Source organism: Apium graveolens, chromosome 8 (genome assembly GCF_009905375.1).
Source record: "Apium graveolens cultivar Ventura chromosome 8, ASM990537v1, whole genome shotgun sequence".
Taxonomy (NCBI): domain Eukaryota; kingdom Viridiplantae; phylum Streptophyta; class Magnoliopsida; order Apiales; family Apiaceae; genus Apium; species Apium graveolens.
This window is the reverse complement of record NC_133654.1, coordinates 127102117-127174205: the sequence shown is the minus strand read 5'-3', so window position 1 is coordinate 127174205 and position 72089 is coordinate 127102117. Positions and strand designations below refer to the sequence as shown.

The 72089-nt window shown below is 37.8% G+C and overlaps 3 protein-coding genes across 3 annotated transcripts; 2 read left to right on the top strand and 1 right to left on the bottom strand.

Moving 5' to 3' along the window:
• Positions 1-32110: 32110 nt before the first annotated feature.
• Positions 32111-35719, top strand: LOC141679980 (uncharacterized). The gene is made up of 4 exons (XM_074486328.1): positions 32111-32507; positions 34131-34743; positions 34912-35176; positions 35450-35719. The coding sequence occupies exons 1-4, from the start codon at positions 32111-32113 to the stop codon at positions 35717-35719; spliced, it is 1545 nt and encodes a 514-aa protein (XP_074342429.1).
• A 5711-nt stretch (positions 35720-41430) lies between these two features.
• LOC141677591 (pentatricopeptide repeat-containing protein At1g31790) lies at positions 41431-43529 on the top strand. The gene is made up of 2 exons (XM_074483593.1): positions 41431-42842; positions 42965-43529. Exon 1 carries the CDS (start codon positions 41499-41501, stop codon positions 42765-42767), a length of 1269 nt encoding a protein of 422 aa, XP_074339694.1. The 5' UTR covers positions 41431-41498; the 3' UTR covers positions 42768-42842; positions 42965-43529.
• A 1351-nt stretch (positions 43530-44880) lies between these two features.
• LOC141677593 (ubiquinol oxidase 2, mitochondrial-like) lies at positions 44881-47102 on the bottom strand. Its single transcript, XM_074483594.1, has 4 exons — positions 46659-47102; positions 46409-46537; positions 45312-45800; positions 44881-45144 (listed from the first exon to the last, which is right to left on the bottom strand). Exons 1-4 carry the CDS (start codon positions 46962-46964, stop codon positions 45085-45087), a joined length of 984 nt encoding a protein of 327 aa, XP_074339695.1. The 5' UTR covers positions 46965-47102; the 3' UTR covers positions 44881-45084.
• Between the last annotated feature and the right edge of the window lie 24987 nt (positions 47103-72089).

Below are 72089 nucleotides of genomic sequence, written 5' to 3'. Positions count from 1 at the left end.
ATCAGGGGCGAAACCCCCAGCCTAGAGGACCAGTTATAAACACCATTTATGGAGGGCCGAGACCTCGAGGGCCTGTGATAAACACGATCTTTGGAGGTCCAACTACTGCTGGATTGTCCAAAAATTCCAGAAAGGCATATACTAGAGAGGTTATGTATATTGTTGGAGAAGCCCCGAAGAGGGCCAGGACAGAAGTAACATTGGCTTTTGATGATTCCGACCTAGAGGGTGTGAAGTTTCCCCATGACGACCCGCTGGTCATAACACCAATAATAGGAAATAGCCCGGTTAAGAGGGTCCTTGTGGATAATGGTGCTTCTGTGGATATCTTGCTCCACGACACCTTTCTAAGGATGGGGTATAACGACTCCCAGTTAACACCAACCGACATGCCGATATATGGATTTGCTGGAGTAGAATGTCCTGTGGAAGGGATAATCAAATTGCCAACCACCATAGGTACGGAGCCAAGGCAAGCAACGCAGATGCTGGATTTCGTGGTGGTAAAGGCTAGTTCGACTTATAATGCTATCATGGGAAGAACAGGGATACATGCCTTCAAGGCAGTCCCCTCTTCCTACCACTCAGTCATGAAGTTTCCCACCCGAAACGGGATTGGAGAAGAAAGAGGAGATCAAAAAATGGCTAGAAGCTGTTATGTGGCCTCTTTGAGGGCAGATGGAGTCGGGGGGCAGGTTCTTCCTATTGAAGATATGGATGTTCGAGAAAATGATGAGAATAGAGGAAGGCCAGCAGAAGAATTGGTCTCGGTTCCTTTAGACCCCGAGACTCCTGAGAGGACGACTTTCATTGGAGCCACATTAGAGGAGCCCCTTAGAGGGAAGTTAGTGAAATTTTTGCAAGAAAATAGTGATGTGTTTGCATGGTCAGCAGCTGATATGCCAGGCATAGACCCGGAGTTAATTACTCACAAGCTAAACGTAGATCCAAGCCGGAAGACAGTGAAACAAAAGAAAAGAAATTTTTGCCCTGGAAAGACAAGAGGCTATAAAGCAGGAAGTGGAAAAGCTCTTAGAGGCTGGTTTTATCGAGGAGATTCAATTTCCGGAGTGGTTAGCAAACCCTATAATGGTGAAGAAGGCTAATGGAAAGTGGAGGATGTGTATAGACTTCACCGATCTGAATGATGCATGCCCCAAAGACTATTTTCCGCTGCCTAGAATTGATACTTTGATTGATGCCACCGCTGGACATGAGATGCTGAGTTTCATGGATGGGTTTAGCGGATACAACCAGATCAAAATGCATAAGAATGACATTCCAAAGGTATCATTTATCACTGACTTTGGTGTTTATTGTTATCTTGTTATGGCGTTTGGTCTCAAGAATGCAGGAGCCACCTATCAGAGGTTGGTGAATAAAATTTTTAAGGATCTTATTGGGAAGACTATGGAAGTCTATGTTGATGACATGCTAGTCAAGAGTCTAGTAAAGACTGATCATATAACCCATTTGAGGGAAGCTTTTGAGGTCTTGAGGTACCACAAGATGATGTTGAATCCTACGAAGTGTGCTTTCGGAGTAGGATCTGGAAAATTCTTGGGATTGATGGTCTCAAAGAGGGGAATTGAGGCTAACCCCGATAAAATAAAGGCAATCCTGGACATGGAACCCCCAAAAACTGTCAAGGATGTTCAGAAACTCACAGGAAGGGTTGCTGCGCTAGGACGATTCATATCCAAGTCAGGAGACAAGTGCTTGTCATTCTTCAAGTCATTAAAGAATGTTAAAGACTTTGTATGGAGTGAGGAAAATCAGAAGGCATTTGAAGAGTTAAAGAAGTATATGGGCCAGGCCCCGTTGTTGGCCAAGCCAGTTCTGAGTGAAGTTTTATTCTTGTACTTGGCTGTTTCAGAAAGCGCCTTGAGCGCGGTGTTGGTTAAGGAGGAACTGAAAGTCCAGAAACCCGTATACTATGTCAGCAAAATCTTGCATGGTGCAGAGTTGAATTATTCAACTATTGAGAAATTCGCTTTAGCCTTAGTAATGGCTTCAAGAAAGCTGCGTCCTTATTTTCAAGCTCACCAGATTGAAGTGCTAACAAATCAGCCGCTGAGAAACATCATTCACAGTCTTAAGGCAAGTGGGAGACTGATTAAGTGGGCAATAGAGTTGGGAGAGTTCGATCTCAAGTATAGGCCACGTACGACCATAAAAGCCCAGGCACTAGCTGACTTTGTGGTGGAATGTACCATACCCAACCAAGAAGTCGGGGGGCAGGAAGATACCATACCTCAAGACAAGGGAGTCGACAATGGGGACAAGGAGAAAGAATATTGGGTTCTCTATTTTGATGGAGCATCAAAAACAAATTCCAGTGGAGCAGGGTTGGTTTTGCAAAGCCCTGATGGATTCCTAATTGAGTATGCTATGAAGCTAGACTTCCCAACCACAAACAATGAAGCAGAGTATGAAGCCCTGATTGCTGGCCTTGGTTTAGCTGGGACACTTAGAGTCAAAAACTTAAAGGTCCGTGGAGACTCGAAACTGATCATATCCCAGGTAAAGGGAGAATTTGAGGCAAGGGATGATACGATGGCTAAGTATGTTCGCCTAGTAAGGGCTGTGATGACCCAATTTAATGAATGCCATATTGAACACATTCCAAGGGAAGAAAATGCTAAAGCAGATGCGCTATCAAAGTTCGCTTCGTCTGAGATTGAAGAAAGTTCAGGAAGTGTGTACTTCCGTGTTTTGAAGACACGGAGCATAGATGTTAAGCTTGTGGCTCCCACAGGCTTGGGGACGTCATGGATTGATCCCATCAAGGCTCACATTCAGACCGGTTGGTTGCCAAGTGATACAACTGAGGCACGGAAGTTAACTATTCGAGCACTAAGGTACTCCTTGATAGATGGAATTCTGTATAAGAGATCTTTCGTGGTTCCTTACTTGAGGTGTCTCAGGCCCGACGAGGCACGCTTGGCTCTTGAGGAAGTACATGAAGGTATTTGTGGGCAGCACTTGGGGGGCAGGGCCTTAGCTCATAAGATAACCCGTTTAGGCTTCTATTGGACAGAAATAATGGCTGATGCCAAAGAATATGTGAAAAAGTGTGATCGCTGTCAAAAGCATGCACCAGTTGTTAGACAACCCCCCGAGATGCTGACCTCTATCAACTCGCCTATTCCCTTTGCCATGTGGGGGATGGATATTCTAGGGCCTTTTCCTATGGCCACGGCACAAAGGAAATTTCTGATTGTAGCCATTGATTATTTCACCAAGTGGATCGAAGCCAAACCCTTGGCCAAAATCACTACTAAGCAGGTTGCACAATTCCTGTGGGAAAACATTATGTGCCGATATGGAATTCCACGTATCCTCGTCACTGACAATGGAGCACAATTCAACAATGAGGAATTCAAGAAGTATTGTGAAGAAAATGAAATTGAATTACGATTCACCTCTGTGGCTCACCCGCAAGCCAATGGGCAAGCAGAGGTAGCAAATCGGATAATCCTGGATGGACTAAAGAAGAGGATCGAGAAGTCAAGAAATAATTGGGTGGATGAGATACTCCCCATATTATGGGCCTGTAGGACTACCTGTAGAGTCACGACAGGAGCAACTCCTTTCATGTTGGCATATGGGGCAGAAGCAGTAGTTCCCGTGAAGATATCACATTCCTCTCCAAGGATTCAGGCTTTCAACACAGAAGAAAATGAGGAAGGGCAGAGGTTAGCCCTGGATCTGATCGATGAAGTGCGAGATAAGGCACATGCAAAGATAGTAGAATATCAGAAAAAGGCTTCATTTTACTACAACCTAAGGGTTAAAGAAAGGTTTTTTAAACAAGGCGATCTAGTCTTGAGGAAGATAGAAGCATCTGGTGTAGGACAAAAAGGGAAGCTTGCCCCGAATTGGGAAGGGCCGTACAAAGTCAAGAATGTTCAAGGCAGAGGAACCTACAAGCTAGAGACTATAGATGGATTTGAAGTCCCGAGAACTTGGCATGCACAAAACCTGAAGGTTTACTATGTGTAGGGCAGCCGGATACGATTCTCACTCGTCAGGATGTCGAGTAGGTCGAAAAGCACCTTGAAGCTTTGCTTGCTTAGGATTTATATGTTTTGGTTTTATTACGAAGTTTATTATTACTTGTGTAAGGGACGAATCCCAGACAATTTTACAAAATTCATGAGTTCTTCAAAGTATGTTTGTGGCCTAACAAATAAAAGTCAAATGCATGGATGCAAGCATAGAAGGTGATAAATGAAATAGATCTGATAGATATTACAAAAATTCGATAAATAAAGTCTCGAAAATAGGATAAAAAATAGAAAGCCACGCAGGGCTGAAAAAGCTCTAAGGAGCTGAAGTACCCTCGGCATCCATATTATCATCCTCTCCACTCTCGCTGGATGTCTCTGTCGTCTCGGAGGAGGAGGAAGAGCTGTCATCCTCAGCAGGTCTGGAAGAAGACTCGGGAGGAGGAAGGAGTGGATCCTGAGGAACATGGTCCGAGACAACTACTCGGGTACGAAACCTCTGTAGCAAAGCCTCGTCATCAGGGCAGATGTAGTCCGCCGGGTTAATATCAGGACAAGCCTCGTTCACGGTCCCAAGGGCCGTGTCCCAACCAGTCCTAAAAAACCCGGGAAAGACTGAATCATCCCTAATCCTCATGGATTGGGCAAACTCCTCCGAGTCCAGATAGTTGTCTATAGCTTTATCCTTCTCTGCCCGAAGTACCACCAGCTCGGCGTTAGACTCTCCGAGTTCTTCCTCCTTGCGCTTGAGCTTCTTCTCCAGGGTAGCATACTTCTTCTGTTGCCTCCTGAGGGCATTATCGGCCTTATCAGAAGCCCGCTTTCACGATTCGGCTTGCCTCACAGCGCCTTGAAAGTAGGCGTTAGACTGGAACAAAGCAATTAACAAAGTATAAGGCAAGAAAATGCTACAAGAATGAAAAATAAGTTTAAAAAAGAGAAGGCATACCGAAGCCAGAGACTGAGCTCCCATGAGCTTAATCCTCTCAAGATCAGGGGTGGCCACCACATCAGTAAAATCCTTGGGAGTCACGCTATGGTAGGACCAATCCCAAGCATGTTTCGTGGAACCAACTACGGTATCCCCTCGGCGGAATCCCCAGATAGGCTGAAAGGCGCCTGTGGCAGCAGCAGTAGGGGCAGCAGCAGTGATAGGAGCACCATGGCCTCCAGCTCCTTCAGTTGAAACCTCCCCTATAGGCTCTTTGTGCTTCTTCAAAAAGATAGGCTCCGTGGCCTTTCCCCGGGTGTCTAGGCCTGCGAGCCGAGCTTTCTTCATCCTAGCTGTTTCCTCAACCAAAGGAACATTGTCCTCGTTAATCTCCTTAGCAGCTGAAACAAAGCAAAGGACAAAATAAGTGATGTTAATAATGCATGAAATGAAGTAAAATTGAGAAGGGAAGAAAAATACCCTGTTGAGAAACAAAGGATAGTCCCACATGAATCAGGGAAAACTCCTCTAAGAGAGTCCAGCTGGTGGTGGTGCCATCATCCTGAGTAAGCCCATTATAAATAATAGTTTCTTCAGGAGTTAAGTGAATGAATTTGAGGCTACCATCACTGACCTTCCCGAAGGAAGATTGAAAAAGTATGCCCCAGTCACCATTCTCCCAACGTAACCCAACGAAACTATTCCTCCAATTTTGATTATTATCAGGAATAGAGGCGCTGTTAAAGATATGTTTGCTTTTGGGCCTTTGCTTGACATAGACCCAGCCACAGATATTGGAAGAACTATTGTAACACTGAAAGACTTTCCTAAAAACAGCTACAGAAAGAGGAAAGCCCTCCCTAAGACAGCAGACCATAAAACATAGAATGTTCCTCCAGGCGTTTGGAGGAAGCTGACACGGGTTGATTTGTAAATCAGCCAAAAGATGAGGAATAAAGGGGTGAAAAGGAAACCTAAGCCCAGCATTAAGGGCATCTGTGTAAATGAAGAGAGTATCGGGTCTCCAGTGGCAAGTACGATCACCACCAGAGACTGGAACTAATCTAAGAGGAGGAAGGACGTTATAACGAGCATTTAGTTTATTGAAATCTATGTTGTGCCAAGTATTACAATGATTAAAAGAGTCGAGATGTGCAGTGGAGGGATATTCATCCCCCCTAGTGTTAATCATATCAATTAAAGACATATATGAAGAGCGGATCTCGATATCCTTACCTCGTTTTGAAGCAGAGGCTATCTTGGCCGCCCTCTCAGAACTCTTGTCAGCCATTAGTAAAGCTGGGAAAAGCCTGGAAACTTTGAAAGGAAGGAGGCTGAAAACTAGGGGAGGAAGGTTGAGAGAGAGTAGGAAGTTGGAGGAAATGTGTGAAATGAGGAGTGAAGAGTGTGGGTAGGAACACTCCCCCCACCCACCTTTATATAGCCAAAGAAGAGGTGATTTGGGCCTTAAAAAGCCCATTTGGGCCCAACAAAGCAAAGGTTCTGGAATTATCCTGGAAATTCCTGGAAAAACCAAGTGAAAAATTTTAATTTTTAAAAAAGATTCTGGAAGAATCCAGAAAAACCTTAGAAGAACCTGGAATTTGGGCTCAGAAATAAGGCCCAATTCTAGAAAAACCTTGAAAAAATCAAGCCCAGTTAAGGGCCCAAAGTGTTTAAAAAGCCCAGGTAAAAAGGCCTTTATATTAGGCCCAGTTAAAAACAAAAGTTAGCCCAATAAGGGAGGGGCCCAATCAACTAAAAACCCATTGAAGGGTTGGTCCCAGAAAATTCAGCCCAAATTAAGGGCCCAGGTCACAAGGGTCTAGGTCAATACAAATATATTCTGAACTCTTGACCCCATTCGAGGAGGACTTGCACCAAGATCCTAGCCGAATGCATTGAGGTCGAATTTCCTTCGACCAAGGCTGAAAAAAGGGGCTAATTCGGTCAAGAAAAAGAATTCTGACCAAAATTCTTGGTCGAAAATACCGGAATAGTTTTTAACCCTGCTTCTTGACCCAGCTCAACCAGAAATCAAAAGAATTCCTGATCGAAATGCTTAAGGTCGAATAGAATTCGATCAAGGCTCAAAACCAGACTTAATTCGATCAGGATTTAGACCCATTCGACCAAGAAATATAAAGGAATCCTGGCCGAACCAATCCTGCTCGAAATAGCTTCGACCAAGGCAAGAAAGATGGTTAATTCGGTCAGAAACACAGGAATCCTGACCGAAAGGGACAAAAAATCCTAGTCGACAAAAAAAAAAAGGGAAAAAAGGGTGTGAAAATCCTGGCCGAAATTCGACCAGGAATTGAGGTCGAAAGCATTCTGCTCGAAACCCTGTCGACCAGGGCAATCTGAAGGCTAATTCGACCAGGATCCTGGTCGAATGGATTCCTGGTCGAAAATTGTATAAAAAAAAAAGAAAAGGAAGAAAAAATCCTGGAAAATTATAAAAAAATAAGGAAATTCCTTAAAATAATTTCTGAAAAATGTTAATATTTTCAGAAATAAGGATAAATCCCAGAAAATTAGGGAAAAAATCCAGAAATTAAGGATAAATCCCAGAAAATTAGGGAAAAAATCCAGAAATTAAGGATAAATCCCAGAAAATTAGGGAAAAATCCAGAAATTAGGGAAAAATCCCAGAAAATTAGGATAAATCCCAGAAATTAAGGGAAAAATCCAGAAATTAAGGATAAATCCCAGAAAATTAGGGAAAAAAATCCAGAAATTAAGGATAAATCCCAGAAAATTAGGGAAAAATCCAGAAATTAGGGAAAAATCCCAGAAAATTAGGATAAATCCCAGAAATTAAGGGAAAAATCCAGAAATTAGGGAAAATCCCAGAAAATTAGGGAAAAATTCCTGGAAATTAAGATAATTTCTGAATAAAAGGAAGATTCATTGTAAATGTGTAGGTCGCTCCACACTTTACGCAAAAACGAAACCCTGTAAGGGAACGAATAGACTTAACTTCTGCGAAACCTAATCAATGTTTCCCAAAAGTTAGGGGGCAAATGATAGGGATAGATAAATTATGATTGTATAATTAAATACTGCATTAATTGTACAAACTGTGGGCTGCTAGGCCCAATAAAAAGATATATGATACTCAGACCAGAAAGGTTAAAGCCTGATGGACCAGATCCGGCCTGATGGAATAAAAAAGGCCCAAAAGCCCTGATTATTAATTAAATTCGTAATTAATTAATAAGGGACAAATCAGATGTTGAAAAGAGTCCCGATAAGGATATAAATCCTTGGAGATTAGCCTCAAGGGGACCTAAAAGGATAAGGAATCAGTTTCCTACTACCTAGGACTCCAAAGTCCATTCTAATTATGAGACTTGCCCACCAAGTCTCCTATACCAAGTCCAATTCAAGGACTCCCAACACCTATATAAGGGGTCTCACCCCCACCAATCAGAACTACGTTTTTTGACTTGATCCTTGGCAATCAGCAAGGTACGTAGGCATCTTGTTAAGGCAGATTGAGTCACGAAACACAAGAGCAGTCAAATTGAGCCTCAAAGCTCACGTTCCTTAATATTAAATACAGCAATTATATATATTAGTTTTTAATCCATAACAATTAGGACTAGTCAACTTGTGAGCATCTAGTATACTCTGGAGTGATAGTGCAGAAGACATAACGTATATAGTAAATCTATAAATGATAAACACATAACAACACTTAGCAAATATTCAATTTTATTTCAAAACACTATATGAATCGGGTCTTTATTCATAAGTGGCTCCCACTAGTTTATCTAATTTACACTCCCCTAAGTGAAAATTAGGCATTCATAATGCTAGTGGGAATAGGGATCCTACATTCCATTACACAACCTCGGCTGTAGCACGAAACGTCATGTGATGTTCAATAGGCAGACAACTCTTGTCAATTACATCTTATGTTATTCCCTAATATAATTTTAGCCTCTTGAATAATTGAGTCACGGTTGTAGCACGACAAACTCAATATTCTAAGTCAAGTCTAACCCAACATTTCGTACAATTGAATCAGTCTCCAACGGCCCACGGCTGTAGCACGTAATGACCTTTAGATTCTAATTCAATGTACACATCTCTATGTAATAAACAAGTATTTCTTATTTCGAAATCAAATCCCTCGGCTGTAGCACGAAACGACAATGATTTAAAAATAAGAACCACTTTCTATCATGTTGGAAGGCTATGACCGACACAAGCCCGTTGTGTCATTGGCCAATTACTACTTGATATTATTTAATTTTAGAAGGACTATATTACGTTACAATCATAATCATATTATAAAGAGATTCTTCCTTTTAAATTAAATATTTCAAATCAATAATCGATAATCAGATGATTCCCAGATCGGGTGGAGCATTGTCAAGAGGCGTCACTTAATAACCCTTTCTTACAGATAGAAATCTGTTATTGACAGAATCATCCTTTCTCTCAAAATTGAAAATTCATATTTAATTACGTGTTTCATAAACACAAGAATCTCATGATTGTATTCATAATATTATTGTCAAGGCAAGAAACTCCTATTCTAGATTTTCTAGAGCACGCCTTATATTGATTTAAGTTCACCTAAATCTATCATCGCATGGTAAATACAGGCATATATCTCATATATAAAATAAATATACAGGTAAGCATGCAAGTAATATCATGTCACACATTGATATAATGATGTATGGATTTATTATAGCATTTAAAAGCAATTAAAACAATTAAAACATGCTTTAAAACACTTTCGGGAATATAAACAGTTCAAAACTTTTATATAAAAAATATTTGACCACTCCATTAGATCCGTCTCGGAAAAATGAATCCAACGATATATTGCACACCCAAAACGGAGTTACGAAACTCCCAAAAATCAAATTTTAAAAAGACAGATGGGCTATAACGCATTACAGGATTGCGTTACAATCCCTGTAACGCATTCTGGTAATGTGTTACGGCCCTTTTAAGCCATTAAAGGGTGTAACGCATCTCGGAAATGCGCAACAGGGTGTAACGCATTCCGGGAATGCGCAACACCCCTGCGCGTGCGCCTCACGCGCCCGCACCTGGCCGACCGTTGCTCTGTATCAGTTTTTTTTTTTTTTTTGCGTGCTAACAGTCCTGCCGCTTGTCTGCCAACCGTTACAAAAAAAAATGTAACCCCCTTTCCTTTTACTCCCTAATTAATAACTCTTTATTAATTTATTATTTTAATTTTATTATTAATAAATCAATTAACATTTAATTAATAAATTAATAAAAAATCAAAATAATATGATTTCTTAAATCAAGGAATAACAGAAAATTACCAGATCAGCCATGTGTCCTAGTCCAAATTTTAATCATAATTATTCACATGCATAATTATTTCATGAATTTTTAATTAAAACAATTTTAAAAAATTCATAACAAATAATCCACACATCACAAAATTATGAAAAAAATACCTAGACAATCTACAACACTTGTAGAACCCAGATCAGTAGTCAAAATCTCATGCAAAAATTATTTCGAATTAATTCATAATTAAATCTAAATAAACTTGCAAAAATCATAATAAATCCATACATGCATAAAAAAATCTGAATTTCTTTATATGAATCTCTATATGCAGAACCTGGCTCTGATGCCAATGATGGAATTTACGGATGAACGGAAGCGTGAAATAACAATTTATTCCGTAAAAACCATATACCGCACATATAGAAAAACGTATAAAAGGGAAAAACTGAGGAATCAAAACCATACCTCGTGAATCGAAGCTTTATAAAATTGGAGTGCTAGCAGTTGCTCCTCAGTGTGTGAAGCACTCTACCGGTATCCACCAAGAACGATCCTCTTCGATGAACCTTTTTATAAAACTAAGCTTTTATAAAAATGGAGTTTTTGGGAGAGAGAGAGAGAAGAAGAAGATGGAGGCTAGGGTTTTCACAAAACAAAAATTGTGTGTTTTTTATATGAATGAGCCATCCATCTCATTCTATTTATAGGGCTCTCCTAGGGTTTTATAATATATCTTTATATATATTAACCACCACATTTTATCTTCATAAAATGCTTTAATAATAATTAAAACTATTTTAATCATTATTTCTTTTCTTAACTATTTAGAAAATAATTCTCTCTCTCATTATTTCATCAAAGAAAATATTCTTTTATGGTGTGACCCTGTAGGTTCAATATTATGCCGGTAGTAGAAATAAATAATAATAAACTTTTTATTTATTATTTATATGAATATTAAAATTCACTAAATATAATTAACTGATTAATTATATTTATTCTACATCGTGAGTGATGCTTCTCAACATATCGCGACTATCCGGATAATGTGAATTCACTGCTTAGAATACCAAGAACCTATCAGTGAATAGTTACCGTACAATCAATTCCTTCTACCCTCCAATATCCTGATTAAATACAAGGCATGGATCTTGTGTCAAGCGTATCTAATTTAATCATTTGCTTTCCCATTCACTATGCTCAGTTCTATATAAATTAGAAACTCCTTTCTAATTTCATTCACTCTGGTCAAAGATTCCTGAACTAGCATAAGTGGATCAGCTTTGAACATTCTCTTCCTTCACTGGAAGGGGTAGATCCTTTATTGATCATACACTATCTTCGTGTACAAATTCCTATACCTAGTAGAGCCCTAATAATTGTCCCTGGAGACTAAGAACTAAACCAAAGCATAGTTCAGTGTACACAAGATGACTATGATGACCTCAAGTCTAAGGATACTTGTACAACTATCACTATGTGAACAACTGCTGACACGTGAGTGAACTCCATCAGTTGTTCAACTGTGCGAGTCATGTTCAGTGAACTTATTCTATAATAAGCACCTACATACTAGCTATAGTGTCACCACACAAATATCTATGAGAACAGACATCCTTCAAAATGAAGCAAGCATAGTATGTACCGATCTTTGCGGATTATTAATTACCAGTTAGTAATCCTATGACCATGAACTATTTAAGTTTAGAGTTATCATCTTTTAGGTCTCACTATTATGATCTCATCATAATCCATAAAAAGCTTTACTCTAAACTATGGTATATCTTATTTAAACACTTAAATAGATAGAGCCCGTAATAAAAACAAAACAAGTCTTTTATTAATATCAATGAAATCAAAACATATTACATAAAAAGTTATTCCTAAATCCTCATACATGATTGGACTTAGGACATATCTCTTTCAGTGGGTAACGGGAAAAGTATTCAAATTCTAGACCAGCCTTGGTTATTAACAACGGAAAACCCTTACATCACGTCTGACATTGTTGCTCTACAGGTAATACTGTTAATTCGTAGATGTGTATGGATAAGATGGAATGGGATATGGAAGTAGTTTATGATGTTTTTAATGAAAGGGATCAGGAGGGAATTTTAGCTATTCCATTATCTACATAAGAGCAAGTTGATAAGTTATACCGGAGGTTTGAAGAGTCAGAAATTTATTCACTTAAGTCCGCTTATAGAAAATTACAAGATCAGAAGAGCAATTGGAGTGTGGAAGACAAAGATAAAGTCTGGAAAATTCTTTAAGGCATAAAAGCCCCGCCAAAAGTTCTTAATCTGGTTTGGCGAGCATTAACGTGTACTCTACCAACTTTGTCTCAGCTTCAATCTAAAAGAGGTCAGATTTAAGCAATTTGTCCAACATGTCAGGAGGAGGAGGAATCTATTATTCATAGCCTGTTGCAATGTCAGTATGCTAAGCAGTGTTGGTCGATATTACTGCCAGGTTCTCAGCTCATAGAGGCTCGTGACTTTCAATCATGGATGGTAACTATTTTTGACATGGTGAACATAAGTAAATTTGCAGAGATAGTATCTCTCTATTGGTCGCTTTGGAGAGCAAGGAATGATCTCGTCTGGAATAAAAAATACACAAGGATTTATAGGACAGTTGCAGCAACAATGCAGTATCTTGCACGATGGATTATAGCCCAAAGCTGAAATTTCGTAACTCTTCTTCAGCCTCCGGTAGAAGGAGATGGAGCCATTATTTGGGTCAAGCCCCAACCGAACAAAGTCAAGATATCAGTTGATGCAGCGGTGTTTGAAGATCATGGTGGTGTTGGTTTTGTATTAGTGGCTAGGAATTCTGCGGGTGAATTATGTGAAGCTGAAGCAATTTTCAAGCCGGATTTGACTTCCCATGTAGATGCAGAAGTAATGGCGTTCAAGGAGTCTTTGAGTTGGATGGATATGCGGGGATGGCATGATGCTGTTGTTGAGTCTGATTGTTTAAGAATGGTGCAAGCAGTCAAAAGCTATGTGCCAATGAGGTCTTACTTTGGTCGGATCATTGAAGAGTGCCGATGTATTTTGCAATGATTGAACGAAGTTAATTTGTTTTTTATCAAGCGATCTGCTAATATGGTTTTCCATCAATTGGCATGAGAATCATATTTTCTGTCTGGTCGTACTTTCGATAGGTCTAATGTTCCTAGTTCGATTCAAGTTTGTATTGATTTGGATTTGAATCCTTAATAAAATCTTAGCTTCCTGTCAAAAAAATATACAATTATAAATTAAATTTCAATAAGACATAAATTTTTTAAAGTTTTAAATTTAAGATTACTAAAATTGTAATAATTAAATATAAAAAATTTGAATGTCCCTTTTCGTGGAGTTATTTTTTCGAGAGTACTTTATACAAGTAGTGGTCAAGTTTTATTGTTTTTAATTAATAATTAAAAAACAGTAAATTTTAGGGGATAAATGTGTGTATTAGAAAATATATGTTCTACAACTTGAATATGTATATTATGCAAAATAAGTATGTTTTGTAAATTTGTATGATGTGTTACTCATAAAATATATGAAATTTATAAAATTTTAATTATAATAATGATATTTGTATTATATAATTCATAAAATTATATATTTTATAATATTTCAGGTAATATTCACTCGTAGATTATATAAGGACTCCGATGTGTACTACATAGAACTTAACTCGATATATAATATAATATTTTTTTAAACTTTTTTGTTATCAATAAAACGTATTTGCATTACCTTAAATCAAAGATAAGAGTGTGAGACAGTAAGCCAGGAACAATTTCTTATCTTCCTCTTATATTTCCATTCCCGTATAGGCTTCTTAACAGGGCAGGAAAAATGGGGAACATGTCCCCATCCGGTCCAAATGGGTCACCCCGCCCCGCTTAAATGGGGAATGTGGCAGTGGCGGGATAAAAATTATACACCTTTAAATATTGGGCGGGTATGATATTTATATGATCCCGCGAAGAAAACCCGCCCCATCCCGAATATAATATAATATATATTTTTATGATATAATATCTTATATTGTGTAATAAAATATATTTATAATGCATAATAAATTATAATATATGTATACAGAGAGAGAGAGAGATCCATAATATAACCATGCATTTCTTTTAACATTATGTTACGTATGAAATGCACACCGGGGGGGGTGAATGTGTTTTCTTTATTTTACTTACTTAAAAACTTTGTTTGAATGTTTTCAAGATAATCAAGTTAAAGATGTTTTGCTACTTGAACTCAACATGCTAAATATTTGTAGTGATAATCAAATAACTTTAAAGACAGAAACACAATTATCAAAACTCACTTGATTTATATTAAAATCAAATTAGTTGTGCTACAAATCAGTGTTCTTGAATAATAAGAACTCAACTACTTCTCCTAAGAGAATACAAGATTTCTAGATCTGTTTTTGTTACTTATGAACTAAGGACCCGTGACATGCTTTATAGATCAACATGCACATTTTACAGAACTTGTACCAAAATAGACTAACACATTTTCTAAATTCCTTTTGTCTATATCCATTTTAATTGCAGCAAATCTGCATATAATCTTCTAGATTTGTGACTCTCTTTTGTCCAGTTCATCTTGGCCCTTAATCTTGCACTCCTCAAGCTGCATTTATAGACTTTCCATTTTGGTGATAAAACGGTTTGTTGATTGATAATCTTGAATCTTCAAGTTGGTTGTATTCTATAATTTGAGCCGTTATCGAGATCTTCATTACCATATAGAGATGTCTCATATCAACATGTAGAATGACTTATCGAAATCTCCACTTCTCTACAAGAGTTATGAGTTGTCGATATCTCTAGTTCTCTATATGCAGTTTGACTTGTCGACATCTCCAGTTCTCTATATGCAGTTTGACTTGTCGATATCTCTAGTTCTCTACATGTAGTTTTGACTTATCGATATTTGCACTTCTCTACAAGCAGTTTTTAACTTGTCGATATATCCCCACTTCTCTACATGCAGTTTTTGACTTGTCGATATCTACACTTCTCAATATATATTTTTGACTTCTCTACAAGTAGAGTGACATCTCTACAAGTATAATGACTTCTCTATAAGTATAGTGACATCTCTACAAGTGTAATGACTTCTCTGCAATCTTATCTGACTTCTCTACAAGCTTAGTTGACTTCTCGATAGACTTTTCGATATAACTTGATATGTAACTTCATGACAATTGACTTAGAAATTTTTTCAACCCACAACATTATTCTTCACCAAGCAGTTTATCTTCATTTTGAAGCATGATCAGACTTGGTCTTCTTCCAAAAATTTATTCCTAACTTGTAATAACCCCAATTTTTGGATTTTTTTTAAACCCTGATGAATAGTAACTTTTTGCTAATTGTGCTGATTAAATAAATCATCAGACCACACTATATAAGAGTAATGTTATAGAAATTTTGAGATCGTATTAGTTTTCCATAAAGTAAATAAGTGTATATAAAGGTCGTCAGAATTCGAATCCGGACACTTTGATTTTTCCCGAAAATCCACCAGATACCGACAGAATTAAGTATAAGGTAACATTTAAAAGGATTTAAATTCAAGGATTATAATAGAGGATCATTAAAGGAATATAAGATGTTAAGAAAGGTTAGGGAAGCCCAAGTAATAAGATCCCAGATATGATCCCTCAAATGATCAAACGAGAATGAGAGTTAAGCGAACCGTAAAATAAATAAACGACCAAGGGGAAAGCACATGCAAGTAGCATAGGAAGGAAGCTTCCAAGAGAAGCTAAAACATGTGGTTGTAAGTGAAGAAACCCTCACACCATGAGATTGTGACATGTGGCAAAGGAATGATGCAAGCAATGACATAAGCAAATGATGTCATCACTTTATCAAGATGTTTGTTCAAGAATCATCATCCACCAAGCAGTTCTTTCTCATTTTCCAAGGCAAACCAAGCAAGCAAAAGCTATCCCCCACTTCATTCTTCTTCCATTCGACCTTTTCATAGAAATGGTGAAATAGATTTTCAAAACTCAAGCTCTAGGCAATGGAAAATTACAAGGTTTGTTACTTTGAATCTTATATTTCATAACTTAGTTATGCTATAAGTTCGAAGCCATGATTCCAAGGATTCCTTAGTTAAACAATTCATCAAATTTCTTGATGAATAGTGTTTTCAATAACTAACATTTTGTTCTTTTATGTTTTCTTTAAGATCCAAGCTTGGTAGAGATAGTTAGAGGTTCTTAGAGGCTTGTTAGTGATTCTCCGCTCTCCAAGGAAGGTATAAACTCTTGAACCCTTAGTTTTAAGTTTGGTTTGTTTGGATGATAATGGTTATTAGGATGTTGGTTTGTTTGTGGTTGATGTTTGGATTGTTGTGGTTGGATTGGTGTTGATTTGGTGTTGGTAAAATTTGGAAATAGTTAGGTTATAGCCGTCGTAATTCCCGATTTATAAATAAAATTATAAATTATTTAAATAATATATTTTCGGTTCGGTTTTTTAGTTCGTTTTTTAAGTCAAGACCGAAACAGAAACCGGACTGTTATTCAGTTCAACTTTTTTCGATTTTTTCGATTTCAATATTTTGATGCGGTTTTTCGATCTTTCAATTCGGTTTTAATTTTTGAATTTGTTATGGATAAAAACTTAAGGTATTAATTACTGTATTTACTACTAGGGTTCGTGAGTTTTGAGGCTCTATTTGACTGCTCTTGTGTTTCGTGACTCAATCTGCCTTAACAAGATGCCTACGTACCTTGCTGCGTGCCAAAGATCAAGTCAAAAACGTAGTTCTGATTTGTGGGGTGAGGCCCCTTATATAGATGTTGGGAGTCCTTGAATTGGACTAGGGTTATGAGACTTGGTGGACAAGTCTTAGAATTAGAATGGACTTTGGAGTCCTCTAATGCAGGAAGTTGATTCCTTATCCTATGGGATTTCTTGGAGGCCAATCTTTAAGGAACTGTGTCCTTGTTTGAACTTTATCATCAGCTGATTTATCCCTTATTAATCAATTACAAAATTAATTAATATATAGGATTTTGGGCATTTTCTAATGGGCTTAACTGTCAGCCCAATTCTGGTATAATTAATGCGATATTAATTACACAATCAAGGTTTATTTATTCCCTATCATTTGCCCCCAACTTCTGGGAAACTGTAAAAGGTTTCTCAGAAGTTAAGTTCGTTTGTTCCCTTACAGGGTATCGTTTTTGCGTAATATATGGAGCGACCTACAGATTTACAACGATTTGCCTCGTACGTGTTTTCAGGGTTATTTTGGAACCCCTATTACTTTTCTTACCTTTCCTATCATTTAGGAATTTTCTGGCATTTTTCTTTAATTCCCAGGAATTTTCTCTTAATTTCTGGATTTTTTCTCTATTTTTCAAGAATTTTCCCTTAATTTCTGGGATTTTTCTCCATTTTTCAGGAATTTTCCCTTAATTTCTGGGATTTTTTTTCTATTTTTCAGCTCTTTTGGACCAGGATCCTAGTCGTTAAAATGACCTGGATTTTGGTCGAATTTTTTGTCAGCTATTGGAGCCTGGTCGAATATGAACGACCAGGATCCACGACCAGGAATTCGACCTGGATCCTAGTCGATTTAACGACCTCGATTCTGGTCAAACTTTTGGTCTATTCCTGGCTCCTGTTCGAATTCAAATGAGCAGGATCCACGACCAGGAATTCGACCTGGATCCTAGTTGATTTAACGACATGGATTCTGGTTGATTTTTTGGCCATTTCTTGGCTCCTGTTCGAACATAAACGAGCAGGATTCACGACCAGGAATTCGACCTAGATCCTAGTCGATTTAACGACCTGGATTCTAATCGATGTTTTGTCCATGTCTTGGCTCCTGTTCGAACATAAACGAGAAGGATTCACGACCAGGATTTCGACCTAGATCCTAGTCATTGAATTGGGCCTTTTCCAAGTTTTTCTTGGATTTGGTCTTGAATTGGGCCTTTTCCAAATTCTACTTGGATATATATATATATATATATATTTCTTGAATTCCTCCAGAATTCTCAAGTATGTTCTGGAATGTTCCAGACCTTGGGCTTCTTCTTTGGGCCACCAACTTAATGGGTCTGTTTTGCCTTTTCATCTTCTCTTTGGCTGCCTATATAAGGAAGTGAGTTGAGTCATTTTTCACTCACTTCTCATTTCTTGCTTCTTGTTCTCCTTCTATTCATTCTAAAGAACCCTAGGTTTTTTCAAAGCTTTCTAAGCCTTCCCTCGTTTTTCTTCCAGCTCTTCGAACTTCCAGGTATATTTCTTGTACTCTTTTTATTTTTTTCCGAGTTTTCTTTACTTCCCATGCCTAGATTTATTCCGATATTTATGCTCGAATCTGTTTCTTTTGCACTTTTTTAGATGGCAGATAAGAGAATGACTCGTTTGGACAAAATGAATGTGGCCAAGAAGTCAAATGAGTTCCCTATTCGATCAAGGTATTTCTCCTTGATCGATATGATCAATACCCGCGGGGATGAGTACCCCTTTGATGCTCACTTGGACGCGTTTGATCATATTAGTACGTTCCAAGATACTAAGGAGCTGGAGAAGCTAACCAACATTTTCAAGATTCAAAATCCCTACAAGTTGGTTTTTGCAAGTGCTGTAGACAGGGCTTGCCATTGGAAAAAAGATACTCTTTGTGTCTATAGAGACACACTCAGGGCTGGGAAAGTCTTCAAGGACCTGTGCCTGGGTGATCCTTTCCCCGAATTTCTCCTTCAGACGCGAGAAGGGGATGGGGAGGGCCCCAGCCAACCTTTGGGCACTAAATAGAAGCCAGGGGCCTTCTTTCAACCGACATGGGGGATCCGGGGGAAAGACACCATTGTTGGGAATACAAAGCATGCCAAAGAATGGTCGCTTCAGTCTATCTCCCCGGTTGACTACCAGGATTTTGTCCTTCAACAGGACTTGGAAGCCAACAAGCTGTTTGGCGCTCAGGCCATGGCGACGATAACTTATTTTTCCTTTTTGTTTATATTTCATTCCTTTTCTTAGTGGAAACTTTATTGTTTCTTTCCTTTCCTTTTCTTTTAGGCCAACGTCCATTTTCAAGGGGCACTCCATCAAGCTAAGGCTTGGAAGGTGGCGTATGACGACACCAACAAGAAGCTTGAGGAGGCCAATGAACAAATCGAGAGCCTCAAGGCCCAGCTTGCCTCCTCAACTTCTGACTTGGAGATTGCTCGGGCTAAAATTGTCATTTTGAACGACCAAAAAGAAAAGAATTTTGATGCCTGGATAGAAAATCCGGAGTTCAAGGACTTGATGGTGGAACACGATGCCCTTACTCACCCCATGAGCTATAAAGAAGGCAGGGATGTTGCAGTTGAGGCCATTCAGGATTAGTACCCGGAAATGCTCGAGGATTCTGCCTTCCCTTATCCTCTCAAGATCCCAAGGCTGGGGAGAGTAACAAATAGGGTTGTGGATCTTATCCGTGAAGAGGAACGACCGGTTCCTTCTCCTGATCATGGAGCTTCTTCGTCTAAGGCTCCAATTGCTCAGAAAAGAAAAGAGCCTGAATCTAGCTCCGGAGAAGAGGGATCCTCCTCTAAGGAAGAGGCCGAGCCTTCTGCGAAGAAAGCCAGGGCGGAAGAACCTCCTAAGACAGCATCTCCAAAGGCATTTAAAGCGTCTGAGGACAGTTATGAGGAGACCTCCGCGGAGACTTACAAGGAAACCTCCGAGGGGCCAACTCAGGAAACGTCTGATGAGACTCTAGAGAGTAGCTCCGAGGAGTCCGAGCCTTCTAAGCCGAGTGCTTAGCTTTTGTATTTTATTCATTTTGTAAAGTACTTTTAAAGTCTGACTTTGTTACCCTTCGGGGTTTTATTTAAGCTATCTTAAGTTTTTTATTTGCTCTTTTACTATTTTTTCTAAGTACTCGTACTATTTTAGGGGAGTTAGATAGTTTACTAGCCTTTCCATAGCTATCCCTTAAATTTTTCCGTACTTGTACTAAAAATATATAAGCAAACTCAACCATGCATAAGATGAACCAAACAGTTCTAGGATAAGTTCTATAGAAACTTTATAAATTGTAAACTCTTGGGATTCATCCCTTACATAATTCTTCATAGAACTAGATTTTGAAATAATAGTCTTATAAAACTAACATATGAAATCCTAAGAAAACAAAGCTTCAAGGTGCTTTTCAACCTTGTTTCCACTATATTATGTATAAACTATAGGTAGTAAACTTTCAGGTTTTGAGCATGCCAAGTCCGAGGAATTTCTTCTCTTTCCATTATTTCCAACTTGTAAGTTCCTCTTCCTTGAACGCTCTTAACCTTATATGGCCATTCCTAATTTGGGGCGAGCTTTCCTTTCTGCCCTACTCCAGAAGCTTCCACTTTTTTCAGGACCAAATCTCCTTGCTTGAAGAATCTCTCTTTCACCCTCAGGTTGTAATAGAAAGAGGCTTTTTTCTGATATTCCACTATCTTTGCGTGCGCCGCATCTCGTACTTCATCTATTAAATCCAGGGCTAATCTTTGCCCCTCCTCATTTTCTTCAACATTAAAAGCTTGGATCCTGGGAGATGAATGTGATATTTCTACTGGTATTACTACTTCTGCCCCGTATGCTAACATGAAAGGCGTTGCTCCAATTATGACTCTACATGTAGTTCTGTATGCCAAAAGTATTGGCAGTATTTCATCCACCCAATTATTTCTGGACTTTCAATCCTCTTCTTTAACCCATCAAGGATGATTCGATTTGCAACCTCTGCCTGCCCATTAGCTTGGGGGTGAGCAACAGAGGTGAATCTCAAGTCGATTTCGTTCTCTTCACAATACTTCCTGAACTCTTCATTATTGAACTGTGTTCCATTATCGGTGATCAGGATTCGGGGAATTCCATATCTGCACATGATATTTTCCTACATGAATTGTGCTACCTATTTGGTTGTGATCTTGGCTAAAGGTTTGGCTTCGATCCACTTAGTAAAATAATCTATAGCCACAAACAGGAACTTCCTTTGTGCAGTGGCCATGTGAAAAGACCCAAGTATATCCATTCCCCACATAGCAAAAGGGATGGGAGAATTTATGGAAGTTAGCATCTCAGGAGGTTGTTGGACAACTGGTGCATGCTTCTAACAACGTTCACACTTCTTCACATAGTCCTTGGCATCGACCATCATCTCTGGCCAATAAAAGCCTAAATGGGTTATCTTATGTGCCAGTGCTCTGCCCCCCAAGTGTTGCCCACAGATACCTTCGTGTACTTCTTCAAGAGCCAATCGTGCCTCATCAGGTATGAGACATCTTAAATAAGGAACCACATCAGATCTTTTGTACAGAATCCCATCGATCAAGGAATATCTCAGTATTCAAACAACCAATTTTCGTGCTTCAGTCACATCATTTGGAAGCCAACCAGTTTGAATATGGGCCTTAATAGGATCTATCCATGATGTCCCCAGCCCTATAGGGGCTACAAGCTTAACATCAATGCTCCATGTTTTCAAAACGAGGAAGTACACACTTCCTGAACTTTTCTCTATATCTGATGAAGTGAACTTAGACAACACATCTGCCTTAACATTTTCCTCCCTTGAAATGTGTTCAACATGACATTTATCAAATTGAGTCATCACGGCCCTTACTGAGGCGGACATACCTAGCCATTGTTTCATCCCTTGCCTCAAACTCTCCCCTGACCTGGGATATGACCAGCTTCAAATCCCAACAGACTTTCAATTTCTTCACCCTCAATGTTTCTGTTAGGCCTAGGCCAGCTATCAGAGCCTCATACTCAGCTTCATTATTTGTGGTTGGGAAGTCTAACTTCATGGCATATTCAATCAAGAACCCGTCTGGGCTTTGTAAAACAAGCCATGTTCCACTCGAATTTGTTTTTGATGCTCTATCAAAATAGAGAACCCAGTATTCCTTCTCTTTAATGCCCTCTTCGCCCTTTTTTTTATCTCCTTTACTACCTTCCGCGCCTTGAGGTATAGTATCTTCTTGCCCCCCGACTTCTTGGTTGGGTATGGTACATTTCACCACGAAGTCAGCCAATGCCTGGGATTTTATTGACGTTCGTGACTTGTACTTAATATCAAACTCTCCCAATTTCATCGCCCACTTAATCAGCCTCCCGCTAGCTTTGGGGTTGTGAATGATGATTCTCAAGGGCTGATTTGTTAGTACTTCAATTTTATGAGCTTGAAAGTAAGGACGCAACTTTCTTGAAACCATCACCAGGGCTAAAGAAAACTTTTCAATAGTTGAATAATTCAATTCAGCTCCGTGCAGGATCTTACCGACATAGTATATAGGTTTCTGGACTTTAAGTTCCTCCTTAACCAATACAGCGCTCAAGGCATTTTCTGAAACGGCCAAATATAAGTACTAAACTTCATTCAAAGCTGGTTTAGCCAACAACGGGGCTTGAGCCATATAATTCTTTAATCCCTCAAATACTTTCTGACTTTTCTCAGTCTATATGAAATCTTTCACATTCTTTAAGGATTGAAGAATGATAAGCACTTGTCCCCAGATTTGGAGATAAACCGCCCCAATGCAGCTACCCTTCCAGTGAGCTTTTGAACATCTTTGACAGTCTTTGGAGGCTCCATGTCTAAAATTGCCTTTATTTTATCAGGATTTACCTCGATTCCCCTCTAGGAGACCATCAATCCCAAAAAATTTCCGGATCCAACTCCGAAAGCACACTTTGCAGGATTTGGCATCATTTGGTGATACCTCAGGATTTCAAAAGCTTCCCTCAAATGGGCTATGTGGTCAGTCTTCACCAGACTCTTGACTAACATATCGTCAACATAAACTTCCATAGTTTTGCCAATAAGATCCTTGAAAATCTTATTTACCAATCTTTGATAGGTTGCTCCTGCATTCTTGAGACCAAAACGCCATAACAAGAGAACAAAAAATACCAAAGTCAGTGATGAATGATACCTTAGGGATGTCATCCTTATGCATTTTGATCTGATTGTATCCACTAAATCCATCCATGAAACTCAGCATCTCATGACCAGCGGTTGCATCTATCAATGTATCTATCCTCGGCAATGGGAAATAATCCTTTGGGCATGCATCATTAAGATCAGTGAAGTCCACGTATATTCTCCACTTTCCATTGGCCTTCTTTACCATTACATGATTTTCTAAACATTCTGGAAACTGTAACTCTTCAATGAAACCAGCCTCTAAGAGATTCTCTACTTCTTGCTTAACAGCTTCTTGCCTCTCCGGAGCAAAACTTCCAGGCATATCAACTGCTAACCATGCAAACACATCACTATTCTTTTGCAAAAACTTCACCAACTTCCCTCTAAGGGGCTCCTCTAGTGACGCTCCAATGAAAATTACTTTCTCAGGATCCACGGGAGCCAAAGGAATCAGAACCAAGTCTTCTGTTGGCTTCCCTCTTTTCTCATCATTCTCACGGATATCCAGATCTTCAATAGGCAGAACCTGCCCCCAACTCCATCAGCCCTAAGAGAGGCCACACAACAACTCCTTACCATCTTTTGATCTCCCCTCTCTTCTCCAATTCCATTCCGGGTGAGAAACTTCATCACTGAATTGTAAGAAGAAGGGACTGTGTTGAAAGCATGTATTCCCGTTCTTCCCATGATTGCATTATAAGTTGATCCAGCCTTTACCATTACGAAGTCTAACATCTGTGTTGCTTGTCTTGGTTCCTGACCTATGGTCATTGGTAACTTAATTATCCCTTCCACGGGGTATTCCACTCCAGCAAATCCATATATCGACATATCAGTTGGGGTTAATTGAGAATCATTGTAACCCATCCTTATAAAGGTATCATGAAGCAAAATATCCACCGAGTCACCATTGTCTACAAGGACCCTCTTCACTGGGATGTTCCCTATTATCGGTGTTATGACTAGAGGATCGTCGTGTGGAAATTTAACACCCTCCAAGTTAGAATCATCGAACGTCATTGTGACTCCTATCCTAGCCCTTTTCGGGACTTCCCCGACGATATGCATAACTTCTCTAGTATAGGCTTTCCTCGAGTTTCTGGATGAGCCCGCAGCAGTTGGTCCTCCAAAAATCGTATTTATCAATGGCCCTCGGGGTCGTGGTCCTCCAGAGATTGCATTTATCACCGGTCCCCTGGGCTGGGAATTTCGCCCCTTATCGTCTTGATCCCTCCTGCGATCATCGGAATTCTTTCTTCCATTGTTATTCCTATCTCCTCCATCTCCAGTATACTTGCTCAACCTTCCTTTTCGAATGAATAACTCTATTTCATCCTTCAATTGTCTACATTCATCGGTGTCATGACCAGCATCCTTGTTAAATCTGCAATATTTGCTCTTGTCTAGCTTGGTAGGATCAGCCTTCAGAGGCTTAGGCTAACGAACATCTCTATCCTTCTCAATTTCCATCAAGATCTGACTTCTAGGAGCGTTCAACTTAGCATAATCGGTGAACTTTTTCCAGGTCCTCCCTTCTTCGGGTTGAATCATTGATTTGCTCAGTTCTAGGATACTTGTCCTTAGCAATGTATTCCAGATCAGTTTTTCGCTTCTTGCCACGGCTCGTTATTTACTACCGTCTTCCTCATGCTCTCCTCCACTTTAATGTACTTCCCGGCCCTATCTTGGAGCTGCAACATGCTTTCAGGGGGGCGCTTAGCTAATGACATCTTGAAGAACTCGTCCCTAGTTCCCTGTTGTAGTGCTATCATAGCTACCTTGTCATCAAGGTCTGGGACCTTCAAAGCTTCCTTAGTGAAACGATTCAGATAATCTCTCAAGGACTCTTTTGCTCCCTGCACAATGCTCATAGGGATGCTGAACTTTTCTCATGCACTCTCCCACTGATGAATTGCTTAATAAAAGCTTGACTTAGCTCTCTGAAGGACCCAATAGAATTCAGAGGCAAACGACTATACCATCTTTGAGCCATTCCCGACAGGGTTTGAGGAAAGGCCCGACACTTAATAGCGTCGTTCACGGGCTGTAGCAATAGTGCATTACAGAATGTCCTGACATGATTAGCGGGATCTCCAGTGCCATCATAAGCTTCGATGGTGGGCATCTTAAACTTCCTTGAGATATGGGCATTCATTATCTATTTAGTAAATGATGGAGTGGGATCATCAGGATCTCCTAGGGGCAGAAGATCACTTGGATCAGCCCTTGGGACAACAACCATTCTTTGCTGTGGACCATCCAAGTCTATGATTGTAGGAGGATTTCTCCTCCTCGGTGGTTGTGGGGGTCTGGGGGTCAGGTGCACATCCAGGTCGCGCTTCAGCCTTTGAATCTCAGCCTCGTGAGCCCTGATTCTCTCCTGCACTTCTTGGGGATTCGTCCCTCGGGTGCTCCTAGGACGCTGGTTACCGTCAGGCATCGGCTCTTTACCAGCACGCCTCCTTCTTGGGACCACATCATCATCCGAAAATTTGGAGTCTCTCTCAGTGTAAGGGCCAGAGAATTCTTCATCCTCCGGGATAGGAGCCAATCCATGTATATATTGGGGCGTCTGCCCTTGTGCGTCACTCCGATTAGCATGTCCACTTCCTCTAACCTCAGGGTATAGGGGCATCCCATATGGGGGGTTAGTGGTCACAATAGTAGAATACTCATACCCAACGGGTCGAGAATTCACAGGTGCATGTAGCTGCTGAAATTGAGAATTCTTCCCTTGAGGAGCCGGGGGATTCGTCCCTTGTAGAGCTTGGGGATTCGTCCCTTGTGGCTGAGGCTCGGTTGCCCCTATCAGGGTTCCTCCTTGGGTAGAGGCATATGACGAGTGTGGGGGTATCTCCACCGTTGACGAAATCGTTTGAGTTGTTCCAGCTGGTGTTCCTTCAGGGGCGCTGTTTTCACTCCGTGTTCTCGCCATGGTTGTCGTTATGTTTTCTCACAGACGACGCCAAATGTTATGGATAAAAACTTAAGGTATTAATTACTATATTTACTACTAGGATTCGTGAGTTTCGAGACTCGATTTGACTGCTCTTGTGTTTCATGACTCAATCTTCCTTAACAAGATGCTTACGTACCTTGCTACGTGCCAATGATCAAGTCAAAAAACGTAGTTATGATTTGTGGGGTGAGGCCCCTTATATAGATGTTGAGAGTTTTTGAATTGGACTAGGGTTAGGAGACTTGGTGGACAAGTCTCAAAATTAGAATGGACTTTGGAGTCCTAAATGCAGGAAGTTGATTCCTTATCCTATGGGATTTCTTGGAGGCCAATCTTCAAAGAATTGTGTCCTTGTTTGAACTTTATCATCAGCTGATTTATCCCTTATTAATCAATTACGAAATTAATTAATATCTAGGATTTTGGGCCTTTTCTTATGAGCTTAACTGTCAGCCCAATTATGGTATAATTAATGCGATATTAATTACGAAATTAGGATTTATTTTATTCCTTATCAGAATTTTATTTTTCTCGCTCCTAATTTTTTTTTATCCATATTACCTTAAATTCAGCAGTGTTTTCGTCGAGTCATAATGTAGTAATTTCATAATTTATTTCATATATTAACACAAATGCATCAGTTAAAATTTTAATTTATAAATTATATATAGACATACAACTTTCTTTTATATATATATATATACTTTTGAATTATACAATCCCTACACCTCTCACACGTATTTCTATTCTTTTCATTTTAAGAGAAAAATGTCTTCTAAATACATATATACGAAAGTTACATGAGCACATAATTTATTCTAATAACAAAATTCTAATTTTTAAATAAGTTAGGTACTTACATATAGAGATGCACAAGAAGCCCACCGGACCGGGCTTTATCAGGGTTTTAAAAAGCCCAATTTTTTTAAAACGGATCAGGCCGGGCTTTTTTAAAAATCAAGCTGGGCCGGGCTTCCTAAAAAATATAAGACCCGTTTTAGGCCCGCGGGCTGGGCCGAACCGGGCCGAACCGGGCTTTATCCGGGTTTTTTATTTATATATTAAAAAAATATTTTAATATTTTATAACTCGAATTTATGAGTAGTTTAAATACCAGAGAAAATAATATCTTGATATATCGGATAGAGTAATTTATACACTGAAATAAATAATTATTTTTAATATAATATATAAATAATCATATATACTTTAATTGTTTCTAATATTATGATATATTATTTTAAAAATCGTAAAAGTATTGTATATTTTTAAATTTTATATAAAATTCGGTTTTTTAATCGGGTTTTTCAAAAAGCCCGGGCTTTTATCCGGGCCGAACCGGGCTTTTATCCAGGCTTTTTTAAATCCGGGCTTTTATCCGGAATTTTCCGGTTTCGGGCCGGACCGGATTTTCGAGAAAAAAGGAGGCCCATTTAAGGTCCGCGGGTCAGGCCAAACCGAGCCGGGCTTTTTTCCGGATCGGGTTTTTCGGGCTTTTTTCCGGATCGGAACTGATCGGATTTCGGGTTTCGGATTTTTTGACAATCTCTGCTTACATAAGTGCTACTCGTGCAATTGCATAAATATATTATATTTCACCTAAGGTAATTATATAATATTTCCCATAAACTAGCCATGTGATCACTAAAATATAAAATATAAGAAATTTGATATAAAATTTCACTTTAAAAGATTATCTAGTTGCCCCTTAAAATATTGACACGCTTCCCTTTTACCTCATTCTTAAGAACCCTATATCATTTCTTATTTCATTTTTATATTTAAAATATTCATTTCCCTCCGTTTTAATCCCCCTTTCCTCTCTTATTAAAATAAAAATATGGAGCATATATAAATAGTGTTGTTGTAATTGAGAAAAAGCCTCAAAAGTACGAATCTGAAATCACTAAAAACCGTTAAAATCCAAAATGTAAAAAATCGATCCCCGAAACCGCAAAATTAAAAGCCGAAACCGAAACCAATTTGCGGTTTCGTTTATAAGTGAAAATTGAACCGAAAAATCCAGATCCGAATCGATAATTAAAATATAGATAAATAAATTATATTTAATATATATAAATTTATAAAATAAATAAATCCATATATTTTTAACAGAAATTATAAGTAGCGAAATAATCGATAATAATGTTGTACTAATGTTTGGACATTTGGGCTTCATCCTCCAATCCAAGCAGTGGATAATAAAATAAAGTCCAAAACACCTAAACAGTGTCTTCTGTAATATTTATTTATAATATCAGAATTTGTGTCCTCAAATTAGAGCGGAAAGCAATAGCACAATGAATGAATGAGGAACATTAGATTCTACAGTTAAAAATTACTCCCTAATGTTTAAACATTTAAGCTAGATTGTAGTTTGTATTACTATTTTACACGAGAAAGCAAACTAATTGTATAACTTGTCTTAGAGGTGGTGAATAGTGAGTAGTGTATGATAGGGCATAAGAGACCCGGGCAGGAGTCAACCTGGACTAAAGGGGTCAGGCTCAACCGACCTGCTAAGACCCCCCTCTCCCAGGCCAATCAAACATAGGAGCCTTGGCCCGGGTCTATCCTACTTCCCGGATCCGGATCCGCCTGCATACCTGGATCCGGATCGGGGCCAAAACCGCAGTGAGGGAGGTCTCAGCAGACGCATCACATCCCACAACCCGCCAAGGAGGGGTACGTGGGCACGTGACTATGACAGCTATCAACAACCAACACACCAGACAAGCACGGCGCGTGTCAGAGGCCGTTAGGACACTCTGGAGGTGGTCTTCCCCTGGACACGTGTAAGCAATCTGCCCAAGCTAGGCGTCCTCCGCTCCCAAGATCCAACGGCCCAGATTTAGAGGTAACTACCCCTAAACCCTACCTTGGGGCTATATATACCCCCAAGACTGAAGGGTTTAGGGGTTGAAAAATATTTTTACTCTTACACTCACACACTCTCATACACTCAAAAACACACAGCAGCCATCACATATAAACACACATACACAGCAGCCTCTAAATTGCGTAAACATATATCCCTTCATCTTCCCCAAAGCCTGTTCTCATTCTCACACCGGAGGCGTCGTGGGAGCCAAACCCCCCTTCCGGTGTTGTTTTGCAGGCGCCCAACCAGCAGCTACACCTCACCCCCGCACAGGTCCAGGAACGCCGCCGGACGGAGCCGCCCGCTCACCGGAGTTATCATTTGGCGCTAGAAGGAGGGGGCTCCATCCTTGGGTCTCGGTGCCCCTGGATTCATCTTCATCAGCAAACTCTTGACAAAGTCCACTTTCAAACCTGTAAGAACATAAGCAACAAAACCCTTTCTTGAATATGAGTTTTCATTTTAGCCACGTTTGTATGAGCTTCTTGCTTTAGGCCGTGTTTGTGTGAGCCCGCCCTTGTTTGTTAAGTTTTAGTTGTTTAGGGTTTGATAATCTTGGTAATCTCGAAGCCTGGGGTTTAATAGTCTTGGTGATTTAAAACCCAGAACTGTTTTAGCTTGCGTATTTTCTTTTGTGTTCAAGAGCCTGCTGTTCTTGTTTGGTATTATTGTTAGCAAAACCCAGAAAGTTTGCTTGCTGTTATTCTGGAATTTTTTTGTAATATTCAAAAAAGCAACCCCAGATCCACATTTGTAGCCTCAAATCTTGGTCAGTTGTTTGTACATTTGTGGTAATGGCAAGAGCAGGAAAAAGTACAGCTGGTAGGCCCTCCGCCAGTTCCACATTCAGGATCAAGACCCCTCTCAAGTTCAAGAACCTGGGGGAGACATGGAGACCTTCCAGGAGCAACCACTGACACAGCATACTCCAATCAGGGATGCTAGAAATGTCATAGAGCTAAATCAGTACAAGTACACCAATGTTCCAGTTGCAGAGGAGCATATGGCTAACTTAACAAGCCATGAACTTGCTGAAGCAATCAGGCTCTACAGAGATGAACAAGCCCGGGCTCAGATGAAATTTGAGCAAGATGATGAGCAAGAAGAGTCCGGGGACTCTCAGCAATCCAGGAGATCTGTCTTCGACCGAATTGGGGCTAAGGCAAAAAAGAATCAAAAGGATCCTAGCAAGAAGGAGACAGAAGCAACCAGAAAGAAAAAGCTAGAAGAAATCAGAGAAAAGATAAGAAAAGAGGAGGAGGAAAAGCTGGAGCAAAAAATTCAGAAAAGAATGCAGATGGAGGAGGAGAGACTCTTAGCTAAAACAAAAGGAAAAAGAACCCGGAGGGACCCTACCCCCGAACTCATTTCCGATGACGAAGAGGAGGGTCAGAAAGATCTCAAGGACATGATTTACGAACTCCAAAGAAAAATGGAGAAAGAATCCGGGCTGGAAGTCGGGGAGACCCTAACGCCCTTCAGTCACTCCCTAGAAGCCATCCCTCGACAGAAAAATCTCAAACATTACAACTTTGACTCTTTCGACGGACTTGGGGATCCGGAAGAGCACCTCAACTACTTTGAACAGATAGCTCAGATATACTATTACAATGACTTAACGAAATCCAGATTCTTCGCCTCGACCCTCAAAGGGGGGCTCAAAGATGGTTCAGCAGAATCCCGTCAAGAAGCATCCACTCCTGGAAAGAATTTAGAGGAGCCTTCTTTAGAAGATTCAGAGCCAATAAAACACATGAAATGCACATGTGCCACCTAGAGACAATCCGCCAATATGATAACGAAGCACTCTCAGCCTATATGCGGAGGTTCCAGGAAGCCATCAACAAAGTCTCGAATCTCAATGAAAGGGAGGCTCTAAGCATATTTCGAAGAAACCTGGATCCAGAACACAACGAGAGGTATATTGTGGAGTTGATAAACAAAGAGCCCCAAAGCCTGGCCGCGGCTTATTCCATGGCAGCCCGGTTCATAAAAGAAACAGATGTTCTCCAGGCGATGAGAATGACTCGGAATGGAGGGAACATGAACAAATCTTCTGATGACCGACCGAAAGGGGGTTACCATCAGGAGAAAAAGTTCAAACAAAGCAACCAAACCCAGCAAACAAATGTCGTACAAAACACCCCAATATTCCAAAGATTGGGTCCCAAAACAGAGTCCAAAAGTGATCCTGGTCCACCTAGGCAGGAAAGGGAGCCTAGGCAAGAGCCAGAGTGGACACAACTAAACAGGACCCGGGAAGAGATACTGAAGGAGATCAAGGGAAAGCCATTCTACTATCCTCCGAAGCCAATGCAGACTCCCCCAGAGAGCAGGCCTTACAACAGACAGTGCGACTATCATGAAACCCATGGGCACAAGACTGAGAATTGTCTCTCTTTAAAATACTTCATTGAAGATCAAGTCAAGAAAGGCAACCTAAATCAATACATCTCAAGGGAGAAAAATCAGAGAGAGAAAAGGCAAAGAAAAGGTAAGAATGTGGTAAATGTGGTCCTGGGAGGCTCACACTCTCCCCCTAGGAGCCCGGGCTCAGGAGATGAGGTATTCTCAATTCAATCCTACCCGGAGATGATGATCTCATTCAGCAGCAAGGATTATGAAGGGGTCAACCCAAATCACAACGAAGCCTTGGTGGTAACACTTGATATCTTTGACAACGAAGTGAGACGGATGCTGATTGATAATGGATCTTCAGTAAACATACTCTTCAAGCATACTGTGGACCGGATGAAGCTAGGGAGCATACGCTCAAATGAATGCCGAGAGGACCCTCTATATGGGTTCGGGAACAACTTGGTCCCGATCCAAGGAACTTTGTACTTTCCAGTGATGTTTGGATCGGCCCCAAACCAAGTTACCCATGTGATTAAGTTCTACGTGATCAATACTCCCTCATCTTACAACGGCATAATCGGGCGCTCAGCCTTGACCAGGATCCAAGCAATCACCTCCATATCACATTTGAAAATCAAATTCCCAACCCCAACCGGGGTAGGACAAATCAAGGGAGACTATGAGGTAGCTGAAAGATGTTATAGCCAGGCTCTGGTAATGGCTGAGACCCATCAAGACAACAAGAGAAAGGCAGTCGTGCTCCGGAAACAGCAAAGTATTAAGAAATATCGCCAACAATCAAGGGATGATGGGAGAAAAGAAGTTCAGGTCATAGAGACCCTCTCATATCCAAATGCAACCAAACAAGGCTCAGAAGAGCAAAAAAGCAACCAAGTCACAGAAGGGATTGAATTGGGCCTAGGCATTGACCAAACCAACCCTACTGTGCAAGCAACCAGCCCAGAAATTACTGAAGAAAGAAACAATAAAGAGATGATAGCCCAGGCTCAGATTTATATGAAAAAGAACACAGAGGCTCGGATCCAGAAGATGGTATCAGATACGGATCAATCCAAGATAGAGGCCGCTGTTGAAACAGAAACAATTCTGATCAGTACAAGCGATCCTTCAAAAAAGATAAAGATAGGATCCGGGCTCGAGGCTAATTTCAGAAAAGACTTGGTGTCACTACTCCAAGGGTACTCTGATATATTCGCTTGGACCCCGAAAGAAATGCCCGGGTTGGATGAATCCATAGCGATGCATAGCTTGGACGTCAACCCAGAGAGGAAGCCAGTCAAGCAAAAGAGAAGAAATTTTGTCCCGGAAAGGCAGAAAGCAATCGATGAAGAAATTGAAAAACTACTGAAAGCTGGAATAATATGCGAAGTCAAATACCCAGAATGGCTGGCAAATGTAGTGATGGTGAAAAAACCAAACGGAAAGTGGAGAATGTGTATCGATTACACAGACTTGAACAGTGCATGCCCCAAAGACCCCTACCCCTTGCCAAATATTGATCAATTGATCGATGCAACCTCTGGGCATGTGATGCTAAGTTTCATGGACGCCTACTCGGGGTACAACCAGATCAAGATGAATCGCAGAGACATTCTAAAGACAGCCTTCATCACCCACAGGGCGGTCTATGCCTATGTAATGCTGCCGTTCGGATTGACTAATGCGGGAACAACATATCAAAGGGCAATGAATAAAATCTTCAAGGACCAGATTGGAAGGAACCTGGAATCCTATGTGGACGATATGATTGCAAAATCCACAAGCATCCTCGGGCACATAGGAGACCTGAGAGAATGCTTCGACAACTTGAGAAAATACTCACTCAGGCTCAATCCAGAAAAATGCACATTTGGAGTAGGGGCAGGAAAATTCCTTGGATTCATGATAAGCAACCGAGGAATTGAAGCCAGTCCAGAAAAGATAAAGGCAATTCAAGAGATGAAGGCTCCCAGAACACAAAAAGATGTGCAAAAGCTAGCAGGATCACTAGCAGCACTCAGAAGATTCATCTCCAAGCTAGCTGAGAGATGCCTACCCTTCTTTGACCTATTAAAAGGAGAAACCAACAAGAGAGAAGTTAATTGGAGCCCGGAATGCCAAAGCGCATTTGAAGAAATCAAAAGGTACCTTTCTCAACCCCCTGTGTTAACAAAAGCTCAACCCGGGGAACCCCTATCCCTTTACCTGTCAGCAGGGGCCCTGGCAGTTGGAGCAGCCTTGATCAGGGAAGAGAATGGCAAACAGCAACCAGTTTATTACGTGAGCCAAGTGCTAAAAGATGCAAATACCCGGTACCCGAGGCTAGAAAAGTTTGCTTATGCCTTAGTCACAGCATCCAGAAAACTCAGACACTACTTCCAGGGAAGGGAGATACGAGTTGTAACAAATCAACCATTAAGGAAGATAATACACAAGCCAGATGTCTCAGGGAGGTTGGTAAATTGGTCAGTTGAGCTAAGTCAGTTCAATCTAAGTTTCATTCCTAGAACAGCAATCAAAGCCCAGGCTCTAGCTGATTTCATCATAGAATGCAATTTCCCAGAAGAAGAGCCCGTGCCCATGAGCATTGACCCTGAGAGAAACACAGATCAAGAAACAGAAGCCTGGGCTCTCAAAGTTGATGGTTCTTCAACAAATGAAAGATCGGGAGCCGGGCTCATCCTAAAGAGCCCAGAAGGGTTCACAATCCAAACAACAATCTCATTTGCATTCTCAGCAACAAACAACCAGGCAGAGTATGAGGCTCTGATTGCAGGATTGAAGCTAGCAAGAACACTCAGGATTCAGAATCTCAAAATCTACAGCGACTCCCAGATCGTCGTAAAACAAACAAACGGTGAGTGCATAGCCAAGGATTCAGTTCTAGCCAAGTACCAGGCTCTGGTCCAAAGCTACCTAACCTCAATACCAAAAATCCAAGTCATCCAAATCAGCAGAGAGGAGAATTCAGAAGCTGATGCATTGTCTAAACTTGTTCAAAATTCGTCAGACCTGGATTGCTCCGTCTACTTCGAAGAATTGCAGAAACCAAGCACAGAATCTGAGGAAGTCATGGAGATAGAAAACAGTCTGAATTGGATGACTCCATTCATTAACTACTTGGAAAAGGGAAAGCTCCCGGAGGATAAAGGGAAGGCTCAAAGGTTAAAAGCAAAAGCTTCAAAATTCTTCATGGAAGAGGGAATACTCTATCGCCGGACCTTCTCCTCCCCAACCCTCAAGTGCATAGGCCCAAGAGAGGCACAATACTGTCTCATGGAAGTTCACGAAGGAATCTGTGGGGACCACATGTCCGCAAAAGCACTAGCTCTCAAAATCATAAGGCAGGGGTACTATTGGCCTACTATCCACCAGGATTCAATAGACTTTGTGAAAAAGTGCAAGGAATGCCAACTCTTCAGCAATGTGACACGAATGAGCCCAGTCCTACCCTCCTCAGTCTTGTCACCAATCCCATTTGCTGTATGGGGAATTGATATCATGGGACCCTTTCCCAGAGCCAGAGGAGACCTCAAATACTTACTAGTCTCAATTGACTATATGACAAAATGGGTAAAGGCAAAGGCAATCAGAACAATAAACCAACAAGACTGCATTAAGTTCATGGACAACATATTGATGAGGTTTGGGATCCCGAGAATACTTGTCTCAGATAATGGTCCACAGTTCGTCGGTTCAGAATTTGAATCCTACCTTCAAGAAAGGGGCATCCGACACAAGAAGTCATCTATAGCCTACCCTCAAGGAAATGGCCAAGTTGAGGTAACTAATCGAATACTTCTCAGGGGGATAGAAAAGAGACTCAGGGAAAGCAAAACCAAATGGCCAGAAGAATTGCCTAATGTACTTTGGGCATACAGAACAAGCCCTAGAACAAGCACAGGAGAAACCCCCTTCAAGCTGGCTTATGGAACTAAAGCCATGCTACCAATTGAAGTAGGATCCCCCTCCCATCGAGCAATCAACTTTGATGAGATAGCAAATGAGGAGGGGCTAAGAATGAATATTGAGCTAATTGATGAAGTCCGAGACCAGGCAGTGGCAAAAATGGAAAAATATAAGCAAAAAACAAGAGAGCACTTCAGCAAGAAGTCCTGGGTCAAAAACTTTCAGATTGGAGACCTGGTACTTCGAGACACGGAAGCTTCAGACCCCACCAACACTGGAAAACTAATGCCAAAGTGGGAAGGCCCATACAAAGTCAAGGAAGTTCTAAGGCCAGGAACATACAAGCTCATGAACATGGATGAGTCTGAAGTACCGAATACATGGCATAGACTCAGGCTCAGAAAGTTTTACCAGTAGAAAAAACAACCAAAAGCAACCAAAACTTGTAGCCTATGGCAAGCAACCAATCTATGATCCTATATTTTGTATGAAAAAATTTGCAAATCAATGAAAAGAATTTTCCTTTCTTAAAAGTTATCACTTCTAAATTACCAGTTATGGAAGCAAAAAAGAACCCGGGTACTTCTCATACCCGGGTTAGAAGCAAAAAATGAAAGCAACCACTATTTGCTTAGAAAAATTCTAAGTAAATGGAGCAATCACCAATCCGGGTTAGACATACCCGGATTGAAAGCAAATTTAAAAGCAAAAAACAACCCGGATTAGCATTCAAATCCGGGTTGCAAACAACCATTATGTACTTAAAATTTACCAAGTACATAAAGCAAAAAAAAAGCAAAAAACAACCCGGATTAGCATTCAAATCCGAGATGCAAAAACACATTATGTACTTAAATTTTCCAAGTACATAAAGCAAAAAAGCAAAAATCAATCCGGGTTCAACATACCCGGATTGAAAGCAAAATTAAAAGCAAGAAGCATGATCCGGATCATCAAGACGGGTGAAAGAGATCCGGATCAGAGACAACTATACTCTACAAGCAAACTATACGTTGATCCGGATCATCAATCTGGAAGAAAGAGATCCTGATCAAATCCGGATTGCTCAAAAAGGAAAAACAACAGGTAAAAGAAAAGCAAACATTTTCTACGACGGAAGAAAATTTCAAAACAGGATCCGGATTGACATCAATCCGGAACAAATCCAAATACTACATATAGTTCAAATCAAAGTACGAGATCAAGAAATCCTAGAAATGAAATTACATGGGCTGGGCCCGAGAAGCTTTGCAAAGCTGGTCCGGCTCTAGAGGAAGCTGGGGCTCGGACCAACATAGGGTTCCGGCTCCCCTTGACCCTGCTCAACCGCAGCCTTTGCAGCAAGGAACTCTTGAATAAAGCTCTCCCAGGAAGCAAAGGGGTCAGTCTTTATATGGCGCTCGGCAACAATCCAGGACCTGCGTACCTCGGGAACCCCGGCCTGAGCAACCTCGAAATCATAAACATCGCTAGCCTTAAACTCAGCAATGATGGCCTCCTTGTTCAGATTCTCTTTAACAGCAAGCTCGGCCTTGAGCCTCTTAACTTCCTGGGCCAGCCCCTCAGCCCGGGTCTCCGAATTCTTCAGTTTCTCGTTCAACCCGGCCTCCACAACCCGGAACCCCTCCCGGGCCTCCTCCAGCTCACCCCTCAGGGAATCAGAAAGCATTTTCTCCGCTTTAGTCCGGTTGTTAGCCTCCTTGAGCTCAGTGAAGGCAACATCGGAGCAGACAGATATCGCACTCCCGAGCTGAGAAACAAAAAAAAAGAACATTATTACAAGCAAAAAGTGGATTGGGGGGCATAATCCGGAACTATGGGCATAAAAATTCAGAAGTTACCTGCCCCCATTGACCTGTGACCCTCTTCAAGGCAGCAGTCATATTATAACCCTCAACCTCCTCCCAATCTTTCTCGGAGGGGATACTGGACATGAACCCGGCTAGGTCGATTAGAGTTTTGGTTCCTATCTTCACGGCCTCCCCATCCGGTCCCTTCCCCTCCGAGTCACATATGACCCGGTCAGCAATAACAGTTTTTCCGCGAGGAGGCTTTCCCGGGGCGGATTTCCTCTTCTTCGAAGGAGGTTCCTCATCAGAGATTTCCTAGACGTCAGGGTCCTTAGCCAGGGGAGCATTACCCGGATCAGCAACATTATGGGGAGCAGAAGATTCGGCACCGCCTTCTATATCAGCAGATCCGGATCCGGTACCAGGCGCCCCCTTGGTTGTCTTGTATGCCAACCCCAACGAGTTAAAAGCTGTTGCATAAGCTGAAGAGGACATTATGGCCCGGGATGCAGGGTTGTAATGCGGCAAACCTGAAAAATGGAAAAGGAAAACTATAAGCACAGGATTGATAAAAATACAAATACTACCAAATCCAGGAGTAAAATACTGCAGCATGCCCGGGTCATGGGAAGATGATTTATGCAAATAAGCGACAAGTAAAAAAGCAAAATATACGATGATCCGGATCATCAGGGAAAGCAGAGAGACCCGGATCAAATACCAAAATATACGTAATCCGGATTTCCGAATATGGACGGGAACCCGGATCACTAACAGAACAGATTGAAGAAAACTTACAGCCAAGTTGGAACAGGAGTTTATGGTTCATAAACGTATCCCGGGTTGGCTGGAACCCGAGACTACCGCAAAATTTTCTAATCTGATCTACAGCCTCCCCCTCTAAGACCTCCGGGTTGAACTTCGTCTTAACCTCCCCAGCTATGAAATATGGAAGATGCTCCAAATCGTATCCCTTCAACATCAATATCTCCCCATTCCAATGTTTCAAAGAAGTCTGGTGCATAACCGGTTTGGACCTACCCGGGCCAAATCCGCACTCTGATGCCCGAAATCTCAGCTCGTAAAAAGGTTTCTGGCTTGACCTAGAAAGATAGAATATCTGGTGGAACAACTTGAAGGTCGGCATGAGCCCGGCCTTGTTGCAGCAAGCTATGAACCAAGTCATAGACTTTATTCCATTTGGGGTTATCTGCATGGGGGATATCCTATAGACATACTTGCACAGGTGCTTGAGAAAAATATGGCAGCGTGGGCTCCACCCGGACCTTAAATGCTCCAGCCAGACCGGAACAAAACCATCTGCAGGATGATGGAAGATCCTCTCATACGGCTCGAGCCACCTCCAAGCGATATCGGCTATCAATTGAAAAGCAGCCCGAATTGCCTTGTCCATATCATCCGGGTCAGCTTCAGCATAAAAATCCTTCAGCTGGTAATGATCCCGGCTGATCCCAAATGAAGCAAAAGCTGCCTCTAGGGCGCCCTGATCATAAACGCCCGGGTGGCCATCCTCGTGCCTCTCATATCTGACTCGGGTATAGTATATGCTATCTTCAAACCCGGGTGGCTTTCTAACAAAGTGATATTTAATATCGGACCCGCGGCCATCCGAGGTGAAAATAACAGAGTTATCTGGAATCCTCTTGAACCGGAAGCTCGTAATTGTTCCCACGGACCCGGACCCCTTTCTAACCATCTCGCCCCGGATCTGTTCTCTACCAGTCGAATCCGGATCACTCTCCTCGTCAGAAAAGTTGGGATAGCAGTTGTATACTTTCCTAGCTCGCTCTTTGATCCGGACCATATACCTATTAAAATGAAGGTCTGTTAGTCTGGAACCTACAGATTTTATTTGTCTTACTAGGCGGTCCGGATCAGGTGCGTTATGTTAGTTTTAGCATAACCTAATGATCCGGACCACCAATGCAAGTCCAACCCGGAAAAACATCAACGATCCGAATCATGTTAAGTACAATCCACAAAAGCAAACCACCATGGACCCGGATCTTGATGGCAAATACCCAGATCCGGATCCTTAACAACAAAAAACTTAAAGTAAAGCCCGTATACCCGGATCCCAATGACAAACAACCACGCCCGGATCAAAAGCAACCAAGAACAGATCAAAAAACCTAAGTTATACAATCCTACCATAAACCTCCCCCAAATCCGGACCCTACACCCCAACCCGGATCAAAATCAAAACCCTAACCCACAAACAGTCAACCCAAGAATCAAACAGCAAAATCTACCCTTTTTACCTATACACACATATATTTTAGCCAAGAACACGAAGAACAAACATAGAAAACCCAGAAAAATCGAGCCCAAAAACTAAAAATCAAACCAAAACACAAGGAAAACCTACAGATCTAAGCATAAACACACGAAACGAGCACCAACGAGCAACAAAAACTAAGCCAAAAATCATGATTCCTACTACTTATGCGCGGATGAAAAAGCAAAATCAAGGCATACAAAAACTCGGAGGAAATGAAAACAAAATCGAAAAGAAAAACAGAGGAATAAAGCAAAAAAAAAGCAAGTGAAGATCTTACAAGTTAATGGAGGATTAATGGCGAGACCGGCGAGACACGGCGGAAGAATCAACCACAAACACGGTGATTTGCAGAAAAGCGAGAGAGAGAAGAGAAAAACAAAGGACTGTTGAGCTTCTTTTGTGAAAATAAAAAATGAAATGGAAGAGGGGAGGCAACCTTTTATAGGCCCAGGAAAGAGTAACTCCCCTGCCACGTGGCAGGATCCTACTGGTTCCAGAAGCAGTTACAAATTTTTTTTATACATATATATGTGTAATTACACACATATAAATGCAAATTAAATCCATAATGATTCTGGGCCGAGTTTTTAGGAAATAACTGCCCAAAAATTCAAATTCGTGGGAGGGAATAAACTGAAAGACGTTACAAATCCCAAACTTTTCAAATTCCACAGCCCAATACCCGGATCAATAATATAAATCCGGATCATTGTCAACCAGGATTATTCTACTATTCTACCTTAATCCGGATTGACATCTACCACACCAGATCCGGATTGGGGGCCAACCAGGAGCAGGAACTTTTCTAAGGCATCAACCATTCTACCTTAATCCGGATTGGCATCCATTACACAAGATCCGGATTGGGGGGCAACCAGGAGCAGGAATTTTTCTGAAGAAACTATTCTACCTTAATCCGGATTGGCATCCATTACACAAGATCCGGATTGGGGGGCAACCAGGAGCAGAAATTTTTCTGAACTATTCTACCTTAATCCGGATTGGCATCCATTACACCAGATCCGGATTGGGGGGCAACCAGGAGCAGGAATTTTTCTGAAGCAACTATTCTACCTTAATCCGGATTGGTATTCATTACACCAGATCCGGATTGGGGGGCAACAGGAGCAGGAATTTTTCTTTACTAAGCCAAATATGCAACCCTACTCTACTCCCTCATCCAGAAAATCTGCATAAGGGAGTGGAGGGCAAATGATAGGGCATAAGAGACCCGGGCAGGAGTCAACCTGGACTAAAGGGGTCAGGCTCAACCGACCTGCTAAGACCCCCCTCTCCCAGGCCAATCAAACATAGGAGCCCAGGCCCGAGTCTATCCTACTTCCCGGATCCGGATCCGCCTGCATACCTGGATCCAGATCGGGGCCAAAACCGCAGTGAGGGAGGTCTCAGCAGACGCATCACATCCCACAACCCGCCAAGGAGGGGTACGTGGGCACATGACTATGACAGCTATCAACAACCAACACACCAGACAAGCATGGCGCGTGTCAGAGGCCGTTAGGACACTCTGGAGGTGGTCCTCCCCTGAACACGTGTAAGCAATCTGCCCAAGCCAGGCGTCCTCCGCTCCCAAGATCCAACGGCCCAGATTTAGAGGTAACTACCCCTAAACCCTACCTTGGGGCTATATATACCCCCAAGACTGAAGGGTTTAGGGGTTCGAAAAATATTTTTACTCTTACACTCACACACTCTCATACACTCAAAAACACACAGCAGCCATCACATATAAACACACATACACAACAGCCTCTAAATTGTGTAAACATATATCCCTTCATCTTCCCCAAAGCCTGTTCTCATTCTCACACCGGAGGCGCCGTGGGAGTCAAACCCCCCTTCCGGTGTTGTTTTGCAGGCGCCCAACCAGCAGCTACACCTCACCCCCGCACAGGTCCAGAAACGCCGCCGGACGGAGCCGCCCGCTCACCGGAGTTATCAGTGTAATTTCACACCTAGTGAATAATAATAATAATATTAGGCAGGTGTGAGTTTTTGAAAGAGAAAAAGTTTGAACCAAATTGCAATGAACAAAACCTTATTACATATACCCTGTAGCTTATGACCAGAAAGCTCCAACCAAATGGAAGCAAATAAGATGCAGCAGCAGCCTAAAATGCATATCATCACACCATCATATTCATATATTAACTCATCATCTTCTTTCTATCCCTCTCACATTTCCCTTTCCAGCGCAACTACAAATTTAATCAAAACACCACCACCCCGTTTTAAAAATACAAAAACCAGTCTTAAATTTGATTTACCACTTGACAAACCCATATCTAAACAGCATCCCCAACCCTTCCATTCAATCTCAGATGTTCTCCGTTTAATGGACACTCTTTCTATAACTATTCCCACTGATATTTACATTTCTCTTCTTAAAGAATGCACTCATTCTAAGGACATCGATCAAGCCATTCTATTGCATCAACACATACTTAATAGTGGCTTAAGTCTTGGGGTGTCGTTGCGTAATCGTTTCTTGTTGTTGTTTGGTTATTGTGGGTTTATGACTATTGCCCGCCAACTGTTTGATGAAATGCATAATAAGGATTCTAATTCATGGGCTGCTATGATTGCTGGTTATATGAGTAGCGGTGAGTATCCTCAAGTTATTCACTTGTTTCTTGGAATGCAGAGGTTTAAGTACGGTGACAAGAATGCAGTTTGGTTTCCGTATTCTTGGATATTAGTGTCTGTTATTCAGGCATGTGTGGAGACTGAGGATTTTGAGCTGGGGAGGCAGATTCATGGCTTGTTATGGAAAGTGGATTTTGAGAAAAATTTGTTTGTTTGTAGCTCGTTGATTGACTTTTACGGGAGGAATGGATATTTTGTGGGTGCTGATCACGTGTTTGATCAAGTTCCTTGTGACAATACTGTTGTTTGGACTGCTAGACTTGTGAATAAGTGCAGGGAGGGACGTTTTGATGAAGCGGTTAATGTTTTTAGGGAGATGGTAAGGGAGGGAGTGAAGAGAAATAGTTTTACGTACTCTAGTGTTCTTAAAGCTTGTGGGAGGTTAGGTGATAGGGGACAATGTGGTGAACAAATTCATGCGCATGTGATAAAGTTTGGAGTAGCTTCTAGAAGTTATGTGCAATGTGGGTTGGTTGACATGTATAGCAAAGTCGGTTTGGTAAAATATGCAAAGAGAGTTTTTGATATGAACCAGGACAGGAAGAATGGTGCTTGTTGGAATGCCATGCTTAGAGGGTATATGAAAGCCGGGGACTACATTGAAGCCATTAAACTTCTATATGAAATGAAGGCAGCTGATCAACAGCCACACGAATCACTGCTGAATGAATTAAGGTCTGCTTGTGGAAGTAGTAGCAGTGTCTAAGAAGACCGTGGAAACATATGTACATTTTTACCATACTCTCTTGGATATTTAAGAGTTATTTTTGTCTCCTTTCAGGTGGTTCTGTCAAGTAATTTAGATGTACATTTGAACTTTAAATATACCGAGTTGCCTTATTCTACTGTTTATTGTTTTTTTTTTGAAAATCCAATTCATTGAAATACCTCCATTTATAGTAGGAGTTCAAACATTACAAGGGAATCTCAAGACGCTACTAGAACTGAAACCTAGATAGAGGAAGCATAATTCAGCAACTGAACTGAATAAACTACTACAAAGCTACTTAACAAAACCAAAACAACAACTGGAAACAAAGGACACTACTGCAATGACTCCAACTTGCAAACCATCATGAGACCAAGTCTTTAAAACAGATCAAACAGATTGTCTTCATCTTCTTCTGAATCAGCCAAAAGCTCATCTTCAAAAACGAGGTCTTGGATCTGAGGTTTTTCATTCTGAGCTCCTGGTGCCTGCAAGACTAATGTATAGGATACTGTTTATTGTTTGTATCGTATAATGCCATCGTTATCTTTCTAGTTATGCCGTTCCCAGAAAATGGTCACTGGTGTTGCTCTCATGCTTGGCAATTGGCGTAGCGGTATAGAAACTGCATGCAGTCATCTACCAGTCTAAACCTTACGTTCCTGATCTGGTATCCTTAGTCTCTTTGGTATCTTGAAAGTCTAAATATAATAGCAGGGTGTTTGTAAGTGTTCAATTGAGGGAAAAACTATTAGGAGGTACGAAGCCTAAAGAAAGAAACAACAGTGAGAAAAGAGGCTATGGAAATGAAATTCCCTTTTGAATCCAAGGAAGTTGTAGAGTTTCATGTTTGCACTCCCACCAGAATGACACTGTAAGAATGAAAACGTTATCAGTGTACAACTATAAAGGAGAATGATTCCACCAGGTTTTCATGGCATCAGGAAGCGAAAAAATTTCTGTTTTTTTTTTCATTTTGGAAGGATACCCAACTATCTTGCGAGACCCTTTGTCAAAGTTATTTGTTTTCCACCACTGGTAGTCTCTGGTAGCACCTATAAACTGCACTTTTTTCCTTCAAGCCAGAATCAACACCAGGAAGTTTCGCAATCCATTGCCGAGTCATTGATTGGAATCTCGAGACTGATATTACATGTGTGCATGGGGGAATCTGTGGAAGAGACCATGACCTTCTAGTCAGCACCATTGTGTATTTGTATGTATAATCTGAGTTTCAACAAATATATTTCTGCAGCGTCTTCAAGTCATTTAATTCATAAGTTTTCTAATTTTTACACTAAACAGTAAAGTCTATTTGTGGTACATGTATTTTGGTCGAGTAATGTTAGGAAACCGAAAAATATTTCCAATTTTTTTGGCAATGTGATGAAAATAACCTGTATCAAGTCTAATGTATAAAATTGTACAACGTGAGTTTCCAGGTAAAAAAAGTATAAAGTCTAGATAAGTTTATATTAACAAGTTTTCCCTCTCCCCCTGTTATAGGTAGTGTCATCCACTTTGACGAACTCCAGGTAGAATATGTTAACCAAATACTCCATCAAGATTACTTGTGAGGTCTGCTGTGAAAATTACATTCCTTGATGGCAGGTCACCCTCACACTTGAGGTTGAGGGGAAGCTTACTATAAGGTTCCGGAAAACCTTATAGACGGGTAGCAATGCACGTATTCCAGATTGGACAATTTCAGGCATTCCTAAATCTGTTGTATCCAGACTTGCTGATCCTCAGGTTGTAGGAAAAACAAGTCTCAAGTTCTTGTCTTTGAGTGATTCTTAAGTATCAGCCTTTGCCCCCCATTCTTAAATAAAAAAATTTTCTTCCCGTTACAGTTTCCTTTAGGAACCAACAAAGCCTTGTAAATTACCAAATGAGATAAGGCAGGAAACTATCCTGCCACTTGAACATATAAAATCAAACAGTTAATCTCCAAGTTCTGACTTTAAAAAAAATACTATAAAATAAAATTGCATAAAAATATGATAGCGGAATTCCTTGGCTTGACAAGGGTCCTCAACTTGCAGGCGAACTATTAAAACTTTCTAATGGGTTTTTTCAGTTACTTAACAGATCGACCAAACATTGGATCGACAGCAAATGGAAGATAGCATCTTATACCACAGAACATTAATCCTTTTTTACATCCAAATATCACAATCACTGTTCATAATCATAATCATACTACTTCTTTTTCGTCATACCAAGTCTCCTGATATAAACCAATAAAAAAAAACAGAACTTCCATGAGATTTCAGATCATAAGCAGGGCAACAGAGAATCAATTTTCTCCACCTCAGTGATAGCCAAGAGGGGCTGGCGAGTCCTTTAGCTCCTGTCCTTGATAATGTATGTCCTGCAATCATCATAAAAAAAAATAGATATATCCATATTAGAGATGCTAAGCATTAACAGATTTTTGTTAGTGCTAAACTTTAATCTATTTCACGGTTTCAGCCTTTTGCAATGTAAAAGTAACTTATATCTGTATTATATTTAAACATCTTAATGTCAAGTCATTACCGAAGCAAAGTGGTTAACATCTCGGTGATGAGCCTCGTCTGCTCTAACCACCATGACAACATCTCTCAACGTAGAGTCAGCTGGGAGGCGCCAGTAATCAATGGCAATAGCCGGAGCAGGGACGTTCTCGATATTACCTTTGTCCAACTCCTTGAGAAACTCAGTGTAGGAGTGAATTGCTTCCTCCTCCAAGTATCCCACAACTCGATGAGCCAGTTTAGGAGATGCTAGATAGGCAAGGAAGTAGGCGTTGAAGAAGACGCCCTGAACAGTGAACACAAGGGCACGTTCATACCATCTTGGCTGGGATACCTCCATGAATGTCATAAGGTGCATTCTTTCATTTTCAGCTTCATCTAACAAGGTCTTAATCCAACCTCCACTGTGCTCAAAGCGTCTGAGTGACTTGCAATGGAGCAGCATTCCTCCAACCATGCCTGGGACAGCAGCCACTGTTTCTAACATCATTGCGCGGCATCCATATCGTCTCTGCAATTTCACATATAGATATAAGAAATTTACACCGAACAAAAGTAACAAAACGATCAAGACTTAGCACTTTTTAAGATACTATATTCAATTTGTACCAATTTATAATCTATGCTGGTTAATCCAAAGGCAGAAAAAAACATTTCCTTAATTTAAAGTTCACATGCCAATATGAAAATCAGTCCAAAACAAACATAACATTCCTGACGAAAGGCAGAACATAACAAACACATTCTTGAGTAACATAAGAAAAATACACAACTAATTTGTGAAACAACATTCAGATTACTACAATTGATGAAGTGAATTACACTACTAATATAATCAGCGTAAACTAAGCAAGCAGACAAACGCGAAAACAAAAACCAGTTACAACTAAACTAAAAATTTAAGAACATAGTTCAATATCCCAAGAAAAGTACAAGATGGTAATTAAGCGCCCTTGGATATTAAAGGCAAAAGACCCCCTTTAATCACAGAAATAAGAAACCCTAGTAAGTGAAACAGGGGAAGACAGCAACAAAATGAAATTGGCATGAATATAATATCAAAGTAGCAGAAAAAAAGACAGTAAGAAAAAGAGAAGACAGCAATTAAGGTTGTAATACCTGGAAGAAGACATCAGTAGGAAACCTGAGAGACTTAACAGTATAGTAAGCAAGTTTGTCCAACAAAGTAGCGGGGACATGATGTTTGTTGAGATCTATTGTCAAATCAGCCTGATATGTCTCCCATGGCTTCATTACAAAACCATAACCCAACAGTAATCAATAATATATTATCTGTCTTATATATTGATGGATTACAAACATGCAATAATAATAATATTATTACTTATTATTATACGAACATACATACCCTAAAGCAATTCCATTTCCAGGGAGAACCATCATCTTTTTTAACCTGATCAGGCATAATTCCCCAATAACTAGCAACATCTTTATTACCAGAAGCAGAAGCAGAAGCAGAAGCAGAAGCATCATCATTATTACCGGTAACAACAAGCTGTTCCTTTTGTTCTTTTTCTTCACCCAACTTCAAAGTGCTCCTCCAACGAACACCACCACCTACTACCACCCTAGATGATTCAGATAGTAATCCGGAGTTTGAGGAGAATAAGCGGGCAGATAGGGCTAACCCGCGAGTGCCATGTCTCATCAACATTATTCGTAATTTTTGTGTTTCTTAAACAAACAGAAGCAGAAAATATTATGTAGAATAAATTTGGAGGATGGAGGGTTTTGTTTTGTTTCGTATATGCACAGAGTTGTGAAGGTTAAACCAACTATTTATTCATGGAAAGGCGGTGAGGGAATTTTCAGTTGCCGTTTTCTTTAATATGCCAAATTGGCAATTAATTACTTCCGTCCCGGTCAATTCTTTAAATTTGATTTGGGCACGGAGGTTAAGAAATATGTATAAAAGAGTGAAAAAGAGAAAGAAAAGTGGGTGAAGTGGTGTGACCCATTAATTTTTAATATATAAGAAATATGTATAAAAGAGTGAAAAAGAGAAAGAAAAGTGGGTGAAGTGGTGTGACCCATTAATTTTTAATATATAAAAAAGATATAGTAATATAAAGAATTAGATAGTACATTTCAAAAAAGAAAGTGTAAAGAAATGGCTGGGACAGACACTATTTAACAAACAGGACATTGAACGTATGGTTTGCTTTTCTTGGGCGCCAAGAAAGCCAGCAAATTTGATTTGGTTTTGTCTCTCAAATATAATATTTGGTTTTGTCTCTCAAATATAATATTAAGGAAACAGAATCGTGTCATAATTTTCTTCTGCATTTGCCATACAAGCTCCTGCACACCTTTTTGTGTCCTTTTTTCCCCGGATTATCTTTATTAAATTACAGGTAACTTATTAATATATTGAATGGGCAGGTGAATCATCTTATATACAGAACTGTGAAAAATCATTATTTTAAAATATAAAATATATAATTTATTTCATTTTTTATTATATATAGTTATAAATTTTAAATCAAGTTAAAAACCGAAGTTACACATTTTTTTTTATTTAAAAATTTATTCAAATTTAATGAAAACGTTTAAATTGGTTCTATAGTAGATTCAAAGTAGAATCACACTTATTTAAAATTATTCCACTATAAATCAAATTTAAAATCCATTATTTTTCATATTTTAATTGTTAATTTTTTTATTATATTCAAATATAATTATTATTATAGATTAGCATTGAATTATATATTTTTTGAAATAAAATTTTACAATTTTTGACAATGTTGTATAATAGTTACAATGGTTCTGCACGGGCCATATATACATATATATATATAATATAAAATTCTACTGAAGTGAGAATTTTTTATATAGAGAATCATGGAGAATCAATCACATCCATTCATTTTCTTACCAGATTAAGTAATGGCATTATTGTAATTAAAGAACATTTTAAGGCTAGTTTTATAACAAAAAAATTAAGGCCGACAAATCTATAATGGTTGTAAGGACAATTATACACACAATTAATACACACAAACCTCTACACTTTAAGCTAAAGAGAAAGAGAAAGGAGAGAGAGAAAAATAGATAATCAAAGATTAAAATCAACGCTTACAGATCGATTTGAGTTATTGAATTGAAAATTTCATCACAAAAAGGTTTAAAATCGTTGTTAATCACGCAAATTTCATGTATATTTAGATGTTCTATATTTTTTTCAGCTTCAATAACTTTTTTGCAGGTTAATTTAATATAACAATCGTTATTGCAAGACGATATTTCGACTAGATAAGTTTTTTAATTCTATATTTTAATTTCTATAGTATACTCGAGATTGTTAAAAACGATTAAAGCTTTTTCATTATATTTTTTAGAAAATATTGACATAAATTTTCGTGCATGTATATCTGGTTTGTAGATCTGTTGATTCTGCAGTATATCCATATAATTTGATTTTCATTCTAGAGTAGAAGCATTTTGTTGTGTCTATAGTGTTTTTGTAACGACTGAGAAATTACGTTTGTATTATATCTTAATAAAGGTAAATTATGTGTTTTAATATATCATTAAGTCTGTTGAGTTATAAAACCCTAGCTGTTATATGCCACGTGTGTTCTGTTTTATCAGTATGTGTTCTGGGTAATTATCAGGTATTTTATTATGAGTCAAATGCTTTTATATCAAGAGTTATACGGCCCAAACAGTGTTTTAATAGCTGATAATTCATATAAAATTATTGGCCTTATTTTGCCTAGTATGGCCTATACCATATCGATATTCTGAACATCTAGTCATTTTATAAATTTTCTTATTTCGCGAAAAATGACTTTTTCGGGCCCCTTCGGGTGTCAAAAACCCCACAAAAATCACATTTTTATTTTTATAGGATCATGAAATTATCAAGTATTATTTATTTGCATTTTTGTATTATTCATAATTTTGGGAATTTTTGACATATATTTTGTATTTATTGGATATTTATAAATTCAAAATTAATACCCAAAAATTATAAAATTAAGGTCCAATTAATTTTATTAAATGTATAATTAGGGACTTAATTTTAATTAGGGGTATTTTTATCACTACTATAAATAGCTGATTTATTATTAATTAATTATTAAAAAGTAATTAAATCAGAAATTAGTTTGGGGGTGAAGCTTGTGTTCTTGAGATTTCCTGAGAATCAAACCGTAATTGTGGGAGATTCACCCAACCTCTGATTTTGCTCGAGTAACCAAATTAATACTCTCGAAGAGACGGATCTTTTAATACCAACATCATAAATTGAGGTTGGGTTTTTGTTAAAATCAATTTTTACTGTTCTTGAGCATGAATTCTGTTTTTGATTTTAAGTAATCGTTTGTATGTTTTGATGTGAGATATAGTTTCCCCTGAGTCTGAGGAATCGATTTATATGTTTATAATGATTTTTTGATCCCCAGAATAGTATAGCCGTGTTCTTGGTTTTCTTCCTTGTTGACATTTGATTTTTAAGTTGGATAATGTTTGGTAGTTAGTTTAGATTGTTGTACCGAATTGTAGGAGTTCCTAGCTTTAATTTGGTACCATAAACATGTTGATTGGTTTCGAAATGGCCCAAATCGATTTTTCCGGAAAACACGACCTTGGTGTTGTGTAATTCTTCTGTGGGGTAACCTGAGACGCTAGGATGATATGGAATCGATATGGACTCGAGTTTTAGTGAAACCATGACGTTTTGGTAGTGTTTAGGAGTGGCCGGAATCCCGGCGGAAAGGGGGCTCACCGGCCGGTTTCTGGAAAACCCAAATTCCGGCGGTGTTCAACCTGAATCCGGGCAGGGTTCTTGGCAACCCGGTTGGATTTAATTCCAACCCGGTTTCGAAATGAAATTTCCTAATTTTCAGTTTCAAAGTATGTTTCTGAATAAGTCTATTTTACTTTTATTTTTATAAATCAAGAAAATCAGTTTTATTTACTTAGTAAATCAAATAATTAAATTGATTAATTATTTGATTTATTTTATAAAAAATTCTAAACTATATCCTTATTTTAGAAATTCGAAAATGTATTTATTTATTTATTTAGTTATTTATTTCTTATTTGTTTATTATTTATTTAAATTGATTAATCAGTTGATAATTAAATAATTTGTAATAAATTCTATTTAATTCCAAAAATTAGGGAAAAATCATTGTTAAATCTGGTTTTTCCTAGACAATTATTTAAAAATATATTTGAGATTCATTTATTATTAAATAATTAATTATATTGAGCAGTAATTGATTTATTCTTGTTTATTGCGTAATAATTGAACCGTATATCCGATTTGGACTCAGAAAAATGACCTGAATCCATTAAAAATAGTTTTACATCTTAATTTTTTTCGAGAGCGAGTCGGATTACGATATTTGTTTATTTACAGACCTTATTAATTATGAATACGAGTCTAATAAATCCCAGAAAATTAGGAAATGAGTCGGATATTGTTTATTAATGCGAGTATAGTTCTGATTTCGATTCTAAAAATATTTTTTGAGTTTAAGTAACGATGTGCTTTATGTGCTATGTGATTTATGTGAGTACTTGAGTCCTAAATGCTAGATAATTTATATACGGATTGTTCGATAATGAATTACACACAGGGGGGGTGAATGTGTGTTATGTGTTTTTAAGCTTTTCTTGAACTATTTTGGTTATGAACAAAGTAAATCAAATCTTGTAGTGAAATGTGTTAATGCACAAATTAAACATGCAATAATAAAGAACACGGATCTTTCAAAACTCACTTAATTTTATATTAAAGTTAAGAATGTTTTGCTACAAAATTTCTAGGCTCTTTGTTAGTAAAGAGCTTAGCTTCTATCTTGAGAGAATACAAGAATTTCTGATCTTAATTGTTACTTCTAACAAAGGACCAGTGTTAACTTTATATCACAGTTAACTACTGGTTTACACAGTGTATAATAAGACATGCTATTAACTTCAGTAAACTATCACTAATCATTCCATTTTGGGAAAAATATATCTTCCATTTCTGGCTTAGCATATCTTTGCATACTATGTTAACTTTGATCATCCTTTGTCAGTTAATATTCACCCTTAATCTTGCACACTCTTCAAGCTGCTTTTTGTAGACTTGTCAATCCAGCTGGTTGGATTGTTTATTGATTGTTAATCTTAGATATTGAACTGGTCTGTAATTTTCGTACTTTGAGATTTTACCTCCAGATCTCCAATTTGGTCTATAGAGAACTTAACATCTCGATAAGTATATTGTCTTATCAAGATCTCTAGTTCTCCATAGTTAATTTGAATTGTAGAGGTCTCTGAGTTCTATATAAGAGAATTTGGATTGTCGAGATCTCTAGTCTTAATATCTTCTCTTGACTTATCGATATCTCTGAGTTCTCTAGTGGCTTATTTACTTGTCGATAACTCAGAGTTATCTAGTCAAATTTGACTTGTCGATAACTCAGAGTTCTCTAGTGAATTTTGGCTTATCGATATCTCTGAGTTCTCTAGTGGAATTTGATTTATCGATAACTCAGAGTTCTCTAATGAATATTGACTTGTCGATAACTCTGAGTTCTCTAGTGAAGAAATGACTTGTCGATATCTCCAATCTTCATGTATTCAATTTGGCTTTTCGATATCTCTGATTTCTCTAGTAGCTTTCCTGAGTTCTCTAGTAGCTTTCCTAAGTTCTTTATAAGTCATTCTGGAGTTCTCGAATGACTTCTCTATAACACAAAATTTGTGACTTGTAGAGATCTTGACTTAGAATATTTTTCTCAAAAAAGATTTATTCAACTCCAAGCTTCTTCATAATTCTTCTGAGGCATGATCTTATTGATCTTCTTGCAGATAGAATTCTTAGGCTTGACACTATTTACAGAAAAATACTCCAGTCTGCTCCTTTGACATTTTTATAGACTTTAAATGTTACAAGTACAAAATACAAATTAAGATTACAATACAACTTACTTAGAGTTGTCAATTTGACTTAGTCTTGTTAAGGTACATGCATGTCTTGCATAACAATCTCCCCCAATTTTTGAGAAGATTGCTTAACACAAATTCATGGCTGTTAACAAGACTAACCTCAAGTTATAATGGAAAATGAAATTAATACATAAAACTTGACAGAATTATAACTTTTATACATTAGGAGATTTATAGAGTTTAAATGGTTACAAGTATCAGGTAAAGACAGTTTTTTCTTTTGCTTCTTCTCTAAGGAGATCCTTTAAGTAATCAAGAATTTCAAGTTCTTCTATAATAAGTGTCCCACTTAGAGCTTCTACAAGTTTTTGTCTTATTGCCTTTGGATAACCACTGTCTAGTAAATTAACTTTAAATCTTGAGAATCCACCATCTTTAATGTTTAGAAATTTCCCATCCTTAGAGATTCTGCTCATTCCTTTGGCCTTGAGCTCTTCTGATCTTTTTATGAACATTTCAATTTCCTCATCATACTTCTTCACTCTTTCTTCAGATTCAGCCTCATTTCTTTTTCTTCTTTCCTCCCTTGTAATCAACCATTCAGCTAGAACTGATCTCCATGCCCTTGTAGCAGTATCCTTTCCCTTTAGCAAACTTATCATTCTCTTAATTTCCGTGGAAGAAAGAGAATCCATTAAATCATAGCCAAAGAAGGTGAAGGACCCATCTTCATAGTAAATTCTAACTTCCCTTAGAGATACAACCCAAACTCTAACTATTTCTTCAGCTAGTTGTTGGAAATAGTCTTCATATGAGATGTATCAATTTAAAGGTAGAAAGTCACTTTACTTAAAGCAGTTCCAGTTGGCCCTTTCAGTAACTTCAACTTTTTCAGTAGACTTGGCATTCTTAGGTTTTTTCCTAATAGTCTTGAAATGAGTTTTGTGTGATGGTTTGACAGAAGGTAGGACTGAGATTTTTTTTAGAGATGTTTGGCTTGTGGTGATTGGAATTTTTAGGAAAGAGTTAGCAGTTTGCTTGTATACAAATTTAGGCTTAGAGATTTGAGGTGGTTTGATGTTTGAGATAGTTGATCTTGAAGGTTGAGCTAGTTATGTTTAGATTTTTAGGGTTTGATGTGGTTCTGAGCCATCATGATTTTTTTTACTTCTTCTCTCACTTCCTCTCTTCTTTTCATCATTCTTCTTTTCTCCACCCTTGCTTCCAGCTGCCTTACTGGATTGACTTGGATTTGAACCAGAAGATTTTTGATCATCTTTCTTCTGCTCATCATCATCAAAGTTATCCTTGTTGATTTGAGTTTTAGGCAAGTTGGCTTCGGGATTTCTCAGATATCTTTTCAACAGCTTGATCATCTCCTCATCTTCAACAATTTTGTTTTTTTTTGCTTTCAACTCAATCTACAGAATCATGATGAGTTTCTTGTTGGCCATGACACACTGCTTAGGAATCTAGAAGTGTTTGAAGTGTTTGGTGGTAGAACAGATGTATGCCACTCCCTTGCTAGGCTGTAGATAAGCTTCTGGAAAAGCAGCCACTTGTGCACTCTTCAATTCATTTAGCATGAGAGTATCTTCATGAATCACCAATCTAACTTTGCTTATTAGAATGTCCAACTCAGATGCCCTCCTAGAGATGAGATAATTGAGGGACACCTGCATACATCTATCTACCCCAGAGTCATTTATATTGACCACTATCCTTCTTTCCTGAAAATTGTCTCTTGTCACCAAGATCACCCTTATTGAGTTTATTGTCCTGTCCAAGGCTTTCTTGTAAGTGAAATAATTGTCATTGAGGGAAGCCCTGAGTGCCTTAAGCAGTTCATCAAATTCCTTGCTTAGACTAGGTCCCTCAGCTGCTTTAATAAGCCTCTCCATGCCAATGTCAACTTCTTGAGTTTTTCCATGTTCAGTAGCTTGGACAGTTTGAGTTGATGATCTTGATAGCCTAGCCTCCATCCCCCCCTTAGTCTTGTTGGCAGGCATGAGAAGGGGAGTAGGAATTTCAGGCCTTACAGCTTCAGGTAGTACAGGAAAAGGAATATTAAGCTTATCCATGATGGCCCCCAAAGCAACTGAATTTTGCATTTGTAGGTGTTTCTGGGAGTCCACCAAGGATTGGATGTCTGCCTGTTGACTCTGCACCAGTGTGGTGAGAGCATGCACTTGAGCCGTGAGCTGATCATTTGATGTTTGCAGTATAGAGACTTGTTGTTGAAGTGCTTGAATTTGAAGATTTGTTGAAGTAGATGCAGGTTGAGAAGAGCTAGTAGATGATGAGGAGCCAAAGGTTGCTTCTACAGCCTGTTTGATGCCATCCATGAGCAAAGCTAAAGGCTCATATCTACTTTGATGAAGTTGATCCAGCTTGACTTTTGTATCATTTGAATAAGTGATTTGCTGTTGGAGCACTGTATGAAGAGAGATGAATGATTGTTTGAGATTTTTGACTTCCTTTTCAATGGTAGTAAGATCCATCCTTGACATTCGATCAGCAAAATGCTTGAACTTGGAAGTGATCTGTACTTGAGATGGTATAATCTCATCCATTTTATCCTTCGCCAGCTTTCTGATCCTGTCTTTATGACCAGTCAATCTCAGTTCTAGTGCCTTTCCAAAGCAATGGAAAGCTTTGAGTTGAGCCTTTGAAACTTCATTGACTACATCATAGACTTCATCAGGTGTCAGTGCCTTAGAATTGCTACCCAGAATTGTCAAATAATCTTCCCTGAACCTAGCTAAAATATCCTCCATCTCCAGATTATAGTCCTTGTTCACCCAAGCATCACAGTTGCCATCCTGTTTAGCTTCATTAACAATTTTGTCTTGTTGTGCTTGGACATCTGATTGATAGGAGAGTATAATTGCTTGATAGTTCTGGTTAGACATGTCAGAAGTCAGCAGTTTTTGAGAGATTCGTGCTAGGCTTGCAAGCTGATCCACCCTGAACTCTTCAAGATTTGATTGAGGTGCAACTTGTTGGAGCCAGTTAGAGACAAGATTTGGTTGTGGAGTTTGTGAGGTTGATGGTTGTTGTGAGAGATCAGAATCACCGGTGACTGAAGTCACAGTTTTACTCACAGATTACTTTATGGTTTTGACAAGTTGTTGTTCTTCACATGAAGTGGGAACTTCCGATTGAATTGCAGGGGATTTGAATGGGTTACTGTCATGTGCACCAGTCTCAAACCCTTGTGCTTCTTGTAGAGCACTGTCACTTGAATGTGATAAACTTGTTGTAATATTCGGGAAATATCGTGCAATTATTTTCAGCAATAAATAATTAATATTTGATTATTATGTGATTTTTTGGTGTTGAGATGTGGGTGTTTATATGTGGTAAAATATAAGTATGTTAATTTTATTATGTTTAGAATAAAATACAGGTAATTATGGTATTTTTCTGGTAATTTTTGGAGTGATATATGATTTTATAATAATTTATGAATTTATTATTTATTTTTTGAATAATTACAAAATTATTTTATAAAGACGGGAATCGTCTAACTTCAACCGTTTTTGCATTTTTACAACCCGAATTACGGTTTGACCCGTGCGCGTCCCGACGCAAAATTTTCGACACGATAATCATTTCGATAGATCAACAAAACCTGTATTATCGAAAGACGGGATAATATTATGTTATTTTCGCATAAAGTATTTTATAAAAAGCCCAGTTTGGATAATTATCCAATACGGGTATTAAATCGGATCGTCTTTGCAATTACTTAGCGACTAAGTAACTAATTTATCTATCCAATACGATCCAAAAGGAACCAATATTCTATAAATATAAATAGCTGATTTGTTATTTTATTTTATTCGTATAATCATAGTCAATCAGTCACAATATAGAATTTACAGAGAAAAACCCTAAAAACACCGTGTTCTTGAAAATCAAACTCACAAACGAAGACGTTATCGAACTCCGATTCGGGCGTACCATATATCAAATTGAAGCTCTCGAAAAGTTCTTTCTGAATCAATCCACTATTTTGGTGCATAAATCGAGGTTAATTTCTTATTTAATTATTTTATTTTGAATTATTTAATGATTAAAATAGGAATTTTTGTTCTTGATGTTGTTTGTGTGATTTGATGCTAGAATCATGTAGATATTTTCTTCCTGATCATTTTGGTATATTATAAGATGAATTTGGAGATCAATAACATATAGAAAATTGAGTTTGATATTTGAATTTGTGAATTAGGGTTTATAGGTTTGAATGTTCTTAATTACAATTTGGGCGTTTCTTCGTTAGGAGTTATTGTTTTAAATTGATTATACCATATTGTAGATCGTCCAAAGACAATTCGATTGAGATATAAATGGTGAACAAACGATAATGAGAAGGCCTTGGTCAGAAAATCGACCATGGCGGCGACGGAAAATTCCGATGAATTTTCCGGCTGATTCAATTGTTGTTTGATTGTTCTGTTACTGCAGAAAGATTTCTGGGAGTCAGAGCTTTATTTCCTGTTAATATCAGTCGATTCTGGGTGCGGTTTCAGGGGGCCGGAAAAGCGGCGACTGGCCGGCGGTTGGGGAAGAAGGTGGTGAAACTTCAGTTTTGCCACCCAATTTTCCCCTGTTTTGCATTTTAGTCCCTGTCCTTTTAAAATTATTCAAAAATCAGATTTCTGTTTAATAATTTTCAGAAATTGTATTTCCTTTTTATAATATTTTTAGAAATTGATTTATATTTATTTTAAAATTTTAAAAAAATTATTATTTATCTTCTGAAAATTATTTTTAATTCAAAAATAAATCTTAATTATTTAATTAATTAATTTTAGTTGATAATTAATTATTTAATAAGTCAATTAATTTAATTATTAATTGATTAATTAATTTAATTAGTTATTAATTGATTATTTAATTAATTATTTTTGATTTAAAAATTTTGAAAAATAGTTTCGAGCTTTAAAATATTATTTTAAGTTGTTTTAAAGGCTCGATAATTATTATAAAATTATTTTAAAGTCAGATTCGGGTGTTCAAACCCTTCTATTTAATTATAAAATAATTCGGAGACCCATTTTAATTTTGAAAAATGTTCAAAAATTTGTATTAAATAGACCGTTCATCCGTTTAATACGAAACGAACGCGTCTAGACTCAGAAAAATATTCTGCTTCCATTAAAAATAGTTTTGAGAATAAAATCTTTCATTTCAAAAGGTCGCATAATTTTGTAAACGTTTTTAAGTCGCCTAATTATCGTAAAGTTATATTTCCACTCGATTTCAGTTTTGAACATACCGAGTCGAATGTTTTGACGAACTGAGTTATATGTTATATGAAATTTGTGATATGTGTCTTATGTGTTTATGTGTTATGTGAACTATGAGTACACGTGTCTATTAAACTTTATATGATTAAAGATGATCCTTATCTGTTATTATCAGGCGGGTAGATGATAAGGATAAACGTATAGACTAGACAATTCTATATTGTCAGTTAATTGAATGGTATCTTTTATGATAGATACACATAGTGCGAGGCATTCAAAGCCAGACGAAGATTGTAAAAGTAAATCCTGATTACGTGTAGTAATGAAACGATTATAAACCTGAAATGGTGATTGACAAGAAAGGTTAAAGGACCTGTCAATGGAAATACAGATGCATCAGGACTGAGTGATATGGCAGATAGTTAAAGATCAGAGGGTTATCAATTGAGGCAAGTATTCTTAAACTTTCTTCTAAAATACTGCAAATATTTTTTCATTCATATTCTAAGTTCAGAATAGTTAAATGTTTTTATATTTCACTGCAATTACTCTTATTTATGCAAGTACCTCCTTGATCTTGTTCCTTAATTATCAATTGATCTCTTGAGCAAATACCCATTATTTCGGGTTATTTGCGAATCCGGAATCGGGATGTTTTATAATCAAAGTGATTTGACATCAAAGTACTCCACGGACTGGATGGTTACGACGAGGGCCAGGAATAAGCTGGACCCTAAGGGCCAGAGATGGCTGGTCCCTTGATTGTTAGGCCATAGTGCCTGGGTACCCCACATATTGGTGGGTCTATGCAGTTGAGTATAAATCCGCACCATATCCTGACTGATCAGCAGGTTATAGTGCATATATTGGTTTCTAGTGTCCAGCCTAATTTATTGTTGATCGCCATTAACGGTATTCCTTCTTGGAAAATTTATGATTGCAAAAGCAAAAAAAGATTTGATTCAAAGAGATGAATCAGTGAAATGTTCACTTTTCTTTTATAGAGAAATGTAATTTATGATTAAAGGCTAATAAGGGCCGATATTTTTTTCGCTCAACTATTTTATATAAATAAAAGTGTTTTGATATCCTTTAAAGATTGTTTCCAGAGGTTTTTTTGATCTGATACCTGAAAACAATTTGTGATACTTGCTGGGCATTTTTGGCTCACTCTTGCTTTGTGAAATCCTATTTCTTTCAGTATCAAATGAGGGCAAAAGTGAATATCTTTCAATAGACAACAAAAGTGAAGAGATTTTAGCTGAAGGAATTTGGAGGTGTTAGAGTGATCAATACGAGGAATTTAGTAAAGAGGTAATGAAATTGTATTTAGATATTATAATTTTAGAAGGTTAAATTCTTATTTCATACCATAACTTGTAAGCGATCCGGAATAATGAGGGGTTGTCTGTATATTTGTTTTAATATACAAGTTTATATTATTTAAAGTTATTTAGTGACACCCAATCTTGACCCCGGATTTGGGGATGTTACAACTGACATTAGAGCCACAGGTTATTGATCCCTGAAATAAGAATAAGTGGAAGTAAGATATGATTGACAGGTAATATAAGATAAGGAAGACCCTAAGTATACTTATTTTGAGTTCAAGTTGAGTGTAAATTAAGATTAGAAGATCCGATATGGATTAGTAAGATAGGATGTTATTAAGATAAGTGGAAGGCAAATATATCGACACTATTGATATATTAAGTTCCTAGATTCTATAGTTGCGAAAAGTCGACAGCTCGACGGAGAATGGGTAAATTACCCTGCTTTTATGTGGTTTTAAAGAAAAAGGAGATTGATTCGCGTGAGAACTTCGTATAAGAAAAGATAGATGAGTTTCAGGATGATCCTACTTAGAATTATGTAGTAGGATAAGCTTCAGACTTATGGTACGAGTTGAATGAAGCTGACGAAGAGCCAACATCGCAAGTTTAAAAACACCGCTGTGGCGAAAAGCTTCTTATCACTTTTTGGGGCGCCGCGCAAGGAATGATATCTACCTTATTAGATATACTGAAGATTAACAAGAAGATACGCTTTTATTTATGGATAGAATGTTGAATTACATTAACTGGTTGTAAATATGACATCAAGGACGATGATGAAAATATCAAAGATAGTACCAGAAGCCAGCACTGGAGTTAGAGTTATGAATAAAATGGTATGCAACGATAAATGAAATTTTTGCCGACTAATGAAGGCGAAATAAACCCAATAAGGGGTAGAAGATATACTGAAGTGGATGGAACCTTAGGTGGTCGTTTATTTAATTAGATACCTTGTTGTGGTTGAAGTGAACATCAACCAACTCATATAGTGAGGATGACCAGATGTTGATTTTCAAAATTCTAAAACAAGTTTTCAAAAAAGACTTTCTTAACAGAATTTTTTAAAAGATCTTTGCACAAAATAAGTTTTAAAATTTTGGTTGTCACATTACTACTCTAGTTCTTGTTGCTATAAGTATTAGATTACCCGGAAAAATATTTGATCGAACTCAGTATTGTTAATTCAGAGGGCTAAGTAGAGCCGCTAATACGGAGAAATTAAAAAATTTTCTCGAAAGAAGAGTGCAAACCTTGTCGAATCAACATGCGGAAACGTTATTTATTCAATTTATGGAATTATTAAAGTTTAAAATGGGTTCGTTGACCCAAAAGAAGCCCGATGATGATTGAAGAAAATGGAGGAATCTTCTAGACGATTGAAGAAGAATATTATTTTTATCAACGGAGTCAAGGTGTTGCATGATCAATGGTTACGCTACGCGGTATAGAAGAAATTAGAAATTATGATTATAAATTCCGTAAGAACGCAATTATGGTCGAATTATTAAAGTATCAAACATGGAAGCGTGACGCTAAAAATACAAGACTTACATGGCAGGGATGAAGCAAGAAGTTATGACGATAAATCCAATGAGAAGATAATTATGCTCAAATTGTAAAAACGTTAAACGTATTTCCAAAAGATATTCCGAATCTATCATCTGACGTGGATCTGGAATCTGTTACTCGAATGAGCCCTGAAAGTATGCATAAGCGAAACGTAGATGGAGACCAACAATGTCATTCTTTTCCACGAATGCGCATACTCTTCTTGATTCTTGAATACATGTGAGCTTCTCTCAGTGATAAATATATACGATAAGAAGGAAAGTAAATTTATTGTATCCCTTTCAAATTATTTCTTTTCTCATAATATTTCTTTTTAATCGAGACAAGAAGTGTTATAATGTGACGCTTTGTCAAAATAATGAAGAGTCTGGTGGGACGCCACCTAATCATGTGCTGTATGCCATATAGTATGAAAGACTGACCATCTTGATTACAAATATGGTTGTCTCATTCATATCTAAATCGTCATTTATTCTTTCCTCTTCCAATGTGACTTATTGATTCATGGATCCTTCCGATTGTTTCCTTGTACTCTTATTCTTTAAAAAAGGTTTCCAATCAGAATCATATACACAAATTCTCTTCTTGTGTAAAGTCTACTCTTTGAGCGTTCTAAAAGAAGTGAAATAACCTCATGTATAAAATGGAATTACTTATTGAGTATAAAGATTATTGCAAGCCAATAAATGGTGAACATTTTCGTGCAAATAAGAACTACTATGCCAATAGCGTGGTTGTTACGAAGACATCAAATCAAAAGCAGAAATCTGTATACGTGATACGTTTCAAGTCTGAGATTTTGGACGTTAATTGGAGTAGTTAGCAAGCTATATTAGGTAAATTAACCATAGAATTAAGAAAGTAAAGCTACGTCTACCAGACGAGGCAAACGATTGACGGGACAACAAAAGTAGAAGAAGGACTTCTCAATATTGACCCAGACAAGCGATCAATACATTGTGAAGATGAAGCATACCTCAATCATGTGGGAGATACTTGTCATGAAGGTTCAAGATCGAAGAAATTTTAGTTACAAATAAATTTTGAGCATGTTCTTCAAGGAATTGTTAGGTTGTTCAACTCAAGTAGGTGAATTATGGTAAATTTGACGCTCATAACTGAGCCAGCGAGAAAGGTTCCGTATAGGAAAATATAAATAGAGATAAAGAACTGGTGATCCAACTGCATCAAATCTTTAAGAAGTAACGCTCTGAAACAAAATGAGTTTTCATAGAATATGATAGTGTGGATTGATTCCATGTGTTGGTTATCAGAAATTAGAGAAGTTAACTAATGAGAAGAAGCGGATTTGTTTGATCGGTTGAAAGATGTAGTATAGGTTCTTAAAAGTATCCATATACAAGTATGAGTCATGGAAAATAAGATTAAAAGATTTCTATAGAATGGATTTATAAAATGATATAAGTAATATAAATTGTTAATTAGAGCATTTGTATTGAGACATGGACCGAAAAGATTCTGGAATAAATGAATAAAGTTTTTGAGAAATAGTAGAATAATTTTATATTCATTAGTGGTATTCCATGATAATATGAAAGAATTGAAGAGAGGTATGGTTATATTAATTATTTGTTTATGCTATGTCATTTAGTAGTATATGCGGTTATCAGCATGATATATTTCGTAGTATGGTGAAACGATGAGTTTGGTGGATTGATATGGTAGTTGGTTGTTTGGTTGATTGTTGGTGTCGGCTTGAGTCTGACTGGTAGTCAATAATATAGAGGAGATGCTACCCAAATTTTTAGAAATATCTTACTTTTGGAGGCAAAAGTATACTCCCGTGTGTTATTAATATTCCTGTTGATACTCCAAATGATTGCGATCTCGATTCTTGAAAAAAAATGGCTATAGCCAATTGACTTTATATAATTGGCCTCTGATTTCATTTAGTTAGTCATCACTTGGTTCGATTGATCAATTAAAAGAGTTGATTGGTTAATTTTACCAACTTATGGTCAGTTTGATGGAAATCGATTCCAATTAGATTAAGTCAAATTCCGATGTGATTTTCAGATCCGAAATCAAAGCAATGAGGAATTTGGAGGAAGTAAGGACACCAATAGAATTTAGAAGTTTAACGGAATTAACGTGTTGTTACTGCAAGTGTGCGAGGCCTTAATTGGATAAATATGCCCTTTGCAATAGATATGAGAATTTAAAAAGTTATGTGCACATGCGAGTGAGAAGAACGTTTTCAAGAACTCAAGGGTCAAGATAAGAGCCAAGAGAAGGAAGGAAGAGAATGAATGAGAGATTAATAAATACATCAATGGATGTTGTTAGACGATCAAAGAGATTTTATCATTTTCAATAAGGTTTTATTCAAGGACTTGAAGGTATACCAATATAGAACGACGATGTAATAAGAATTATTCCAAGATATCGGAGAACTCGTGAATACAAGTATTGATATAAGCTGACAATGTTAGTATGTAAACTAAAGAGGGGGATGTTTGATTATGCAGGAAAGACGATGTATAGCGGGCATAGACCTCAATAATTTGAAACTTATCTTTAATGCGAAGAAGCCAAAGATGTGACAAAAGATAGTTAGAGTTGTTTAAAAATAAAAGTTGTACGATTAGTGAATATGTGAGTAAGGCTAAGGAAATAGTTGTCAATGGATTTTGATAGTTCTGTTAACAAGAATTCAAATATTTATTAAGAGAAAGCTTTCATTCCAGTATTAGCCACATAATGGATTATCTAATAATAACCAAATCAGTACAATTAGAAAGAAGGGATCGCTTATGTTAAGAAGAGACAATGACTCAGATTAATGCAGAATTTAACTATAAAGGGAAGGGGAATAAAAAGGATGATAAAGAAATTTTATAAGATTTTCCAGGATATAAGTAAGTTGTGAACGTCAGGGTGCCAGAGCTAATGAAAGGAATGGAGTGAAACGCCTATATTTGGAGATATGAAATTCATTCTAAAACTATGATTAGATATGGAAATTTAAACGAACGTATGGATTGACATGGCATAAGAACGAAAATATAAGGTCATATGAGTAAATGTCATATTTATTGAAGAATCAAAGCCATCATCAGAGGGTGAATCTATTGCCGTAACCTTTTCAAAAATGAGTATAGCTCGTTAAGAGACGATATAGAGAATCACTTGAAAACCAGAGATGAAGCAAGTGTTATTTATATTATTAAAGATAGGTTAACTAAACCCAACCATTCTTTTATTAACGAATACTTTACCTAAAGAATAAGTTGATATTGCTACAAGGATATTATGGTGCGCTATCAGATTCAAGTATGGATTGGAACTGATCGATATTATCACTTAATCTAATATTTTTGGACAGTAGTAAAGTGAAGAATTTGATGAAACATTAGGAAATTGAGAAAAGGGATGCATCCCAGAAATATGATTAAGTACCAAGGGCTAAAAGAAATACCTGATAACCAGATATGAAGAGAAGATAGGGGAGAGCGTTAGTTGAATCATTATTGATAGGTTATCCCAAACCTAGTCATTCTCTTCTATTAATGAACAACTTGTTCAATAAGTGGGTTAGTTGCTGCTTGAAGAAATTGTGGTATGTCATCAGATCCAGGAATTGATTATAAATGATCAATGTTATTTGATTGGAGACTTTACAAAAATATTTAGAATACGGTGAATTATGTCGAACCAGAATAGTATATACCACTCCTAGATGAACGAACATTAAGTAAGGCAGAACTAAAAGAGAGGAATTTGGCTAAACATCGTTAACACAAGAAATTCAAGTTATTCCAAGAATATTATGCAGGATATAGTTGTGAAAGAAGATTTTATGATAATATCACATAAAGAAAGGAATAGACGTTATATGTGACTAGACGCCAAGGGAGAGCATTGCGATTATTTTCATATGAGGACTCCTTGGCACCAAAATAAATGATAATATGGGTTATAATATGTGGGTGATACCCCTAAGTTAGTAAATTTTCTCTATTCGATTGTGATTCAAGGGAATTAAGGTGTGATGATAAGTTTGTGTGTCAATCATATCCCGTTGAGATTTTCTCGTTGATTTTTAATTCTGGAGTAATTTCGGAAACGTTAGAAATAGAGTACGCCATGGTTTTAGTATATCATTCGCAGATGGATAAGAAGGTTAAGGGAACGATTAAAGAGCCTCAAATATGATCGGAAGCAATTACAAACTAGGTTAATTGAATGAAGAGACATGTGGGAATGAGGTTCAACAACCAGTAACTATTGGAAACGTTCATGAGCACGTATTACTAGAATTAGAAAGAAAAGAAAATTTATATGCGTTATGCTGGTCCTTTGGAGACAGTAAAATAGGCAGGATAAGTGTAAGTGAGTTGGCTTCACTGCCACACGTATAGCATATTCATAGGGTATTTATATGTGTATATCCAGGAAGAGTAATTTGGCTCCATTATATATAAAATGGAGGCTTGAGTTGACTTGTAAGAGCAACTAATAGAATATGATGTTAGCAAGAGGTTGTTGAGGAATGATTGATATTGCAAGTTAAAGTTTATGAAAAGTTGTAAGGTTGAAAGATCCGCCTGAGAAAATGAAAGTGAGATACTTGAAAAGTATCAGTATTTATTCCTTAGCGTGATTCTGAGGACATAATTCTTTAAGGGGGGAAGGATGTAATATCCGAGAAATATCGTGCAATTATTTCATCAATAAATAATTAATATTTGATTATTATGTGAATTTTTGGTGAATTATCTGATGATTGGTGTTGAGATGTGTGTGTTTATATATGGTAAAGTATAAGTATGTTAATTTTATTATGTTTAGAATAAAATACAGGTAATTATGGTATTTTTCTGGTATTTTTTGGAGTGATATATGATTTTATAATGATTTATGAATTTATTATTTATTTTCTGAATAATTACAAAATTATTTTATAAAGACGGGAATTGTCCAACTTCAACCGTTTTTGCGTTTTTACAACCCAAAACTCTTCGAAAAACTCATTCCAAACCTAATCTAGTAATTCTAGACATTTTCCGTATTTTAACTTTTTCGATCCGGATTACGGTTTGACCCGTGCGCGTCCCTGCACAAAATTTTCGATACGACAATCATTTCGATAGATCAACAAAACCCGTATTATCGAAAGACGGGATAATATTACGTTATTTTCGTATAAAGTGTTTATAAGTAGCCCGGTTTGGATAATTATCCAATACGGGTATTAAATCGGATCGCCTTTGTAGTTACTTAGCGGTTAAGTAACTAATTTATCGATCCAACACGATACAATATTCCATAGATATAAATAGATGATTTGTTATTTTATTTTTTTTCGTATAATCATAATCAATCAGTAAAAATATAGAATTTACAGAGAAAAACCCTAAAAACACCGCGTTCTTGAAAATCAAACTCACAAATGAAGACGTTATCGAACTCCGATTCGGGCGTACCATATATCAAATCGAAGCTCTCGAAAAGTTCTTTCTGAATCAATCCACTATTTTGGTGCATAAATTGAGTTTAATTTCTTATTTAATTATTTTATTTTGAATTATTTAATGATTAAAATAGGAATTTTTGTTCTTGATGTTGTTTGTATGATTTGATGCTAGAATCAAGTAGATCTTTTCTTCTGGATCATTTTGGTATATTATATGATGAATTTGGAGTTCAATAATATACAGAAAATTGAGTTTGATTTTCGAATTTGTGAATTAGGGTTTATAGGTTTGAATGTTCTTAATTAGAAATTGGGCGTTTCTTTGTTATGGGCTATTGTTTTAAATTGATTATACCATCTTGTAGATCGTCCAAAGACAATTCGATTGAGATATAAATGGTGAACAGATGATAACGAGAAAGCCTTGGTCAGAAAATCGACCATGGCGGTAACAGAAAGTTCCGATGAATTTTCCGGCCGAATCAATTGCCATTTTATTGTTTTGTTATTGCAGAAAGATTTCTGGGAGTCAGAGCTTTATTTCCTGTTAATTTCAGTCAATTCTGGGTGTGGTTTCAGGTGGCCGGAAAAGCTCTAATCGCCGTTAATGGCGACGTGCCGGCGGTTGGGGAAGAAGGTGGTGAAACTTCAGTTTTGCCACCCAATTTTCCCCTGTTTTGCATTTTAGTCCCTGTCCTTTTAAAATTATACAAAAATCAGATTCCTGTTTAATAATTTTCAGAAATTGTATTTTCTTTTTATAATATTTTCAGAAATTGATTTATATTTATTTTAAAATTATAAAAATTCATTAAATATCTTCTTAAAATTATTTTTAATTAAAAAATAGATCTTATTTATTTAATTAATTAATTTTGGTTGATAATTAATTATTTAATTAGTCAATTAATTTAAATATTAATTGATTAATTAATTTATTTAGTTATTAATTGATTATTTAATTAGATTTAATTATTTATTTTTGATTAAAAATTTTAAAAAATAGTTTCGAGCTTTAAAATATTATTTTAAATTGTCTTAAAGGCTCGATTATTATTATAAAATTATTTTAAAGTCAGATTTGGGTGTTCAAACCCTGTTATTTAATTATAAAATAATTCGGAGACCCGTTTTAATTTCGAAAAATGTTTAAAAATTCGTATTAAATAGACAGTTCGTCCGTTTAATACGAAACGAACGCGTCTAGACTCAGAAAAATATTCTGCTTCCATTAAAAATACTTTTGAGACATAAAATCTTTCATTTTAAAAGGTCGCTTAATTTTGTAAACGTTTCTAAGTCGCCTAATTATCGTAAAGTTATATTTCGACTCGATTTCAGTTTTGAACATACCGAGTCGAATGTTTTGACGAACTGAGTTATATATTATATGAAATATGTGATACGTGACTTATGTTTTTATGTGTTATGTGAACTATGAGTACACGTGTCTATTAAACTTTATATGATTAAAGATGATCCTTATCTGTTATTATCCGGCGGGTAGACGATAAGGATAAACGTATATACTAGACAATTATATATTGTCAGTTAATTGAATGGTATCTTTTATGATAGATATACATAGTGCGAGGCATTCAAAGCCAGACGAAGATTATAAAAGTAAATCCTGATTACGTGTAGTAATGAAACAATTATAAACCTGAAAGGTTAAAGGACCTGTCAATGGAAATACAGATACATCAGAATAGTGCAAATCAATTGAGGCAAGTATTCTTATACTTTCTTCTAAAATACTGCAAATATTTCTTCATTCATATTATAAGTTCAGAATAGTTAAATTTTTTTATATTTCCTTGTAATTACTCTTATTTATTCAAGTACCTCCTTGATCTTGTTCCTTGATTATCGATTGATCTCTTGAGCAAATACCCATTATTTTGGGTTATTTGCGAATCGGGAATCGAGATGTTTTGAAATCAAAGTGATTTGACATCAAAATACTCCACGGACTGGATGGTTACGACGAGGGCCAGGAATAAGCTGGACCCTAAGGGCTAGAGATGGTTGGTCCCTTGATTATTAGGCCATAGTGCCTGGGTACCCCACATGTTGGTGGGTCTATGCAGTTGGGTATAAATCCGCACTATATCCTGACTGATCAGCAGTTTATAGTCCATATGTTGGTTTCTAGTGTTCAGTCTAATTTATTATTGATCGCCATTAACGGCATTCCTTCTTGGAAAATTTATGATTGCAAAAGCAAACAAAGATTTGATTCAAAGAGATGAATCAGTGAAATGTTCACTTTTCTTTTACAGAGAAATGTAATTTATGATTAAAGGCCAATAAGGGCCGATGTTTTTTTCGCTCAACTATTTTATATAAATAAAAGTGTTTTGATATCCTTTAAAGATTGTTTCCAGATGTTTCTTTGATCTGATACCTGAAAACCATTTGTGATACTTGCTGGGCATTTTTGGCTGACTCTTGCTTTGTGAAATCCTATTTCTTTCAGTATCAAATGAGGGCAAAAATGAATAGGTTTCAATAGACAACAAAAGTGAAGAGATTTCAGCTGAAGGAATTTGGAGGTGTCAGAGTGATCAATACGAGGAATTTAGTAAAGAGGTAATGAAATTGTATTTAGATATTTTAATTTTAGAAGGTTAGATTCTTGTTTCATACCATAACCTGTAAGCGATCCGGAATAATGAGGGGTTGTCTGTATATTTGTTTTAATATATAAGTTTAAATTGTTTAAAGTTATTTAGTGACACCCAATCCTAACCTCGGATTTGGGGATGTTACAATTGCCTCCCCTATAGCAGGATCATTGGCAATTGTACTCCCAACATCAACTGCTAATGCAATTTCCGCTAGAGTTTTGAGGGGAGTTGTTCCTACATGAGTAACCTCCAATTGAATTGGAGAGGATTTAGATAGCTCCTCCTCAGGAGTACTTCCCTCAAACCTAACAGCCTGTGAAGGCTGATTTGCAGATGAAGGTGCATTTGAGATGATTTGCACATGAAGGTGCATTTGAGACATCCATGGGGTCTTCAGTAAAAAATGATGAATCTCTCATTTTTTGATGGTGTCATCAAGGTCTACCCCAACTAGTAGCCTCTCACCATCTAAATGTAGTGACTGGGTGGTGTACAAGGTCTCTGGAACCAAGTCACTTGATTTAGATTGAACTTGAGAATTGGATTCAAGTGCTATAGGTAGAGAAGAAATTTGAGAGATTAGAGATTATTGCCAAGATGCTCGTCTATGTCATCCATGTCATCTTGACTGAGATGATCTTCATGTTCAGCTACTAGCCCTTTACCCTTGCCTTGACAAACTCTAGCGTTTGGTGCAGAATCAACAACTTCAACCTTTATCTCCTTCTCCTTTCCTTGTTTAGCTACTAATGCAGGACCCTTCCTTCTTTCTTCCTTTCTCCATCTTATCATCTTGCTCTATTTCAAACTCATAGGTTTTTAGGATACCAAACAGTCTATCCAAGGTGAACTCCTTATAATCTTGAAAATTTCTCAATGAGACTGTCATAGGCTTCCATTCCTTTGGCAGAGATCTAAGGAATTTGAGGTTTGAGTCTTTTGTTTGATAGACCCTTCCATGCAGTTTTAGAGCATTTAGTAGTTTTTGGAATCTACTGAAAATATCAGTGAGTGACTCACCTTCTTGACTATGGAAATGCTCATATTGCTGAATCAAGAGTTGCATCTTGTTCTCCCTTACTTGCTCAATTCCATCACATATAACTTGAATTGTATCCCAGGTATCCTTAGCAGTTTTGTAGTTTATGATGTTGTCAAACATGTCACTGTCAACACCATTAAACAGAATGTTCATGGCCTTTTTTCCTTTTGAACTTGTTCTTAATCTGAATTTGACCATTCTGTTTGTGTCTTTGAGACTGATGCTTCATTTCCTGTAGCAGCTCTCATAGGGACATGTGGACCTCTCTCAATGTATTCCACATATGCTTCATCCCGAGATAGGAGATGTAGGTGCATCTTCACCTTCCAGTGGTGATAGTTGTCTTTGTACAAAAATGGAATCTTTACTCCAACATTGTAATAACCCCAATTTTTGGAAATATTTGAAACCCTGATGAATAGTAACTTTTTGCTTATGATGCTGATTAAGGAAAATTATCAGATCACGCTATATAGGATTACTGTTATGGAAATTCTAAGATCGTATTAGTATTCCATAAAGTAAACGAGTGTATGTAAAGGTCGTTAGAATTCGAATCCGGACACTTTGTTTTTTTTCCCGAAAATCCACCAGATACCGAAAGAATTGAGTATAAGGTAACATGATAAAAAAGATTTAAATTCAAGGATTATAAGAGAGGATCATAAAAGGAATATAAAATATTGAGAAAGGTTAGGGAACCCAAGTAATAAGATCCCATATATGATCCCTCAAATGACGAACGAGAATGAAACTTAAGCGAACCGTATAACAGATAAGAGGTCATTAGCCAAGTAATTAAGGGTTAATCAAAGAGGTTAGTGGATGATGATGTCATTGTTAGTGTATACTGAAAATATTTATTTGAAGTATATACATTTATTTCTGGTCAGTTTAATTGAGAATCATTTGAATGTTTACATGTTGTCTAATATTATATATTGTGAACAATCTAGTATCAAATGGGATACATAATATTAGATTCTTAAATACGGTTATATAATATAATAAGGTTCACAACACAGGTGCTGTTGGACAATCCACTGGTATGGCTGTAGTATTATTTAAATTAGTTTATATTGACTTATAAATAATACTAGTATACTTTGTGTATATTGAACATGATCAAATTTAGAATTGTTCCCTTAATACTGATTAAGAAGGAGAACTAAGATTCTATGTTATTATTAATGCTTAGGTTCTTAATCCGGAAATAGTAATTGACACGTGTATATTATTTACATGCTTTGATTTATATATGAAGTAATTCTTTTGAATTATATCATTATATTTTGGGTGATGGAATTATATACATGGTGGATATTATTTATTGAAGGAATCCATGTCCTGATAATATTCGGGTTAATGATGTCCCCTTGAAATCTCAAAAAGATTTAATTATGTGAAACCCTGTAGGTGGAATTTATTCTGGCATAATTAAATAAAGGTTGAGTGGATGATCAAGGATAAAAGATATTAATTAAATAAATTATCAGTAATTTATTTAATTAATGGATATGCGATATTTTAAACATGGGGAATTTAATAAGCAAATAATATTGGAATCGAATTAATTATTTAAATTGCGGTATTAGGAAAGGTAGTGCAAATATTAATTCTTTAGTGGATTAAATTAATATTTAATTACATTGGGCTAGGCTCAAGATGTAATTATAAGGCCCAACATAATTATCCATGGTCCCTATTGTAGCCTATATATATTCTTATTCTCTTCTTGCTAAGAGAGGGTGAAAAACATATTGTAGCCACCAAGAAGCAAGAAGAGAGGATAACTTGAGAAGATGGAGGCCACACTTCGCTCAAGGGAATTTGGGAATACAATAGAAGAGCGTGGAATCAACCGTTAACAAGGTGATTTTCTTTTCGTAATCTTTATCGTAAAACGTAGTAGCACCCCAAGTCCGTGGTTCCCAACAATTGGTATCAAGAGCCTGGTAATGGGTTCTACGTTTTATGATATGATGTCCATGTCGTAATTATATATTCGTGTATATAGTGTTTTGCTTGTTTTGGTTTTGATGCAGGTTGTTAATCCACTATTATGGCCATGTATATTTTAATTATGTGTTTGGATCCCACGTGGTTTAATCGTGGTTAATTTTTGTTTTGGTTTCCACGTTGTTTAATCGTGGTTGTAATTTACACGAGGGTTGATCGTGTTAGAATAGATTTTAAAAAATTTGTTTTGTATTAGATCTATTTTTTTGTAATTGTTTCGGGTATTTTGTAACAATTATGTGCGATCGGAAATCAGTTCCGGTGTTTTTTTTGTTTCGCTGTGCAACACAAGGGGCTGTTGTTGGTGTTTGGTTCAAACAATAACCAAAACAAAAACAAAAACACAACAGACAAGGCGACTGGCGGCTGGCGCGTGGAATTCAGCAGAAACAGGGGGTAACGCAGGCCGAACCTGCGCAACATGCCCAGTTTGGCGGCTGTAACACAGGCCGAACCTGCGCAACACGCCCAGATTGGCTGTAATGCAGGTTTGGCACGCGCAACAGGTGCTGGGGGCAGAAATATTTTTTCAACAACTGGAATTTTTTTTCAGAGGGCCATAATAGTGGAAAATTTATTTTAATTTTTTCCATTAATTTTTT

Excerpts from the sequence above, each read along its gene's own strand:
- LOC141679980 (XM_074486328.1), top strand. The coding sequence starts at position 32,111 with ATGGCTGAGACCCATCAAGACAACAAGAGAAAGGCAGTCGTGCTCCGG. Across the intron at positions 34,744-34,911 it reads CTCAAAATCATAAGGCAGGG|AGCCAGAGGAGACCTCAAAT; the intron begins GTACTATTGGCC and ends ACCCTTTCCCAG. Across the intron at positions 35,177-35,449 it reads AAGGAAATGGCCAAGTTGAG|GCAGTGGCAAAAATGGAAAA; the intron begins GTAACTAATCGA and ends GTCCGAGACCAG.
- LOC141677591 (XM_074483593.1), top strand. The coding sequence starts at position 41,499 with ATGGAAGCAAATAAGATGCAGCAGCAGCCTAAAATGCATATCATCACA.
- LOC141677593 (XM_074483594.1), bottom strand. The coding sequence starts at position 46,964 with ATGTTGATGAGACATGGCACTCGCGGGTTAGCCCTATCTGCCCGCTTA. Across the intron at positions 45,801-46,408 it reads CTACTGATGTCTTCTTCCAG|AGACGATATGGATGCCGCGC; the intron begins GTATTACAACCT and ends GTGAAATTGCAG. Across the intron at positions 45,145-45,311 it reads ATGTTAACCACTTTGCTTCG|GACATACATTATCAAGGACA; the intron begins GTAATGACTTGA and ends TGATGATTGCAG.